Here is a 72,089-nt window from a genome sequence, read left to right as displayed (position 1 = left end):
TTGCCAAGCAAGAAAGAGACGAGGTAACATGACACCCCCCAAAAAAATAAAAGTCAGAAGAAAAATAGTGCCAAAAAAATTTAAAGACAAAATTTGGATTTTCTTTGATTTTTTAAAAAAATAAATTAAAAAGTTTTTATTTTGTGAAAAAAAAAATGTTCATGTTGTAGGAAATTTTATTCTGAAAATTTTGATATATAATATGTCTATATAAAATGTTCTCTCTTTTTCATTTATACGTTTTTCTTCTTTGTTTTCAAAAAATTGTTCGTCCGCAAAAAAAAACAATGCCCACCGCTGGCCGGAACAGCCCATGCGGCCGGCCGAATTTCTCTTAGCCCATGCGGCACACTTGATCTCCTTTTCTCCTCTTTACGTATATGTTTAGTTCCACATTGCCTAGCTATTGACCTTTAGACCTTCTTCCCACCTATATATATAGACCCATAGGAGCATCCAAAAATCATCTATTTCGGGTTAAATCAATCTTTTTGTTTGACTAGGTTTATTAAATAAAAATATTCTTTTCTCTTCGGCGGGATTTCTCGAAGTCGTCTCCTCATTGGAATTAATTCTTACTCTGCATTCTGAAGGTATTTCTCTTCGTATTTTTTTATACTCCCGTAGTTTATTATTTCTAGACTAGTATTCCTACAATAGTATACGGTAGAGTAATTAGATATATTAATTAGTCTTCGTATTTCCACATTAGTACTAGAATTCTTTTAGACGTAGCACTTTTATTCCGTAAAACAGCTTGGCCCTGATTTTTCAAATAGCCATAACTTTTTACTCGTTTATCCGAATTAAATGAAACCAACGCCTAGAGTTTCGTCTTCATCCCACCTATCGTGTGAACCTTTCATATCAGCTTTTTGAAATTTTCAAATTTCGAAATTTGTTCATATTCATATTCAAACTTCTTTTGATCATATCTTTTTATCGGTAGCTCCGTTTTAGATGAATTCAATTGCGTCAGATTTGTATCAAAGTAATCTTTCCGTTTGTATCACTAGTTTTAACTTTTCAACTTATAATTTTGATCAAATCATATTTATCTATTAGTGCCCAAAAGTGTTCACATCGTTCTAAGCCGATTCAATGTTATATTGAAGTATTTGTATCTTTTCATCCGCTAGTTCAAATCTAGTAATTCTTTTTTCTACACGCTCATATTGATCTCCTATATCCAGTAGCATAATTAGTTTCGACCTTTGAACCTTACAAATTTGAGCGATTCAAATTTGTATTCGAACATTCATTTGATCTTATCTTGCAAATCGTACCACCTTTTCAATTGATTCCTTTTACCCCTAAACACTCATGTCATATATTTTTGTACGTAACCATCGTACATCAGTTCAACTTCTCTTGACCTTTTGAATGAAAATTCAATTCATACTTCAATTCGCTATAACTTGCGTTGTAGTGCACCATTTCAAGAAATCTTTTCTACAAATAAATTTGTATGTCTTATACTATTTGTAAAATAACATTCATGTTGTTCTCCCAATATTTTTGATCATCTCCCATAGTGTATGCAAGTCGAGCTTATATAGCAATAGTTCATCGTCCATTACCTCTTTTGATCTCATTCATGCACCTTCACTTTACAACACACTTAGGACCTTTTTATTAAACCTTAGTACGTTGTTATTTTGCACCAAGCCATGCTTTGTTCTTATGTTCTCTTGGTTCTTCCTTTTTGGCATGAATGTTTATTGAATGCTATTCATTTACGATAGATTTCTCGGAGTGTGGCGAGTAGAATTATCAGGATTTTGAGAGCGACTATCTTCATCAAGTAATACCAGGCAAGTCATTTGATCATGTATCACCTATGTTTTATGCATCGTAGTTCTACCTTCCTATGCCCAATTGCATGCTAAGTAGGTACTTGGAAATTATGGTTACATAATGTAGTATCATGTGGTAGGCACCCAACAACCCCGTTACTAGGCCCGGGACGACAAATTTCATATTGCTATGCTTGAGTAGACGGGATTCTGGTTGAGAGTTTATCACGAGTGATGCGAGAATAATTTAATAACCAAGACCGGTTAAGTCAAGACTTTTCAAGACCTTGTGATGCAATGCAACTCTGGGTGAAGGACGGTTGATCGGCTCCCTGGAGAAACCAGTGGATGACCCGGGATGCTGGAGACGGCCATGACATATTGCGGAAAGCTTCACCCAGGTTCAAAGAGATGGACGGATATTTTCAAGACTCAAGGCTTACCTGCACAGCCACAAGTCATTATGGGCTCTGGCTTGGTTGGACAACGCGGTGACTCTGGACAGGCGGTGCTAGCAGATGTAGAAGAACGGTAGGATTGGATGGGCACCGACAGGGATTCAGAGGGACCCGTTGAAAGACCATGTTTTGATCATCCGGTCTTCAAACACCCTGAAGTGTGAGGACATACACGGAGGCGATCAAATCTTGTGGGGAACGTGTGCAAAACTCTGTAGAGTACTCAAACCTAATCGATTAGCCGTGTCCACGGTCATGGACAACTTGAGCCAAAGGAACTGAAGTTATCTGGAATTCTCAACACCATTACATATATTTGATGAGGGTAATATTGATAACTTGGGTATGAGAACTGGTTGGCGGAACCATCTCATTAACAACCAACATCGTAGAAATATTTTGCTTTTAGCCCCTCTTGTTGTAGGACAAAATTTGCTTTACGCTAAAACTTACAACACCACCTGCCATATATGCATATAGTATAGATGATATTTTACCCCCTCTCATATGTGACTTGCCAGCATATTCGTTATGCTGACCTACACGGCTGCAACGTATTATGTTGCAGATATTTTTCTTCGACAAGAGCATGATTCAGGGTTACGGTCTACACTCAGCTTGCCGTTGGTGTTTATTGGGACTCCACTCCCTTGAGTGCTTCCGCTGAGATATTTAAGGTATATATCAGTTTTACGCTATTTACATGTGATTGCACTTTGATATATACATTGATGTATTGTGTGTGCCAGCATACTAATCCAGGGATGGCACAGATACACGGAGGCTTGACTCGTTTTGAGACGGGTCGCTACACCCACTTAGTAACGTAATCCACACCAACTAAGATGTGAGTGTACCCATTGGAACTCGGGAAGGGTCCCATATAATCAAAGCCCCAGACATCAAATGGTTCAATGACAAGTGAATAGTTCATAGGCATCTCTTGACGCTTACTGATGTTCCCTATCCTTTGGCATTTGTCACAAGACAAGACAAACTTACGGGCATCCTTGAAGAGAGTGGGCCAATAGAAACCTGATTGCAATACCTTATGGGCAGTTCTATCTCCAGCATGGTGTCCTCCGTAGGCTTCGGAATGACACTTCTGCAGGATCTGTCCCTGTTCATGTTCAGGCACACAACGTCTAATAACACCATCTACTCCTTCCTTATAAAGGTGAGGATCATCCCAAAAGTAGTGTCTCAAATCAAAGAAGAATTTCTTCTATTCCTGATAGGTGAAACTGGGTGGTATGTATTTGGCTACGATATAGTTTGCATAATCGGCATACCACGGTGCACTATGTGAAGTGCGGATGACATTTAATTGCTCATCAGGAAAGCTATCATCAATAGGTAGTGGGTCATCAAGGACATTCTCTAGCCTAGACAAGTTATCTGCTACAGGGTTGTCAGCACCCTTTCGGTCAACGACGTGCAAATCAAATTCCTGTAGCAGGAGAACCCATCTGATCAGCCTAGGCTTAGCGTCCTTCTTATCCATGAGGTACTTAATAGCAGCATGATCAGAGTGAATAGTGACTTTGGAGTCAACTATGTAAGATCTGAACTTTTCACATGCAAACATGACTGCTAAAAATTCCTTCTCTGTAGTGGCATAGTTTCTTTGGGCACTGTCTAGAGTTTTACTAGCGTAGTGAATAACATTCAACTTCTTGTCAACTCTTTTTCCTAGAACAACACCAACAACATAATCACTAGCGTCACACATGATTTCAAAGGGCAAGTTCCAGTCAGGTGGTTCAACAATAGGTGCGATTATCAAAGCCTTCTTAAGTATTTCGAAAGCTTCCTCACAATCCTCATCAAAAACAAAAGGAACATCCTTCTGCAAGAGGTTGGTAAGAGGCCTAGATATCTTAGAGAAGTCTTTAATGAACCTTCTATAGAAACCAGCATGACCTAGGAAACTTTGTATACCTCTGATATCTGTGGGGCAAGGAATTTTCTCAATTGCATCAACCTTAGTCTTATCAACTTCAATGCCTCTCTCAGAAATTTTGTGTCCTAAGACGATACCTTCATTAACCATAAAGTGGCACTTCTCCCAATTCAAGACGAGGTTGGTTTCTTCGCATCTCTGTAAGACTCGATCAAGGTTGCTGAGGAAATCATCAAAGGAAGACCCGTAAATGGAGAAGCCATCCATGAAAACCTCGACAATCTTTTCACAAAAGTCACATAATATAGCCATCATACATCTTTGGAAGGTGGCAGGTGCATTACATAAGCCAAAAGGCATATGTCTATAGGCAAAGGTACCGAAAGGGTAGGTGAAAGTGGTTTTCTCTTGATCAGATTGTGCAACAGGTATTTGCGAGAAACCTGAATAACCGTCTAGAAAGCAGAAGTGTGTGTGATTTGATAGCCTTTCTAGCATTTGGTTGATAAACGGCAAAGGATAATGATCTTTCCTGGTTGCCTTGTTCAGTTTCCGGAAGTCTATCATCATTCTATAGCCGGTAATAATCCTTTGTGGGATTAGTTCGTCCTTATCATTAGGAACAACGGTGATACCTCCCTTCTTAGGTACGCAATGTATTGGACTTACCCAATCACTATGAGCAACAGGATAAATGATTCCTGCTTCCAGAAGCTTTAATATTTCTTTTCTAACGACCTCTTTCATCTTAGGATTTAATCTCCTTTTATGATCAGCAACTGGTTTAAAGTCAGGATCAGTTTTAATCTTGTGCTCACATAGAGTAGGACTAATACCCTTAAGATCATCAAGAGTATATCCAATAGCAGTGTGGTGCTTCCTCAGAGTTTTTAGTAACTTCTTCTCTTCGCACTCTGAGAGGAGAGCACTAATAATGACAGGATATATCTCCTTCTCATCAAGATAGGCATACTTAAGAGTATCACGCAACTTTGGTGGGGGAGGATCCCCAAGCAGTTCAACAGGCAGATTATTCTTGAGAATTGGATATTGTTCTAAGATAATTTTATCTATCTCATCTCTCTTCTCCATATGCATATCATTTTCATGCTCAAACAGATATTGCTCTAAAGGATCCATAGGAGGTACGGCAATAGAGGCAAGAGCAATGATTTCATCCCTACCAGACGACTCTCTTTCATGGGATTGTCTTCCAAACTCGGAGAAGTTAAATTCATGAGGCACACCCTCGAAACTTACTGTGACAGCCTGCTTAATGTAATCAATGTGAGCATTGACAGTGTTGAGGAAGGGTCTACCAAATATGATGGGACAAAAGCTATCTTGTGCAGTACCAAGGACGAGGAAATCAGTAGGATACTTCGTCTTACCACACAGGACTTCTACGTCTCTCACAATTCCTAGAGGGCAAATAGTGTCTCTATTAGCTAGTGTAATAGTGACATCAATGGGTTCTAACTCAGCAGGTGCAATCTCATCTTTGATTTCATCATATAGAGAACAAGGTATTGCACTAACACTAGCTCCCATATCACATAAACCATGGTAACATTGATCTCCTATCTTAACAGAAACAACGGGCAGGCAAACTACAGGCCCGTGTTTGTCTTTCGCGTGAGGTTTAGCAGTTCTAGCGGAGTCCTCACAGAATTTGATAACATGCCCGTCTATGTCTTCGGCTAAGAGATCTTTGATAATAGAAACACTAGGTTCAACTCTAATCTCCTCAGGGGGTGCAAGTGATCTAATGTAACCCCTACGTATCACAGTTGGAGCTTTAGAATAATCCTTTATCCTAGCAGGGTATGGTGGTTTCTCAGTGTAAGCACAAGGAACAACAGGATCACTAAAAGCAATGACTTTCTCCTCAACTAGATTGGTTTTGGGTATGTTGCTTTCTATAGGAGGATGATATTTAAACCACTTCTCTTTGGGAAGATCAACATGAGCAGCAAAAGATTCACATAGAGAATCTACTATCTCACAGTCAATTCCATACTTAGCGCTAAAATCTCTAGAAGTGTTTGTCTCAACAAAAGATTTAACGCAATCAAACTGGAAATTCATACCTGACTCCTCACCTTCCTCCAGCTCCCAATCTTCAGAGTTGCATTTGATTCTCTCCAATAAATTCCACTGGTGATCAATATCCTTCTTCATAAAAGAACCGGCACAAGAAGTGTCAAGCATGGTACGATCTTCATGAGAAAGCCGAGCATAAAAGTTTTGAGTGATGATTTCTCTCGAGAGCTCATGATTGGGGCATGAATATAGCATTGATTTAAGCCTCCCCCAAGCTTGAGCTATGCTTTCCCTGTCACGAGGCCAAAAGTTATAAATAAAGTTCCGATCACGATGTACTAAATGCATAGGATAGAACTTTTGATGAAATTCCAATTTCAACCGATTGTAGCCCCATGATCCAGTATCATCACATAGCGTATACCATGTCAACGCCTTATCCTTCAAAGATAAAGGAAATACTTTCTTCTTTACCTCATCCTCGGGTAAACCTGCAAGCTCAAATAAACCACAAACTTCATCTACATAGATCAGATGCAAGTCTGGATGTGAAGATCCATCTCCTGTGAAATGATTAGCCAGCAGTTTCTCAAGCATACCCAAAGGAATTTCATAAAAGATATTTTCAGTAGGTACCTCAGGTTGAGGAGAAACTCCTCGTGCTTCCGTTCATGGTGAAGATACCCCGAACAAACTCCTCAAACAAACATTTTCCATAGTGACAAGTGACAGTAAATTTCAGCACAGTATAAAAATGTTTCATTACCAATTTCCACTTACCAAAGGCGCTTCACTCCCCGGCAACGGCGCTAGAAAAGAATCTTGATGACCCACAAGTATAGGGGATCAATCGTAGTCCTTTCGATAAGTAAGAGTGTCAAACCCAATGAGGAGCAGAAGGCTCTGATAAGCGGATTTCAGCAAGGTAATAACTGCAAGCACTGAAAGTAGCGGTAACAAGTGATGGTGTAGCGAGGTGAAACATAGCGAGCAAAAAGTTACAAGTAACAAGTAGTAGCAACGGTGCAGCAAGTGCCCCAATCCCTTTTGTAGCAAGGGACAAGCCTGAACAAAGTCTTATAGGAGGAAAAACGCTCCCGAGGACACACGGGAATTTCTATCATGCTAGTTTCATCTTGTTCATATGATTCGCGTTCGTTACTTTGATAGTTTGATATGTGGGTGGACCGGCGCTTGGGTACTGCCCTTACTTGGACAAGCATCCCACTTATGATTAACCTCTCTTGCAAGCATCTGCAACTACAAAAGAAGAATTAAGACAAAGTCTGACCATAGCATTAAACTAGTGGATCCAAATCAGCCCCTCACGAAGCAACGCATAGACTGGGGTTTAAGCTTCTGTCACTCCAGCAACCCATCATCTACTTACTACTTCCCAATGCTTCCTCTAGGCCCAAATATGGTGAAGTGTTATGTAGTCGACGTTCACATAACACCACTAGAGGAAAAACAACATACATCATATCAAAATACCAAACGAATATAAAATTCACATGACTATTATTAACATGACTTATCCCATGTCCTCGGGAACAAAAGTAACTACTCATAAAACATAATCATAATCATGATCAGAGGTGTAATGAATAGCATCAAGGATCTGAACATAAACTCTTCCACCAAGTAATCCAACTAGCATCAACTACAAAGAGTAATCAACACTACTAGCAACCTTACAAGTACCCATCGGAGTTGCGAGACGAAGATTGGTTACAAGAGATGAACTAGGGATTGGAGAGGAGATGGTGTTGATGAAGATGTTGATGAAGATGCCTCCCCTCCGACGAGAGGAGTGTTGGTGATGATGATGGCGACGATTTCCCCCTCCGGAAGGGAAGTTTCCCCGGCAGTATCGTCCTCCCGGAGCTCTAGATTGGATCTGCTCAAGTTCCGCCTCGTGGCGGCGGCGAAACCACGAAAAAGCTCCCTATTGATTTTTTTTTTCCAGACCAAAACCCTTCATATAGCAAAAGAGGGGGGCTAGTGGGCCGTCAGGCAGCCCACAAGCTTGCCCTGCGCCACCAGGGGGGTGGTGGCGGTGGCAGGGCTTGTGGATCCCTCGTGGCCCCCCTCCGGTAGTTCTTTCGCCCAGTATTTTTATATATTCCAGAAAAAATTCACGTAACTTTTCAAGGCATTTGGAGATGTGTAGAATAGTGGACTAGGATTTGCTCCTTTTCCAGTCTAGAATTCCAGCTGCCTGAATTCTCCCTCTTCAAATAAACCTTGCAAAATAAGAGAGAAAAGGCATAAATATGGTACCACAAGTAATATAACAGCCCAGAAAGCAATAAATATCAACATGAAAGCATGATGCAAAATGGACGTATCAGCCCTCCATTCATCTAATGAGCTGATATCAAACAACCGCTTCTCACCGGCAAGTTCGAAATCGAAGTTGAGCTCTTTGATTGCCCAATAAGCTTTGTGTTCAAACTCAAGAGATAAATGACAGGCTTTACCATAAACCATTTTATACGGTGACATGCCCATGGGATTCTTATAAGAAGTCCTATAAGCCCATACTGCATCGTCAAGTTTGCTAGACCAATTCTTTCGAGGTCTATTGACGGTCTTTTGCAAGATCAATTTGATCTCCCTATTACTCAACTCCACTTGACCACTAGACCGAGGGTGATAAGGAGATGCAACTCTATGGTTGACATCATACTTAGCGAGCATCTTGTGGAAAACACCATGAATGAAGTGTGAACCGCCATCAGTCATCAGATATCTAGGGACTCCAAATCTTGGAAAGATGACTTCTTTAAGCATCTTAATAGAGGTGTGGTGATCAGCATTTTTAGTGGGGATAGCCTCTACCCACTTAGTGACATAATCCACAACAACTAAGATGTGAGTATACCCATTGGAACTCGGGAAGGGTCCCATATAATCAAAGCCAAAGACATCGAACGGTTCAATGACAAGTGAATAGTTCATAGGCATTTCCTGACGCTTACTGATGTTCCCTATTCTTTGGCATTCGTCACAAGACAAGACAAACTTACGGGCATCCTTGAAGAGAGTGGGCCAATAGAAACCTGATTGCAATACCTTATGAGCAGTTCTGTCTCTAGCATGGTGTCCTCCGTAGGCCTCGGAATGACACTTCTGTAGGATCTGTCCCTGTTCATGTTCAGGCACACAACGTCTAATAACACCATCTACTCCTTCCTTATAAAGATGAGGATCATCCCAAAAGTAGTGTCTCAAATCAAAGAAGAATTTCTTCTTTTGCTGGTAGGTGAAATTGGGTGGTATGTATTTGGCTACAATATAGTTTGCGTAATCAGCATACCACGGTGCACTATGTGAAGTGCGGATGACATTCAACTTCTCATCAGGAAAGTTTTCATCAATAGGTAGTGGGTCATCAAGGACATTCTCTAGCCTAGACAAGTTATCTGCTACAGGGTTATCAGCACCCTTTCGGTCAACAAAGTGCAAATCAAATTCCTGTAGCAGGAGAACCCATCTGATTAGCCTAGGCTTAGCGTCCTTCTTCTCCATGAGGTACTTAATAGCAGCATGATCAGAGTGAATAGTGACTTTGGAGTCAACTATATAAGATCTGAACTTTTCTCATGCAAACACGACTTCTAAAAACTCCTTCTCCGTAGTGGCATAGTTTCTTTGGGCAGTGTCTAGAGTTTTACAAGCGTAGTGAATGACATTCAACTTCTTGTCAACTCTTTGTCCTAGAACAGCACCAATAGCATAATCACTAGCATCGCACATGATTTCAAAGGGCAAGTTCCAATCAGGTGGTTGAACAATAGGTGCGGTTATCAAGGCCTTCTTAAGTATTTCAGAAGCTTCCTCACAATCCTCATCAAAAACAAAAGTAACATCCTTCTGCAAGAGGTTGGTAAGAGGGCTAGAAATCTTAGAGAAGACTTTAATGAACCTTCTATAGAAACCACCATGACCTAGGAAACTTCGTATACCTCTGATATCTGTGGGGCAAGGCATTTTCTCAATTGCATCAACATTAGCCTTATCAACTTCAATGCCTTTCTCAGAGATTTTGTGTCCTAGGACGATGCCTTCATTATCCATGAAGTGGCACTCCTCCCAGTTCAAGACAAGGTTGGTATCTTTGCATCTCTGTAAGACTCGATCAAGGTTGCTGAGGCAATCGTCAAAGGAAGAACCGTAGACGAAGAAATCATCAATGAAAACCTCAACAATCTTTTCACAAAAGTCATAGAATATAGCCATCATGCATCTTTGAAAGGTGGCAGGTGCATTGCACAAGCCAAAAGGCATACGTCTATAAGCAAAGGTACCGAAGGGGCATGTGAAGGTGGTTTTCTCTTGATCAGATTGTGCACCAGGTATTTGCGAGAAACCTGAATAACCGTCTAGAAAGCAGAAGTGTGTGTGTTTAGATAGCCTTTCTAGCATCTGGTCGATAAATGGCAAAGGATAATGGTCTTTCCTGGTTGCCTTGTTCAGTTTCCGGAAGTCTATCACCATCCTATAGCCCGTAATAATCCTCTGTGGGATTAGTTCATTCTTATCATTAGGAACGACGGTGATACCTCCCTTCTTAGGTACGCAATGTACTGGACTTACCCAATCACTATGACCAACAGGATAGATGACTCCTGCTTCCAGAAGCTTTAATATTTCTTTTCTCATAACCTCTTTCATCCTCGAATTTAGTCTCCATTCATGATTAGCAATTGTCTTAGAATCAGGATCGGTTTTAATCTTGTGCTGACATAGAGTGGGGCTAATACCCTTAAGATCATCAAGAGTATATCCAATAGCAGCACGGTGCTTCCTCAAAGTTTTTAATAACTTCTTCTCTTCGTGATTCGAGAGGTGAGCACTAATAATAACAGGATATATCTCCTTCTCATCAAGATAGGCATACTTAAGAATATCTGGTAACTGTTTCAGCTCGAACACAGGATCACCCTTTGGTGGGGGAGGATCCCCAAGCAGTTCAACAGGCAGATTATTCTTGAGAAGAGGATATTTTTCTAAGACAATTTTATCTATCTCATCTCTTTCATCCATATGCATATCATTTTCATGCTCTAGCAGATATTGCTCTAAAGGATCCATAGGAGGTACGGCAATAGAGGCAAGAGCAATGATTTCATCCCTACCAGACGACTCTTTTTCATGGGGTTGTCTTCCAAACTTGGAGAAGTTAAATTCATGAGACACACCCTCAAAACTAACAGTGACAGTCTGTTTAATGCAATCAATGTGAGCATTGACAGTATTGAGAAAGGGTCTACCAAAAATGATGGGACAAAAGCTATCTTGTGCAGTAGCAAGGACGATGAAATCAATAGGATACTTCGTCTTACCACACAGGACTTCTATGTCTCTCACAATTCCCAGGGGACAGATAGTGTCTCTATTAGCTAGCGTAATAGTGACATCAACGGATTCTAACTCAGCAGGTGCAATCTCATCTTTGATTTCATCATATAGGGACCGGGGTATTGCACTAACACTAGCACCCATATCACATAAACCATGATAACAGTGATCTCTTATCTTGACACAAACAACGGGCAGGCCAACTACAGGTCCGTATTTGTCTTCCGCGTGAGGTTTAGCTATTCTAGCGGAGTCCTAACAGAATTTGATAACATGCCCATCTATGTCTTCGGCTAAGAGATCTTTGATAATAGCAACACTAGGTTCAACTCTAATTTCCTCAGGGGGTGCAAGTGGTCTAATGTATCCCCTACGTATCACAGTTGGAGCTTTAGAATAATCCTTTTTCCTAGCAGGGTAAGGTGGTTTCTCAGCATAGGCGCAAGGAACAACAGGATCACTAAAGGTAATGGCTTTCTCTTCAACTAGATTGGGTTTAACTATGTTGATTTCTACAAGAGGATGATACTTAAACCACTTCTCTTTGGGAAGATCAACATGAGCAGCAAAAGATTCACATAGGGAAGCTACTATCTCAGAGTCAAGTCGATACTTAGCGCTAAAATCTCTAGAAGTGTTTGTTTCAACAAAAGATTTAACGCAATCAAACTGGAAATTCATACCTGACTCCTTACCTTCTTCAAGCTCCCAATCTTCAGAGTTACATTTGATTCTTTCCAATAAATTCCACTTGTGATCAATATCCTTCTTCATAAAAGAACCGGTACAAGACGTGTCAAGCATGGTACGATCTTCATGAGAAAGCCGAGCATAAAAGTTTTGAGTGATAATTTCTCTCGAGAGCTCAGGATTGGGGCATGAATATAGCATTGATTTAAGCCTCCCCCAAGATTGAGCTATGCTTTCCCTGGCACGAGGCCAAAAGTTATAAATATAATTCCGATCACGACGTACTAAATGTATAGGATAAAACTTTTGATGAAATTCCAATTTCAACCGATTGTAGTCCCATGATCCAATATCATCACATAGCCTATACCATGTCAAGCCTTATCCTTCAAAGATAAAGGAAATACTTTCTTCTTTACCTCATCCACGAGCAAACCTGCAATCTTAAATAAACCACAAACTTCATCTACATAGATCAGATGCAAGTCTGGATGTGAAGATCCATCTCCTGTAAAAGGATTAGCCAGCAGTTTCTCAAGCATACCCGAAGGAATTTCATAAAAGATATTTTCAGTAGGTACCTCAGGTTGAGGAACAACTCCTCGTGCTTCCGTTCGTTGTGAAGATACCCCGAACAAATTCCTCAAAGGAACAGTTTCCATAGTGACAAGTGACAATAAATTTCAGCACAGTATATAAATGTTTCCTTACCAAATTCCACTTACCAAAGGCGCTTCACTCCCCGGAAACGGCGCCAGAAAAGAGTCTTGATGACCCACAAGTATAGGGGATCAATCATAGTCCTTTTGATAAGTAAGAGTGTCGAACCCAACGAGGAGAAGAAGGCTCTGATAAACGGTTTTCAGCAAGGTAATAACTGCAAGCACTGAAAGTAGCGGTAACAAGTGATGGTGTAGTGAGGTGAAACGTAGTGACATCAGCTGTGCTTCCCTGGCAGTGGCTCCAGAAAAGTGCTGATCCTGCAATCTCTAGTGTTAGCTAGACGAATGCTTATAACAACTAACCTTCTCCTGCAACGGCACCAGAAGAATGATGATAGCACTCCCGAGTAATGAGACTAGAAGAATGTTGTTGATGGCCCACCAGCGCGTGGGTTCACAGCAGTTTTCGAGGGTAGAGTATTCGACCCAATTTGTAGATCGCCTAAGGAGGTGAGAGGATACTCTCGAGTATTAGCAACTGAATGTGTAAGATTCAACCACACCTGAAAGATTAGTATCTGCACTCACAATAGTAACATCAAAGTAATATGATAACAACGGTGTCAGAAACAATCTGTTGACGGCAGACTATTCCTAACGATTGTATCAATGGCGCCTTCGTTGCTGCGTCGACGAAAGTTGTCAATTCCCATCAACGGCCAGCGAACCAACAGTGTAACAGGTAGCAGCAATGTAACAGGCAATAGCAGTGGCAAGGAACAGCAGTAGTGACAGCAGTAGCAAGTAGCAACGGTAGCAAGCGACACTAGTAGCAGCAGTAGTAGCAGCAGCAGAGCAAGACAAGTAACAACAGTAGCAACAGTAGTAGCAGCAGAGCAAGACAAGGAACATCACTAGCAACAGTAGTAGCAGCAGCGCAAGACAAGTAACAGCAGTAGCAACAGTAGGACAAACTCGTAGGCAATGGGTCGGTGATTTGTTTGGTGCAACAGTAGGACAAACTCGTAGGCAATGGGTCAATGATTTGTTTGGATGATATTCATCATGCAACAACTATAACACGGAGAGATATGTGGCTAGCTCTCGTTCGTCAATGTGATGTAGGCATGCATTCCGTGTGTCGTCATACGTACTTAGGGAAAAGAACTTGCATGACATCTATTGTCCATCCCTCCCGTGGCAGCAGGGTCCAAAAGGAAACTACGGGATATTAAGGTTCTCCTTTTAATAAAGAACCGGACCAACGCATTAGCACTTGGTGAACACATGAACTCCTCAAACTATGGTCATCACCGGGAGTGGTTCCGGTTATTGTCACTCCGGGGTTGCCGGATCATAACACATAGTAGGTAACTACAACTTGCGAGATCGGATCTAAAACACACATATATTGGTGACAACATAATAATATCATCTCTGAAATCATGGCACTCGGGCCCTAGTGACAAGCATTAAGCATGGCAAAGTAGTAGGAACATCAATCTCAGAACATAGTGGATACTAGGTATCAATCCCGATCAAAACTAACTCGATTACATGATAGATCTCATCCTACTCATCACCGCCCAGCGAGCCTACGAATAGATTACTCACGAACGACGAAGAGCTTCATCGAATTGGAGAGGGAAGAAGGTTGATGATGACGATGGCGACGATTTCCCCTCTCCGGAGCCCAAGACGGACTCCAGATCTGCCCTCCAGATGAAGAACAGGTGGTGGCGGCGCCTCCTATCGAAAACGAGACGAAAACTTCTCTTTTTATTTTTTCAGGGACGAAAGACAACTTATAGAGCTGGAGTTGGTGGCGGCAGGTGCATGTGGGCCCCACAAGCCTGCCCACCGCCACCAGGGGGTGGTGGCGGAGCAGGGGCTTGTGGCCCACTGGCCCACCCCCTGAGGTGGATCCTGGCGCAGGTATTTTTGATATTTTCCAAAACTGCTCCCCGTAAATTTTCAGGACGTTTGGAGAACTTTGATTTCTGCACAAAAATAATACCAAGGCAATTCTGCTGAAAACAGCATTAGTCCAGGTTAGTTCCATTCAAATCATGCAAATTATAGTCCAAAACAAGGGCAAAAGAGTTTGGAAAAGTAGATACGTTGGAGACGTATCAACTCCCCCAAGCTTAAAACCTTGCTTGTCCTCAAGCATCTCAGTCGACAAACTGAGAGAGAAAGAAAAACTTTGACAATCTCTGTTTGATCTTGTTGTTGCAACTATGTCTAACTCACAACCAGAATTTCAGCAAGATCACAACTTAACCACATGAGCAAATGACACAAAGGTCTCACGGTAAACTAATATCAATGGCATAATCACCTAACGAGCAAATAATAACGAGTTTCAAATACCAACACTTCAATCAAAGCAAGCATGAAGCAATATGAATAGGTGGTATCTCGCTAGCTCTTTCTGAGACCGCAAAACATAAATACAGAGCACTTTCAAAGATCAAGGGCTGACTAAACATTGTAATTCATAGCAACGAAGATCCAGTCATAGTCATACTCAATATCAATCAAAAGCAAAGCATAAAAATGACAGAGCTGCTCTCTAATTGGTGCTTATATAAGAGGAGGATGAGTTGACAGGAAAAATAAATAGACAATCCCTTCGCAGAGGGAAGCATTGATTTGCAGAGGTGCCAGAGCTCAAGCTTTGAAAACAGAGATAATAATTTTGGGTGGCATGATTTCATTGTCAACGCAATGACCAAGAGTTCTCAATATCTTCCATGCTACTCATGCTATAGGCGGTTCCCAAACAGAAAAGTAAAGTTTTAACTCCCCCACCACCAATCAATCACACTCCACGGCTAGTTGAATCCTCGGGTACCGTCCATACTAACATCAATCCGGGGGGAGTCTTGTTTTACAGTTATGTTTTTGAATTAAGCATGGAACTAGGCATCCCAAATACCGGCCCCTTTCTCGTGAAGGACTGTGAATAAACACATGTCGAGGATAACACTCCTAGCATGGAAGATACCAATAGCCCTCTGTCACCACATGAGCGGTTTGGGCATGGAAAACAGATTATTTCTTGAAGGTTTAGAGAATGGCACATGCAAATTTACTTAGAACGGCAGGTAGATACCGCAAATAGGTAGGTATGGTGGACTCTCATGGAAAAACTTTTGGGTTTAAGGAAGTGGATGCACAAGCAGTATTCCCGCTTAGTACAAGTGAAGGCTAGCAAAAGACTGGGAAGCGACCAACTAGAGAGCGACAACAGTCATCAAGATGCAATGAGTTTGACTAACATTGAATGCAAGCATGAACAGGATACAAATCACCATGAATACGAACATCATAGAGGCTATGTTGATTTTGTTTCAACTACATGCATGAACATGCGCCAAGTCAAGCCACTTGAAACATTCAAAGGAGAATACCATCCTATCATACTACATCATAGTCATCCCAAAATCTATGTTGGCATCCAAGACAAACCATTATAAGCTCTCAGCTAAATAAGCATGGCATCAGGAACTATGATCTCTAAGTTGTCATTGCAAACATGGTTCTCTCACAACAAAGCTAAATCTGGGTCGACAAGCTAGTCATATTTACAAAAACAAAATAGATAGGGTTCATACCAGCTTTTCAGTCTCAGTCACTTCATCATATATCATCATTGTTGCATTTCATTTGCACGATCGAACGATGAAAACGATAATAAGCGCATTGGACTAAGCTGAATCTGTAGGCAAATACAAAGGAGAAGACAAACTAATATGGCTCTTTGAAAGCTAAACAGGTAAGCATGTAAGAACCACTAAGCATTGTAATCAATATCTTCTACCTTGACACAAAGAAAAAGAAAACTATTTACACGGGAAAGCTCCCAACAAGCAAAAGAAGAAAGAAAAATCTTTTTGGGTTTTCTCAAAAGGACACAAAACAAGAAAACAAGAAAACAAAAAGAAACTAGCATGGATAATACAGTGGCAAAGTGTAAACACCGGCTAACAAAGTGAAAGCATAAGCATGAATGTAAAGTCGGTGAGAACACGTACTCCCCCAAGCTTAGGCTTTTGGCCTAACTTGGTCTACTCCCATGGATGATCCTGGTGAAACCCAAAGTCATAATGGGTGTTATACGGGAGTGCTGCAGCCACTGCCTGAATAGCTGTCTCGCGAAGTCGAGCAGCCGTCGCCTCCCTCTCATACTCCTCTGCCTCTCCTATGGTTATGTAGTATCTTCGTTTAACCTGAAAGTCAAAGAAAGCAGGAGCAGGAAGGGTAATATGGAAAACACGCTGCGGATTAAATATCAAGCGGTATAGGAGGGATCAATGATCTCTCTCAAGGAACTGGTAGCGTGTTAGAGCGACAAGATCAAGGTAGGCTGTACGGAGAGGAGGGTCTTCTGGACGGATGGATACTCCCAGAAAATTTGCTAAGCGTGTAGCATAAACTCCGCCAAAGAAATCCCCCTCACTGGCATTTTTATTCAGCCTCCTTGCTATAATAGCTCCCATATTGAAGCTCCTGTCACCTGTTACTACGCTCTTAAGGATACTAAGGTTAGAAGCGCATAGGTGACAATGTGCACCCTTGCCGTTAATGCACCTACCTATGAAGAGGGCAAGGTAGTGCAAGGCAGGGAAATGGATGCTTCCTATGGTGGCTTGCGTGATATCTCTGGTTTCTCCAACAGTTATACTGGAGACAAAGTCTCCGACCGAAGACTTAGGAGGATCAATAACACTACCTCCATCGGGTATCTTGCAAATCCTATTGTAATCCTCCCGACCCACGGTATAGGATTTATCGTACAGATCAAATAGTATGGATGACTCATGGCCAGCTAAAAATTTAAATCTACGCACGAAAGAGGCAGTGAGCGTAGCATACTGTTCACATTTATCTAAGAGGAATTCTTCTAACCCGGCATTGCGGACAAGTGCATCGAACTCATCCTTGAAGCCTGCTTCGATCATGAACTCATCGGAAGGCCATTCACATGGTTGCACCGGTGCGTCCCTTAGTTGAAAAGGTTCGGGCTCCCGAAAAGAGAGACGGGGACCCTTATTACTTGAGGAACCACCATGAAACTTCCTCCTGGACATAATTTCCTTTTGCTGAAATTTTTTTGAAGTTCAAGAGAAAAGTGAATGAGGACCAGCCATACCTTGTAGCAACTACTCCTACTAGTGTCTAGAGACTGTATCACGCGCTAAAACTACTTGGGACCAGCTAAAATCAACTTTTATAGCTCAAGAACAGGGTCACCAATGTAGCAAAAATTCGCGAAGGATAAAGCACTAGAGCAAAAACTAATTGGACCAATGGAGGAGTCACTTACCAAGGAGTAATTTCCCCAAAACAATTCGGAGAATGGTACTTTGAGCAAGGAGATCGAAAATCACAGCCAAATGAGCAAGAACACGGGTTTGAGCTGCGAAACAATTTTTTCTGGAGGTGGAAGAAGAGGCTGGGAGCTGGAATAAGTGGAGGGGATGCCTGTGGGCCCCACAAGCTTGCACCCCGCCACCAAGGGGTAGGTGGCGGTGGGGGGGCTTGTGGCCCACTAGTCAGTCCCCTGACCAGCTCTCAGGCCCAGAAATTTTCAAAAATTCTAGAAAAAATCATACTAAATTTTCAGGACCATCGGAGAACTTTTATTTTCGAGGTATTTTTCAACGGGACGCTAAAACAGAAAACAGGAAAAACTAAACTAATTCTATCATTTTTCTTCTAAGCAAAAGAAAATGGAGACTCAAAACAAAGGGATGTGACTCCTTGATTCATCTGTTTCATGGTCATCGGAAGAAATTCGTCAATGGGGTTGATCAAGTCCTTATGACAAAACCTTCTCGAACCGCAAGAGAGAACGGAGAATTTTCGAGTAGCCACTAAGTCACCTCAATGGGGATATGAATCTCTCCAACAAGCAAATCATACTTCATCTTGACACGAGGAATAGGGCATTCAAAGCTCCCAATAAGAATAGATGAAGTCTTTTCAATAGCATTGATGCAATGTACTTGATACCGTTTCTTCGGAAAGTGCACTGTGTGATCATTACCGTTGACGTGGAAAGTGACATTGCCTTTGTTGCAATCTATAACAGCCCCTGCAGTGTTTAAAAAGGGTCTTCCGAGGATGATAGCCATGGCATCGTCCTCGGGAATATCCAAGATAACAAAGTCTGTTAAGATAGTGGTATTAGCAACCACAACATGCACATCCTCGCAAATGCCGATAGGGAAAGCAGTTGATTTGTCGGGCATTTGTAGAGAAATTTTAGTGGGTGTCAACTTATCCAACTCAAGTCTATGATAAAGAGAAAGCGGCATAACACTAACACCGGCTCCAAGGTCACATAAAGTAGTTCTTACGTAGTTTCCTTTAATGGAGCAAGGTATAGTGGGCACTCCGGGATCACCATGTTTCTTAGGAGTTCCACCTTTGAAAGTGTAATTGGCAAGCATGGTGGAGATCTCAAGATCTGGTATCTTCCGTTTATTAGTCACGATATCTTTCATGTACTTGGCATACGGAGACATCTTGAGCATATCAGTTAACCGCATCTGCAGACAGACGGGTCTTATCATCTCAACGAAGCGCTCAAAATCCTCATCATCCTTTTTCTTGGATGGCTTAGGAGGAAAGGGCATAGGTCTCTGAACCCATGGCTCTCTTTCTTTACCATGCTTCCTAGAAGTAAAGTCATTATTGTCGTATCTCTTAGGTTGTGGATTATCAGGATTAACAGTAGGTTCAATCTCCACATCCTCATCATGACTAGGTTGAGCATTATTATGAACATCACTATCCACATTGTCACCAGGTTCATGTTCATCACCTGATTGTGTTTCTGCATCAGACGCAGAAATATCATTAGGTTCTTCAGTTGTGATAGTATTTGGTGAACTGACGTGTAGGTTTCTATCATCCTTCTTCTATTCCTTAGGATGACTAGGTGTATCAGCATTGATTCCTTGAGAATCTTGATCAATTCTCTTAGGATGACCTTCAGGATACAAAGGTTCCTGAGTCATTTTGCCTCCTCTAGTAATGACTCCGACAGAGTTGTCATTTAATTCATTGAGTAGGTCATTCTGAGCTTTAAGTACTTGTTCTACCTGAGTAGTAATCATAGAGGCATGTTTACTCAGAAGCTTCAGAGCATTGACATTTCTGTCTACACAAGCACTTAGATGGCTAAGCATACAAGTACTTTGTTCCAAATTTCTGCTAACATAATCATTGAAACTCTGTTGTTTGGCAACAAAGTTGTCAAATTCATCAAAGCATAGGCTAGCAGGTTTATCAAAAGGAATATCACTCTCATCAAACCTACGCAGAGAATTCACTTCTACTACCTGTACCGGGTTATCGAGACCGTGGATCTCTTCGATAGGTGGTAGATTTTTGACATCTTGAGATCTAATGCCTTTCTCTTGCATAGATTTCTTGGCTTCTTGCATATCTTCGGGACTGAGGAATAGAATACCTCTTTTCTTAGGAGTTGGCTTAGGAGGTGGTTCAGGAATAGTCCAAGCATTATCGTTGATCAAGAGGTTATTCAGTAGGGTCTCAGCTTGTTCTACAGTTCGTTCCCTAAAAACACAACCGACACAACTATCTAGGTGGTCTCTAGAGGCATCGGTAAGTCCGTTATAGAGGATATCAAGTATCTCGTTCTTCTTAAGAGGGTGATCAGGCAAAGCATTCTGTAGCTGGACGAGCCTCCCCCAAGCTTGTGGAAGACTCTCTTCTTGGAGTTGAGCAAAGTTGTATATTTCCTGCAAGGCAGCTTGCTTCTTATGGGCAGGGAAATATTTCTCACAGAAGTAATAGACCATCTCCTCGGGACTACGCACACATCCAGGAGCAAGAGAGGTGAACCAGACTTTAGCTCATCCTTTAGAGAGAAAGGGAACAGCTTAAGGATATAGTAGTGGCGGATCTTCTCCTCATTAGTGAAAAGGTTGGCTATTTCGGATAGTTTGGCAAGATGGGCTATGACCCTCTCAGACTCATAACCGTGAAAAGGATCAGATTCGACTAGAGAGATTATCTCAGGGTCGAGAGAGAATTCATAATCCTTATCGGTGACAAAGATAGGGGAAGTGGCAAACTTCGGATCATTTCTCATCCTAACTTCCCGAGATTTTTCCTTCCACTTGAGAACTAATTTCTCAGCGTCATAGGCATCCTTACACGCAAGAAAATCCTCAGCTATCTCTCCCTCCATAACGTAACCCTCAGGTATATCAGGCAATTCATATCTAGGAGAGCTAGATCTAGCAGGAGCAAAAGCAGGTTCTATCTCAATAGCATCGGCAGTATCAGAAGCATCACGAGCATTGGCAGTAACTCTAGCAATATGAGCATCAAGGAATGCTCCGAGTGGAACATCAGGCAAAGGAGTATCTCTAGCAGTATCAAGCATATCATCATCACACATAGTAGCATCATCAGGCAAAGAAGTATCAAGCATAGCATCTCTAGCAGTATCAAGCATAGCATCTCTAGCAGTATCAAGCATAGTATCTCTAGCAGTATCAAGCATAGTATCAGGCATAGTATCAAGCATAGCATCTCTAGCAGGAGGTGATGTCGCAAACTTACTCATAACTGAAGGTGAATCAAGTGCAGAGCTAGATGGCAATTCCTTACCTCCCCTCGTAGTTGAGGGCAAGACTTTGGTCTTCGGATCCTTCAGATTCTTCATAGTGATCAGCAGTTATAAATCCCAAGTGACTCAGAGAATATAGCAATACCTCCTCGGCAATGGCGCCAGAAAAATGCTAACGTCAGCTGTGCATCCCTGGTAGTGGCTCAAGAAAAGTGCTGATCCTGCAATCTCTAGTGTTAGCTAGACGAATACTTATAACAACTAACCTTCTCCTGCAACGGCACGATAAGAATGCTGATAGCACTCCCCAGTAATTAGACTAGAAGAATGCTATTGATGGCCCACTAGCGCGTGGGTTCGCAACAGTTTTCAAGGGTTGAGTATTCGACCCAATTTGTAGATCGCCTAAGGAGGTGAGAGGATACTCTCGAGTATTAGCAGCTGAATGTGTGTCAGATTCAACCACACCTGAAAGATTAGTATCTGCAAGCACAATAGCAACAGCAAAGTAATATGATAACAACAGTGTCAGAAAAGATCTGTTGACGGCAGACTATTCCTAATGATTGTATCAATGGCGCCTTCGTTGCCGCGTCGACGGAAGTTGTCAATTCCCGTCAACGGCCAGCGAACCAACAGTGTAACAAGTAGCAGCAGTGTAACGAGCAATAGCAGTGGCAAGGAACAGCAGTAGCAAGTAGCAACGGTAGCAAGCGACAGTAGTAGCAGCAGCAGAGCAAGACAAGTAACAGCAGTAGCAACAGTAGTAGCAGCAGAGCAAGACAAGTAACATCAGTAGCAATAGTAATAGCAGGAGCGGAAGACAAGTAACAGCAGTAGCAACAGTAGGACAAACTCGTAGGCAATGGGTCGGTGATTTGTTTGGTGCAACAGTAGGACAAACTCGTAGGCAATGGGTCAATGATTTGTTTGGACGATATTCATCATGCAACAGCTATAACACGGAGAGATATGTGGCTAGCTCCCGTTCGTCAATGTGATGTAGGCATGCATTCCGTGTGTCGTCATACGTGCTTAGGGAAAAGAACTTGCACGACATCTATTGTCCATCCCTCCCGTGGCAGCAGGGTCCAAAAGGAAACTACGGGATATTAAGGTTCTCCTTTAATAAAGAACCGGACCAACGCATTAGCACTTGGTGAACACATGAACTCCTCAAATTATGGTCATCACCGGGAGTGGTTCCGGTTATTGTCACTCCGGGGTTGCCGGATCATAACACATAGTAGGTAACTACAACTTGCGAGATCGGATCTAAAACACACATATATTGGTGACAACATAATAATTTCATATCTGAAATCATGGCACTCGGGCCCTAGTGACAAGCATTAAGCATGGCAAAGTAGTAGCAACATCAATCTCAGAACATAGTGGATACTAGGGATCAATCCCCATCAAAACTAACTCGATTACATGATAGATCTCATCCTACTCATCACCGCCCAGCGAGCCTACGAATAGATTACTCACGAACGGCGAAGAGCTTCATGGAATTGGAGAGGGAAGAAGGTTGATGATGACGATGGCGATGATTTCCCATCTCCGGAGCCCAAGACGGACTCCAGATCTGCCCTTCGAGATGAAGAACAGGTGGTGGCGGCGCCTCCGTATCGAAAACGCGACGAAAACTTCTCTTTTTATTTTTTCTGGGACGAAAGACAACTTATAGAACTGGAGTTGGGGGCGGTAGGTGCCTGTGGGCCCCACAAGCCAGCCCACAGCCACCAGGGGGGTGGTGGCGGAGCAGGGGCTTGTGGCCCACTGGCCCACCCCCTGAGGTGGATCCTGGCGCAGGTATTTTTGATATTTTCCAAAACTGCTCCGCGTAAATTTTCCGGACGTTTGGAGAACTTTGATTTCTGCACAAAAATAACACCAAGGCAATTCTGCTGAAAACAGCGTCAGTCCAGGTTAGTTCCATTCAAATCATGCAAATTATAGTCCAAAACAAGGGCAAAAGAGTTTGGAAAAGTAGATACGTTGGAGACGTATCACGTAGCAAGCGAAAAGTAACAAGTAACAAGTAGTAGCAACGGTGCAACAAGTGGCCGAATCCCTTTTGTAGCAAGGGACAAGCCTGAACAAAGTCTTATAAGAGGAAAAACGCTCCCGAGGACACACGGGAATTTCTGCCATGCTAGCTTCATCATGTTCATATGATTCGCGTTCGTTACTTTGATAGTTTGATATGTGGGTGGACCGGCTCTTGGGTACTGCCCTTACTTGCACAAGCATCCCACTTATGATTAACCCCTCTCGCAAGCATCCACAACTACAAAAGAAGAATTAAGACAACGTCTAACCATAGCATTAAACTAGTGGATCCAAATCAGCCCCTTACGAAGCAACGCATAGACTGGGGTTTAGGCTTCTGTCACTCTAGCAACCCATCATCTACTTACTACTCCCCAATGCCATCCTCTAGGCCCAAATATGGTGAAGTGTTATGTAGTCGACGTTCACATAACACCACTAGAGGAAAAACAACATACAGCATATCAAAATACCGAACGAATACCAAATTCACATGACTATTATCACCATGACTTATCACATGTCCTCAGGAACAAAAGTAACTACTCACAAAGCATAATCATAATCATGATCAGAGGTGTAATGAATAGCATCAAGGATCTGAACATAAACTCTTCCACCAAGTAATCCAACTAGCATCAACTACAAAGAGTAATCAACACTACTAACAACCTTACAAGTACCAATCGGAGTCGCGAGACGGAGATTGGTTACAAGAGATGAACTAGGGTTTGAAGAGGAGATGGTGCTGATGAAGATGTTGATGGAGATGACTCCCCTCCGACGAGAGGAGTGTTGGTGATGACGATGGCGACGATTTCCCCCTCCGGGAGGGAAGTTTCCCCGACAGGATCGTCCTGCCAGAGCTCTAGATTGGATCTGCTCAAGTTCCGCCTCATGGCGGCGGAGAATCCACCAAAAATCTCCACCCTGATTTTTTTCCGGACGAAACCCTTCATATAGCAAAAGAGGGGGGCCAGTGGGCCACCAGGGTGCCCACAAGCCCTCTTGCCGCGGCCAGGGGGTAGGCCGCGGCAACCAGGCTTGTGGGCCCCTGGTTGCTCCCCTCTGACACTTCTTTCGCCCAGTATTTTTTATATATTCCCAAAAAAAAATCATCGTTGATTTTTAGGGCATTTGGAGTTGCGCAGAATAGAGGACTCAGACTTGCTCCTTTTCCAGTCCAGAATTCCAGCTACCGGTATTCTCCCTCTACAAATAAACCTTGCAAAATAAGAGAGAAAAGGCATAAGTATGGTTCCACAAAGTATAATAACAGTCCATAAAGCGATAAATATCAACATGAAAGCATGATGCAAAATGGACGTATCAGTGCCTCATCCCCGAACTCCTCATCTGAGTCCGGAATGTCATGAAATCAGGCCGTAGGGGCCCTACGTAGCTTCTTCGAGGCAAGGAGAGCTTGATCTCCCTCGGCATCTTTGGACACCGCTCTTTTCTTAGTATGAGAGGAGCCACTCACCTCCTCGTCATCTTCTTATTCCTCTCCCTCCAGATGGGAAGGAGCCAATGTCTCTTCGAACTTAATGTCTAGGGGACCCTTCGACCGAAGACCCTCCCGGATCTTCTTCTACACCTCCTTATGTTCCTCCTTCTCCGTCCGAGTCATGTACATCTTCTTGACTATCATGCTTGCCAGCAGAGGGGTCACAGCGTCCTCGGGCAAAGGTGTCAGACAGTTAATCCGTCTGGACTTCTTTAGCCAAATCTGCAGGCATTGGGGGACGGAAGGAATGAGTACCTTGTTAAAAAGGGAAGGGATGGAATCTAAAAAATATGGTAGAAACCCTACCGGTCCTGCAGGATTGAGGAGGGAAAGGCCTTCGTCTTCCTCCTCATTAGGCCAAGTCTTTTGAGACTTGAGAAGTGCCTTCCACAGCTTCTCGCGAGTAGTGCAGAAAAAGCTCCGCATAGGGCGAGCCGCACTGTCCAGATTCTCCGGGCCATACTCCCACATTAGGATAGGTCGGTGCTCAAAGGGGAGAAGGCCGCAATGCAGCATCACCTGGACCACGTTGGTGAGGTCGATTTTATCCATTAGATCGGAGATCCTCTTCGTGAGCTCTTTCACCTCCATGGCCTCCCCCCAATTTAGGGCCTTTTCTGTCGAGGACACGAGACGAGTGGGAGGGACAGATCTAAATACGGGAGGAGCTGCCTGGATTGTGTTGTGCGGCTCGGTGATATAGAACCACTCCTTTTGCCATGACTTGATGGTGTTGGTGAATGTGCCTTTCGTCCATGTGGCCCTGTTGATCTTGCTGATCATTGCCCCTCTGTAGTCGGTCTGCTCGCCATTAACGACCGTGGGCTTTACATTAAGAACCTTCAGCCACAGGCCAAGCTGGGGTTGGACCCGCAAGAAGGCCTCACAAATAGTGATGAAAGCGAAAAGATGGGTGATGGAGTTTGGGGGAAGATCGTGGAAGTCAAGCCCATAGTAGAACATGACCCCCCCGAACAAATGGGTGAACGGTAAGACTTAAGCTTCTAATGAAATGAGGAATGAAACTACTCTTTCCGCATATCTAGGAGTGGGGATGACATGGTCCTTTTTCCGATGCGGTGTGGGCTATGTTCCCCGGAAGATAGCCGCAACTCTTCAGCTCCAAAATGTCCTTCTTAGTGACAGAAGAGACCTCTGACATGCCCTTGGAACTGGTGCTAGCCATTGCCGCACTACTAAAGGGATTCGAAAGGCTGGGAGGAAGAGGGGAGCTAGGGCGTTGGAGCTTTGGGGAACAAGGAATGGCGATGGTGTGCAAAGATCTGAGGTGCGTGAGGAGGTTGAGGTGACGGTTTTTTGCCTTTTTTGGCTCGTCGGAATACCGAAGGCCCTGCCACTGCACCATAAAATCTACCACTTCCCGATAAAACCGTGTGATTATGGTCGCGTGGGATAAACCCAAATCATAAACCATATTCCTCGAAAATAGGGGCATGATCTCTATGATGGAACGTGTCAGTAAAACGGCCTCGAACCGTTCTTTCATAAAAAATATGTGTCCTAGAGAACCGCGACCTCTCGAATAAGGAGAGATGTTATTCATTATCAAATGGTTAGCCTAGAAATTAAAATATATACACATCTTTGTTTGTGCATTTAAAGAGAGGAAGTCATCGGTTGCCGAGCTATCATCGGTTAAAGGAAGGGAAGAACTCGCCTCGCAAGCCAGAGCTCCTATGACGTTATCAAAGGAAGAAGATTTCGGTGTTGGAGGTCAGTTCTGGGGCTACTGAGGGAGTCCACGATTAAGGGGTCCTTGGGCCTCCTACCTATTCTTGTGGGTCGGACTGCCGGGCTTTTTCGACAATCAGCACAAGTATCAGACTCAGGATGGACTCTTCAGAAGACTTGGCGTACAATCCAAGGTGATATGGTTATTAGCATATTCCTTCTCTATTGTAACCAACCTTGTGTAACCCTGGTACCAATGGCATCTATATAAGCCAGGGGCCATAGTTCGTAGGATACATTAAGCTCATTACGATTAGGGTTTAGACCACAACATCCTATCTCGCGGTAGATCAACTATGTACTTTGTACTATTCAATCAATAACAACAAGAGCAGGGCGTAGGGTTTTACCTCCAACAAGAGGGCCCGAACCTAAGTATTACACCGCCTTCATCGTCTCTTGTTACCGATCGACCCTAGATCCATAGTTCGGACCAACTACTCGAGATCAGTCGGTTTTGACACCGATAGAAGATGGATGTCGAAAGCGGCTCGGACAATCCTCATCGACTCTTCCCTGTCTAGCCTACTTCTGTTCATTATGAGCTTCTACAACCTCCACGAAACGCTCCACCATGAGATCAGTACTGTCCACGCTAGATTCTTCTGGGCTGGTGATGGCGATAGACAGAAGTATCATATGGTCCACTCGCTCGATATTTGCCAGCCGAGTGACCAGGGTGGACTCGGGATCATGTCCTCGAAGCGCATGAACTAGCCCTCTTGTCCCAGTGGCTATGGCAGATCGCTAATGGGGAAGGTGGTCTCTGGTTCCGTATCATCCGGAGGAGATACCTACGCGGCCAGCCCTAGCCTTCTGTCAGAGATCGAGAGGCTCAAATTTTTGGTAGTCAGTCATCCAGCTGCTCCCGGTCCTCCGCATCACGACCTCCATTGAGGTGGGCTCCGGGAACTCCACCCTGTTTTGGTTCGACTAGAGGGCGAGAGGGACCCCCTTTGCTGCCCGCTTCCCTAACCTGTTTGCCAACACGGTGAACCCGCAGATCTTTGTCGAGGCGTCCCTTATTGACTTGGGGCGCCTGGCTTTCCGGCGGCCATTTGGGCCCCCGGGCACCGTCGCATGTCACGATCTCCTTGTGACCGTCGCCCTCTACGAACCGGACATAGACCAGATTGTCGATCGCACCTCGTGGCATCTAGAGCCATCAGGCAAGTTCTTCACGAAGTCTTTTTACCGGGCCATCGCTTGCACTCCCACTCCGGAGCCCTTTGAGCTGATCTAGAAGATCAGGCTCCTCATGAAGATTAGGATCTTCATGTGGTACTGGATCCACGGCCGGGTCCCATCCGGAGTGGGGTGCTCAAGCAAAATGGCCCGGGAGATGGGCAGTGCCCCTATGTGGGACTATGGAAGACTCGAACTACATCTTCTTCTAGTCTATTTCCACCCAGTTCCTGTGGACCTGCCTCCATGAGACCATTGGGGGACATTGGTGTAACACCAACTTCCCCGGCCTTTACGCCAAGATCCAGGCCTCCCCTCCTTCGGGACGACACATTAGATGGCTGGTTATTGGTGTCCTCGCGTGGACGCTTTGAACGGTCAGAAATAAGCTTGTAATTCAATGTGTGCCTCTTCGACGTGCGACTGACGCAGTGTTCAAAATGTGTGATTATATGCACCTCTGGCGGCTGCTTAGCCGCCAACAGGACGAGGACGCCATCAACTCCATCATTGAAGACCTCCGGACGATGGCCTCTCGCTTGGTGCCGCCGCTCCCTCCTCCACCACCCGAGCCGGATTAGCTCCTTCTATCATGGTCTTTTCCGCATTGTTTTTTTGTAGGACTTGTTGAGTTGTGTCCTCAGCAGAACCCCCGTATTTGGTGTCATGCTATCTTGGATGGGTGGGTGTGTTTGGATTTGCTTGTACTAGTGGCTTGGTGGTTTGATACAGTAGGAGTTTTGTTTTTATCAAGGAATAATAGGAAGCAAGAATAGAAAAGCATCACATAATTACGCTGCGCCAATCTCTGTTTCGTGAGTTGATCATCGATGGTCGCACAGTGATAATTCTCCCGATTTGGGCGCCATGTAGTAATAGTAATAGGATAGGTGATGCAACGCATGAGTGGCTGAGTTTTGTGTTGTAATTATATTATGATCAAGTTAATATGGTCGGATGCATCATATGTTATCAAGCTCCACAATGGATCAAGTAGAGCTTAAGATGTAGCATATGTTTACAATAACACTTCTGCTTGAATACAACCCCCCCTAAACACACGAACGTTTAAATTAATCGATACCTCTTCATAATAAAGGACATGATGATCATATTCACGTATACGCTGTATTTTTTTTCATACGCACACACACTGAGGCATGTTCCTGTTTTCTTTATTTTTTAAACCGCCAACAAAGAATGTGAGTACCAAGATTCGAACCATGCTATTACCAAAGGTGCACTAACCAACTAGTCAACAAGACAACATGTGCTACATATGTTTTTTAATCTAATAAACAACACCAGAAACGCAGTATTCTTTGTTTTGTTTCTTTTTCCTATTTATTTTTTCCTTTTCCTTTCTAAATGCGTTAGCTTTTTAAATCTGGCAGCATTTGTTTTCAAAAATGATGATTTTTCATAGATTGATGAAGTTTTTTTCTCTAAATTCGTGAACTATTCCTCAAATAGGCGAACTTTTTTTGAAAGTTAATGAACTTTTTTATAAAGTTGATGATCTGTTATTATAAAAATTGATGAACTATTACTTAAACCGTAATTTTGGTATTCGAAACCCTAAACCCTAAATTGTTGAGAAGTTGTTAACAACTTTGGAAATGTATTGAAATTTTTAAAATTTTCATACATAATTTGATATTCTAAAATTGTGCATAAATTAAAATTAGGTCCGTATCATGAATCGGAGTAACATCATCGCATCATAACACCCCTTCCGCCTTACCGACACCCGTGCGTTCCACATGATGTACGTTGCGTCATGTTCGGCAACTGTTTTTCTGTGTTTTCACATGGAAAATCATATAAAATGCACAGAATGTTAGAAATTAAACAAAATGGCATGCCTCCTTGTGATGATCATTGGGACGTGTGAAATTTTTTGTGTCCATTTCATGAGTCGAAGAAACATCATCGCATTATAACACCCCTTCCGCCTTTACCGACGCTCGTTGGTTCTACATGATGTACATGCATACGTTTATCAAACATATCCAACATTTGCCAGAAAGCGAGGATGATCATACAAATGACCCATGCAAAGTTTGAACAATATCGGACACCAAACGCACGTTGTGTCACGTCCGGCAACTGTTTTTTCGTGTTTTCGCATGGAAAATCATAAAATATGCACGTGAAAAAAATTGGGTCCAGTTCATGAGTCGAAGAAGCATCATCGCATTATAACACCACTTCCGTGCTTACCGAAACCCGTGGGTTTCACGTCATGTTTATGCATACGTCATCAAATCTACCCAACTTTTGCCAGCAAATAAGAATGAACATTCAAATGACGGACGTAAAATTTAAACGAAATCGGACACCAAGCACACGTTGTGACATGTCAGACAAATGTTTTTCCATCTTTTCGCATGGAAAATCATAGAAAATGGACAAAATGTCAGAAATTTAAAACATTTGGCATGCCTACTTGTGATGATTGTTACGGCGTGTGAAAAAAAAATTGGTCGGTTTCATGAGTTGAAGAAACATCATCGCATTATTTTAAAAATTGATGAACTATTACTTAAACCGTAATTTTGGTATTCTAAACCCTAAACCCTAAATTGTTGGGAGTTGTTAACAACTTTGGAAAATGTGCAGAACTTTTAAAAAATTTCAGACGTACTTTGAAATTCCAAAATTGTGCATAAACTAAAATTGGATCCGTTTTCATGACTCTGAGTAACATCATCGCATTATAACACCATGTTCGCCTTTATCAAAATCCGTGTGTTTCACATGATGCACATGCATATGTTTATCAAATCGATCCAACTTTTGTCAGCAAGTGAGAACGAACGTACAAATGACCGACGCAAAATTTGAATGAAATCGGATACCAAACGCACATTGTGTCACGTCCGGCAACTGTTTTTTCATGTTTTCGCATCGAAAACTGTAGAAAATGCGCGGAATGTCAGAAATGAAAACAATTTTGTGTGCCTCCTTGTGATCATTAGGGCGTGTGAAAAAAAATTGAATCCATTTCATAAGTCGGAGTAACATCATCACATTATAACATCTTTTTCGTGCTTACCGCAATCCGTGGGTTCACATGATATACATGCATACGTTTATTAAACACACCTTGCGTCACGTCCGACAACTGTTTTTCTATGTTTTTGCATGTGAAATCATAAAAAATGCATAGAATGTCAAAAATTCAAAAAAAAAATGACGTGCCGCCTTGCGATGACCAGTAGGGCGTGTGAATAAAATTGAATCCGTTTCATGAGTCGGAGTAACATCATCGCATCATTGTATTAAGTGAACAAAGATATTGAAGAAGATAGTAAACAAAATTGAGTCCATTTCATTGTTTATTTATACCAAGAGTTTACGCGTGTATTAATAAAATGTTTATCATACATTCTAAAAAATCTCTGCATATTAAGAAAATGTATAATGTATTTTTAAGTGTTCATGCATAGTTAAAAATGTTCAGCGTTGCGTTTACCACAAAACTGTTCAGTGTGTATTTAAATATTGTTCAGTGTATATGAAAAAGAGGTTTAATGTGTATTTAAATATTGCTCTGCATATATTATAGAAATGTTCCATGTGTATTTAAATACTGTTTAATGTATATTCCTGAAATTTTATTGTATATTAAGAAATATTCATCGTATATGAGAAAATAAGATTTTTTAAGAATTTCAAAACTGTGTACACTTTTTGATTTTTTTACTTTACAAAAAATGTTCATGTTCTAAAAGGTCTTTTCAATTTCATACTTTGTTCACGATTTTCAAAGTTTATTCGCATTCTTTCTTGAAATGTGTTCATATTTTTTTCAGCAAATGTCAAAGCTTTTGGGAAAAACGTATCTTCCTATGTACTTAGTATTTTGATTATATAGATTCGACTTGTCCACCAATTGATGGAATGTCTAGAGTTCGACTCCCATTAAAGACACTTTATTTTTCATGACTCCTTGAATGGACCGGCCCGTTCAAAGACAACGTATGCATGACCCATCATGTATATACTAAATTGAATACATCTAGTGAAAGGTCTATATTGCCCTTTATACTATTTGTGAGGGGGTGTACCGAAGCGGTGCTCGAATAATAATTTAGTTTGATACAATTAAAAAAAAGTTCGATAGGTAAAAAATAACTCTGCTCATAGTTAGCTTTGTGCTGACTGGTGACACGATAAAGCAAACAGCTAAGAAACAAAACAGGCCAAACATCTTGGCTTTATTGCTGTGAAATCGCAGGCAGCCAAGCCGTAATCGCTGACCGTCACTGTTATCTTCATCTCAAGATATTAGGTACGTGCAACTCATTGTTTTCATAGTTTTTGTTTATCTTGAACAAGAGGAAAACAACAAAATATATAAGAACTGTTAGAGAAGAGCAGAAGGTTCTTGGTGGTTGCTGTTGTGAAGGCATGAATGGTGTTGTCACCTTTTCCGTTCTCTTCTACAATAGTTCACGAATCATAAGGCAGAGCATGTAGTACTATAATACTTTTCATATGGTATTCTTGACAATGAGAAAAAGCATGATACTATGACAAACCAAACTGGGGAACAAACTTAAATAAATAGCTTAAAGATCTCTGAACTTATCTAGTGGAGCTAGCGAGCACAATCCTGAACTTTTCATGTAGTTTTCTATTTTTCACGTCATTTGGTTGATCGAAATCAAAAGGTAGAGATTAAAAAAGCGTTAAGCATCTTGCTAGCCAACGGAAATATAACGAGGCATAGGAGAAGAAAGAGAAACAGGAGATGCATTTTGTTTCAGGCAAATAAGTTCTGTGATACATCCAACCCACTAAAACTACAAGGGCACAAAACACATACAGCAAAGACATCTCTGACAGCTTAACAAAAAGGGAGTCTGGAACCAACCACCAGCAGTTGCTAAAAGAAACACCAACAAATCTTCATTTTACAATGCAAGGTAGGTTAATTAGCTTGTGCAGTACAGTAGTAGATATGTACAATCATCAGGTGATTGGGCATCCTTGTGTTTCAGGTGCATTTGAGCCTGTCCAGCTGGTGTTTAACCTGTAGGTTAACCCTGAACGGCATCAGAAAACACATATCTTTCATGCAATGCAATGACTGATTCATTAAGAAGATGTACATGTGGATGGTAGGAAACACTGACCAAAATGGCATTGATCTCCTCTAGCAGAGGCTGTACAATGGAGACCAAGATCATGGCATCTCCTCCAAAATCCTCAGGATCCTGGCAGCTCCCCATCAGCAACTGAATAAAGATCTCTCTTTCTGGAATGAGACCCAATGCTACCTGACAATTTGCAACTATGCTCAACAGATTAGGTCAGTGGAAACAACTCAAATCAACTGATGACTGCAACCCAGCAAGTTAATCTGCGCGCACGATCGATGAGCTAGATTTGCCGCGCGAACAATCTTCAAATTATTCCTAGTAGCTTGTATAGTCATGTAAAATAATACCGTACGTAATTCTGTAGAAGTAATGAGCATGAAAGCAGTATCTCAACTGATCATACCCTGTAAGCAGCTGATGAGATCCATCCATGGAATGGCTTCAGGGTGCTCTTGTATGCTTCTTCCACCATCTCTTTCAGGCTTGTCTCTGGGTTCTTCATTAATCTCTCCAGCAAATGTACTGAGAAATTTATTGACCTATCCAGAACGCGTTTAGCAACACTTAAGAACGAAGGTTTTGAAACTGAATCGACATATATGGTACACAAGATCATATGTTAGAAGAGCAGAAAGTCCATGTACAGTTAATTTACCTAGCCAGCCAGATAATAGCCCTGGTGCAACTGTTGGTCTTCTTTGAGATCCCTTCCTCCACTTCCTCTATCACAATCGCCGTCAAAGTCGCATATTTCGAAGAGTCTCTTGCATGGAGATCTTGTAGTCTCTGTAAAAGATAGATAATTGTAATAATCGCAATTAACACAAGGATTTGGCATGCCCAGCTGCTTAGTGATGTGAACAAATGCAATGCAGAATGCAGGGCAACATGGTCATAAGATGATTTCGTACAAAGAGCAATTACCTGAACATTTTGCTGAATGTCTTGCCTGAGGACTAGTAACGTTGGCCCAATCTCATCTTTGAAAAAACAAAGCGTTTATTATTTCAACATAAACTTTACAGATATGGTAAGCGAATGATTGAAACAGAGTAGCCCTGAAGAATGAAAGTTCATTTCCACAATTTTCAGTTTCAGTTTCATATCAGTCTAAATGGTGGGTATTTTCATTCCCATGCTTCATGACAGAAAATATTCCACGATCCGTCACAATGCAGAAGAAAAAAAATCAACAAGTACTTAAAAAGGGTGTTTTTTTCTTCTAGAGCAACAGAACAGTTCAATCTTCATGAACTTCCATTCTTACTGAGCAAAAGAGTGAAATAAACAGCATGATATATTTTGCATCTGAAATAGTATTGAGTAAGTAACCAACCAAGGACATGCAGGAGCTGCTTGGAGACGCAGAGGAGATCCATGGTGGATGACCTAAGTTGCTGCTCCTGCTCCTGTTCTTCACCATCTCCTGGGCTGAGCAAGCAGAGCTCCTCCATGGCCACCCTCAGCTCAGACTTGCCCCTCTCCATTTTCTCCCTTTCTATCTCTTTCTCCATCTCTCCTAGATACTACCTTAGCTTGGCATCTGGCTCAACCCCCTAGTTATATACACAAAAATTCAACATCATTTGCTGCCATTTCTTGGGACAAATGATGGGGTCAACTTCTTGATGCCATTTTTAAATCTAACAATTGTTATGTCTTGGAGCTGTTCTCCACACCCCTCTATGTGAAGTCGGAGCAGGAAATGGTGTATTATTAGGAATAAAATAGGAGGTGTGGGCTCTGTCTCCTAGCTTAGCATAGTTTAATTTACTGGATGCAGTTGTCATGGGCTTATTTAACAGTTAACCACTTCCCCCTGTACTTCTTGCGCTGTACTTAAACCATTGGCCATTAAGCTACACGCCACTCCAGCTTGTAAAAATACACATATTTTCTTTTTCTTTTAACAGAAATTCGTATACTAGTAATTTGTGCTTATGTAAATAGCAACTTGTATTCTTTTAATTGGAGACATTGCAAGGTATTCATAAGAAAAAAGTTTGAAAAGGATGGAAAACGGACTATTCTGGCCCTGCTCCCGGAGAAATCACCTGACTAGAAAGAAACCATTTCGAGGTGAAAACTATGTGCATAAGAAATTATACAAGGAGATGAAAACCTTGGGTGCCTGCATCTTCTTATACATAGGCCACTGAGTAAACATTTTTGCAGCAATAGGAGTTGATACGAGAATTAATAGTGGTTGTTTATTATTGATAAAAAATATAGATCGTTTCCAAAAAAAAGATGAAAACCTTCATTTCTCCTGCTCAATCATACCTCCGGAGTGACATGATATCCTCGAAAAGATAAAAGAATAAGAATCAGAATGGCATATTATCAGAGAGATTACTTGTGCTCTGCGTAATATGTGATCATCATGCATGTCAGTTTGAAAAGAAAATCATCATGTCACATCATCGACGAACCCAACTGTTAATTTGTTATTGTCATTGGTAATACTAACCCGTGCATCTTCCAAGGCCGTTGGCTGGTATACGAATCAAACCACCTATAGCTGGGCTTAATTAACATGGTTCCTGGCAAGAAATCCAGAAATGGGCGTATGGTCATTAGCCATTTCAATCAGTGGGCTAGCTAATATATTGATGCTGATGAACCCTAGCTAGTCCATCACCATCGACCTCACCTCTGCTCTAATCATGTTTCATGCTTTCACGCATGAACTGCTTAGTAAATAGGCAATTTTTCGACTAATTTAATCCATAAATAGATGACTAGCATGGCATTGACAGAATTAAGCACATACTGATATTGGTCTAAACAGGCACGTACTACGCAAACAATAGACAAATCTACACATGATGCTAGTACTGCTAAGACGGAAGTAATCAGGAGAGGGATACGCGCGTTATACCCTCCAGTAGGCCATGCAGAAGACCCCGCGGCGGTGGCGGCAGCAGCGGCGTCCTCGGCGGCCTTCTTGTCGGCCTCGGCCTTCTCGGCGGCAGCACGGTCGGCGTCGGTGGACATGGTGATGACGCCGACGTAGAGGAAGTAGACGGACGGAGGCGAGCAGTCGCGTGATCGCTCCCCAAAAAACTAATCGCCCCGCTTCCCCGTACAGGAACCGGAGAGGCGGGGTTTCGGAGGCCTGCTCTCCCGTCGACCGTGTCCGCAGCGGACGGGATGGAGTCGTCGGCGGTAGCAACAGCAAGGGAACGAGCGCGTGAGGCAGATCTGATCTGATTCTCGTGACGGCTAGGGTAGGCGTTAGCCTGCTTATATAGGCGTCTAGGCGAAGAGACGTGGGCCGAACCCACGTCCGAGTCGGTAACAGCCCAGGAACGATCCGATGCCTCGGATCGTGCCGTGTCGTTACGTATTCTCCGTTCCTGACCGACAAAAATAAGCGCGTAGGTATGAGCTCGGCTCGGCTCATTCCCGCAACCCGCGGCGCGTCGTGACGAGGCGTGGCGAGGCGGACGACGGAGGAGGAGTGCGCGAGGGCTCCTTCTCTTCTCACTCTCCAATAGCATGTAGAAGAGAGACCCTTATAAAAGGGTCCAACTTCTTCTCCACTAGCGAGGTGGGACTAAACTTCCCACCACCACCTTGTCATGCCACCACCAACATGGGCCCTTGGAGATTTTCTGAAATTCTCTTATGGGCCTAAGGCCCACTACTAATTTCAACAATCCCCCACCAGATCTTAAGGGCACATCGTGTTCCCTCGTTCCAATCACTGATTTAATATACCAGCATTTCAGTGAAGACCTGTTAAGGTTGAGCTTCACCTAGACCAAGTAGCTGTTGGAATTATGCCCTAGAGGCAATAATAAATATAGTTATTATTATAATTCCTGTATCAAGATAATCGTTTATTATCCATGCTATAATTGTATTGAATGAAGACTCATTTACATGTGTGGATACATAGACAAAACACTGTCCCTAGCAAGCCTCTAGTTGGCTAGCCAGTTGATCAAAGATAGTCAGTGTCTTCTGATTATGAACAAGGTGTTGTTGCTTGATAACTGGATCACGTCATTAGGAGAATCACGTGATGGACTAGACCCAAACTAATAGACGTAGCATGTTGATCGTGTCATTTTGTTGCTACTGTTTTCTGCGTGTCAAGTATTTGTTCCTATGTCCATCAGATCATATAACTCACTAACACCGGAGGAATACTTTATGTGTATCAAACGTCGCAACGTAACTAGGTGACTATAAAGATGCTCTACAGGTATCTCCGAAGGTGTTCGTTGAGTTAGTATGGATCAAGACTGGGATTTGTCACTCCGTGTGACGGAGAGGTATCTCGGGGCCCACTCGGTAATACAACATCACACACAAGCCTTGCAAGCAATGTGACTTAGTGTAAGTTGCGGGATCTTGTATTACGGAACGATTAAAGAGACTTGCCGGTAAACGAGATTGAAATAGGTATGCGGATACTGACGATCGAATCTCGGGCAAGTAACATACCGAAGGACAAAGGGAATGACATACGGGATTATATGAATCCTTGGCACTGAGGTTCAAAGGATAAGATCTTCGTAGAATATGTAGGATCCAATATGGGCATCCAGGTCCCGCTATTGGATATTGACCGAGGAGTCTCTCGGGTCATGTCTACATAGTTCTCGAACCCGCAGGGTCTGCACACTTAAGGTTCGACGTTGTTTTATGCGTATTTGAGTTATATGGTTGGTTACCGAATGTTGTTCGGAGTCCCGGATGAGATCACGGACGTCACGAGGGTTTCCGGAATGGTCCGGAAAAGAAGATTGATATATAGGATGACCTCATTTGATTACCGGAAGGTTTTCGGAGTTACCGGGAATGTAACGGGAATGACGAATGGGTTCTGGGAGTTCACCGGGGGGGGGGGGCAACCCACCCCGGGGAAGCCCATAGGCCTTGAGGGTGGCGCACCAGCCCTTAGTGGGCTGGTGGGACAGCCCAAAAGGACCCTATGCGCATTGGAAGAAAAATCAAAGAGAAAAAAAAGGAGGAGGTGGGAAAGGAAAGAAGGACTCCACCCACCAAACCAAGTAGGACTCGGTTTGGGGGGGAGACCTTCCCCCCTTGGCTCGGCCGACCCCCTTGGGGCTCCTTGAGCCCCAAGGCAAGGCCCCCCCTCTCCCACCTATATATACGGAGGTTTTAGGGATGATTTGAGACGACTTTTCCACGGCAGCCCGACCACATACCTCCACGGTTTTTCCTCTAGACCGCGTTTCTGCGGAGCTCGGGCGGAGCCCTGCTGAGACAAGATCATCACCAACCTCCGGAGCGCCGTCACGCTGCCGGAGAACTCTTTTACCTCTCCGTCTCTCTTGCTGGATCAAGAAGGCCGAGATCATCGTCGAGCTGTACATGTGCTGAATGCGGAGGTGCCGTCCGTTCGGCACTAGATCGTGGGACTGATCGCGGGATAGTTCGCGGGGCGGATCGAGGGAGGTGAGGACGTTCCACTACATCAACCGCGTTCACTAGCGCTTCTGTTGTACGGTCTACAAGGATACGTAGATCACTCATCCACTCTCGTAGATGGACATCACCATGATAGGTCTTCGTGTGCGTAGGAAATTTTTTGTTTCCCATGCAACATTCCCCAACAGTGGCATCATGAGCTAGGTTCATGCGTAGATGTCTTCTCGAGTAGAACACAAAAGTTTTTGTGGGCGGTGATGTGCGTTTTGCTGCCCTCCTTAGTCTTTTCTTGATTCCGCGGTATTGTTGGATTGAAGCGGCTTGGACCGACATTACTCGTACGCTTACGAGAGACTGGTTTCATCGCTACGAGTAACCCCGTTGCTCAAAGATGACTGGCAAGTGTCAGTTTCTCCAACTTTAGTTGAATCGGATTTGACCGAGGAGGTCCTTGGATGAGGTTAAATAGCAACTCATATATCTCCGTTGTGGTGTTTGCGTAAGTAAGATGCGATCCTACTAGATACCCCTGGTCACCACGTAAAACATGCAACAACAAATTAGAGGACGTCTAACTTGTTTTTGCAGGGTATGCTTGTGATGTGATATGGCCAACGATGTGATGTGATATATTGGATGTATGAGATGATCATGTTGTAAGAGATAATATCGACTTGCACGTCGATGGTACGGCAACCGGCAGGAGCCATAGGGTTGTCTTTATACTAACGTTTGTGCTTGCAGATGCGTTTACTATTTTGCTAGGATGTAGATTTAGTAGTAATAGCATGAGTAGCACGACAACCCCGATGGCGACACGGTGATGGAGATCATGGTGTGGCGCCGGTGACAAAGAAGATCGTGCCGGTGCTTTGATGATGGAGATCAAGGAGCACGTGATGATGGCCATATCATGTCACTTATGAATTGCATGTGATGTTAATCCTTTTCTGCACCTTATTTTGCTTAGAACGACGGTAGCATTATGAGGTGATCTCTCACTAAAATTTCAAGACGAAATTGTGTTCTCCCCGACTGTGCACCATTGCTACAGTTCGTCGTTTCGAGACACCACGTGATGATCGGGTGTGATAGACTCAACGTTCACATACAACGGGTGCAAAACAGTTGTACACGCGGAACACTCGGGTTAAGCTTGACGAGCCTAGCATGTGCAGACATGGCCTCGGAACACATGAGACCGAAAGGTCGATCATGAATCATATAGATGATATGATTAGCATAGGGATGCTTACCACTGAAACTATACTCAACTCACGTGATGATCGGACTTGAGCTAGTGTAAGTGGATCATGAACCACTCAAATGACTAGAGAGATGTACCTTTTGAGTGGGAGTTTAGCGAATAATTTGATTAAGTTAAACTCTAATTATCTTGAACATAGTCTAAGTCCACTTTGAATATATTTGTGTTGTAGATCATGGCTCACGCAACAGTCACCCTGAATTTTAATACATTCCTAGAGAAAGCTAAGTTGAAAGATGATGGAAGCAACTTTGTAGACTGGGCTCGTAATCTTAAGCTAATCTTACAAGCTGGGAAGAAGGATTATGTCCTTAATGCTGCGCTAGGAGATGAACCACCCGCTACGGCTGATCAGGATGTTAAGAACGCTTGGTTAGCACGTAAGGAGGACTACTCAGTAGTTCAATGTGCAGTCTTGTATGGCTTAGAACCGGGACTTCAACGTCGCTTTGAGCGCCATGGAGCATTTGAGATGTTCCAGGAGTTGAAGTTTATCTTTCAGAAGAACGCCCGGATCGAGAGGTATGAGACCTCCGATAAATTCTATGCTTGCAAGATGGAGGAGAACTCGTTTGTCAGTGAACATGTGCTCAAAATGTCTGGGTACTCAAACCGTCTAGCTGAGCTGGGGATTGAACTCCCGCAAGAGGCTATCACTGACAGAATCCTTCAATCACTACCGCCAAGCTATAAAGGCTTTGTGTTGAACTACAACATGCAAGGGATGAACAAGTCACCCGGCGAGTTGTTTGCGATGCTGAAAGTCGTAGAGTCTGAACTCCGTAAAGAGCATCAAGTGTTGATGGTGAATAAGACCACTAGTTTCAAGAGAAACGGCAAAGGCAAGAAGGGTAATTCAAAGAAGAGCGGCAAGCCTGTTGCCAATCCGACGAAGAAACCCAAAGCTGGACCTAAGCCTGAAACAGAGTGTTACTATTACAAGGGTATGGGTCACTGGAAGCGCAATTGCCCCAAGTATCTGGAAGATAAGAAGGCGGCCAAAGAAAAATCAGGTATATTTGATATACATGTTATTGATGTGTACTTAACCGGCTCTCGTAGTAGTGCCTGGGTATTCGATACCGGTTCTGTTGCTCATATTTGCAACTCGAAACAGGAACTGCGGAATAGACGAAGGCTGGCGAAAGATGAAGTGACGATGCGCGTAGGAAATGGTTCCAAGGTTGATGCAATCGCCGTCGGCACAGTTTCACTTCAGTTACCATCAGGATTAGTTATGAACTTGAATCATTGTTATTTAGTGCCTGCGTTGAGCATGAACATTATATCTGGATCTTGTTTATTGCGAGACGGTTACTCTTTTAAGTCAGAGAATAATGGTTGTTCTATTTCTATGAGTAACATCTTTTATGGTCATGCACCCAATGTGAGAGGATTGTTCATATTGAATCTTGATAGCAATACACACATACATAACATTGAGACCAAAAGAGTTAGAGTTAATAATGATAGCGCCATATTTTTGTGGCACTGCCGCTTAGGTCATATTGGTGTAAAGCGCATGAAGAAACTCCATGCCGATGGACTTTTGGAGTCACTTGACTTTGATTCACTTGACACGTGCGAACCATGCCTCATGGGCAAGATGACTAAAACTCCGTTCTCCGGAACAATGGAGCGTGCAAGTGACTTGTTGGAAATCATACATACCGATGTGTGTGGTCCGATGAGCGTAGAGGCACGCGGCGGATATCGTTATTTTCTCACCTTCACTGACGATTTGAGTAGATATGGTTATGTCTACTTAATGAAGCACAAGTCTGAAACATTTGAAAAGTTCAAACAATTTGAGAGTGAAGTTGAAAATCATCGTAACAAGAAGATCAAGTTCCTACGGTCTGATCGTGGGGGTGAATATCTGAGTTTCGAGTTTGGTGCTCACTTAAGACAATGTGGAATATTTTCATAGTTGACACCGCCTGGAACACCACAGCGTAATGGTGTGTCCGAACGTCGTAATCGTACTTTATTAGAGATGGTGCGATCTATGATGTCTCTTACTGATTTGCCGTTATCGTTTTGGGGTTATGCATTAGAAACAGCTGCATTCACTTTAAATAGGGCACCATCAAAATCCGTTGAGACGACACCATACGAACTGTGGTATGGCAAAAGGCCAAAGTTGTCGTTTCTTAAAGTTTGGGGATGTGATGCTTATGTCAAAAAGCTTCAGCCTAAAAAGCTGGAACCCAAAGCGGAAAGGTGCATCTTCATAGGTTACCCAAAAGAGACAGTTGGGTACACCTTCTATCTCAAATCCGAGGGCAAAGTGTTTGTTGCTAAAAACGGAGCTTTTCTCGAGAAGGAGTTTCTCTCGAGAGAATTGAGTGGGAGGAAGATAGAACTTGACGAGGTTGTCGAACCTCTCATCCCTCTGGATGGTGGCGCAGGGCAAGGGGAAACCTCTGTCATTGCGACGCCGGTTGAGGAGGAAGTTAATGATAATGATCATGAAACTCCGGTTCAAGTTTCTGTCGAACCACGCAGGTCGACGAGACCACGTGCTGCTCCAGAGTGGTACGGTAATCCCGTCTTATCAATCATGTTGTTGGACAACAATGAACCTGCAAATTATGAAGAAGCAATGGTGGGCCCAGATTCCAACAAATGGCTAGAAGCCATGAAGTCCGAGATAGGATCCATGTATGAGAACAAAGTGTGGACTTTGGAGGTACTGCCTGAGGGCCGCAAGGCTATTCAGAACAAATGGATCTTTAAGAGGAAGACGGACGCTGACGGCAATGTGACCGTTTATAAAGCTCGACTTGTGGCAAAGGGTTTTTCACAAGTTCAAGGAGTTGACTACGATGAGACATTCTCACCCGTAGCGATGCTTAAGTCCGTTAGAATCATGTTAGCAATAGCTGCATTTTTCGATTATGAAATCTGGCAGATGGATGTCAAAATGGTGTTCCTTAACGGTTTCCTTAAGGAAGAATTGTGTATGATGCAACCTGAAGGTTTTGTCGATCCTAAGAATGCTAACAAGGTGTGCAAGCTCCAGCGATCCATTTATGGACTGGTGCAAGCATCTCGGAGTTGGAAAAAACGCTTTGATGAGGTGATCAAAGCTTTTGGGTTTATACAAGTGGTTGGAGAATCTTGTATTTACAAGAAAGTGAGTGGGAGCTCTGTGGCGTTTCTAATATTATATGTGGATGACATATTGCTGATTGGAAATAACGTAGAGTTTTTGGAGAGCATAAAGGATTACTTGAATAAAAGTTTCTCTATGAAGGACCTAGGAGAAGCTGCTTACATTCTAGGCATTAAGATCTATAGGGATAGATCGAAACGCCTGATAGGACTTTCACAAAGCACATACCTTGATAAAGTTTTGAAGAGGTTCAAAATGGAACAGTCCAAGAAAGGGTTCTTGCCAGTTTTACAAGGTACGAGATTGAGTAAGACTCAGTGCCCAGCAACTGATGAGGATAGAGAGCATATGCGCTCCATCCCCTATGCTTCAGCCATAGGTTCTATCATGTATGCAATGCTGTGCACTAGACCAGACGTTAGCCTGGCCATAAGTATGGCAGGTAGGTTCCAGAGTAATCTAGGAGTGGATCACTGGACGGCGGTCAAGAATATCCTGAAGTACCTGAAAAGGACTAAGGAGATGTTTCTCGTGTATGGAGGTGACGAAGAGCTCGCCGTAAAAGGTTACGTCGATGCAAGCTTTGACACAGATCCGGACGACTCTAAGTCGCAAACCGGATACGTATTTATTCTTAATGGGGGTGCGGTAAGCTGGTGCAGTTCCAAGCAAAGCGTCGTAGCAGATTCTACATGTGAAGCGGAGTACATGGCTGCCTCGGAGGCGGCTAAGGAGGGTGTCTGGATGAAGCAATTCATGACGAATCTTGGAGTGGTGCCAAGCGCACTGAATCCAATAACCTTGTTTTGTGACAACACGGGTGCCATTGCCTTAGCAAAGGAACCACGGTTTCACAAGAAGTCTAGACACATCAAACGACGCTTCAACCTCATCCGCGACTATGTCGAAGGGGAGGATGTAAATATATGCAAAGTGCACATGGATCTGAATGTAGCAGACCCGCTGACTAAACCTCTTCCACGGGCAAAGCATGATCAACACCAGAACTGTATGGGTGTTAGATTTATTACAATGTAAATTCGCATGATGATGTGAGGGCTAGATTATTGACTCTAGTGCAAGTGGGAGACTGTTGGAATTATGCCCTAGAGGCAATAATAAATATAGTTATTATTATAATTCCTGTATCAAGATAATTGTTTATTATCCATGCTATAATTGTATTGAATGAAGACTCATTTACATGTGTAGATACATAGACAAAACACTGTCCCTAGCAAGTCTCTAGTTGGCTAGCCAGTTGATCAAAGATAGTCAGTGTCTTCTGATTATGAACAAGGTGTTGTTGCTTGATAACTGGATCACGTCATTAGGAGAATCACGTGATGGACTAGACCCAAACTAATAGACGTAGCATGTTGATCGTGTCATTTTGTTGCTACTGTTTTCTGCGTGTCAAGTATTTGTTCCTATGACCATGAGATCATATAACTCACTAACACCGGAGGAATACTTTGTGTGTATCGAACGTCGCAACGTAACTGGGTGACTATAAAGATGCTCTATAGGTATCTCCGAAGGTGTTCGTTGAGTTAGTATGGATCAAGACTGGGATTTGTCACTCCGTGTGACGGAGAGGTATCTCGGGGCCCACTCGGTAATACAACATCACACACAAGCCTTGCAAGCAATGTGACTTAGTCTAAGTTGCGGGATCTTGTATTACGGAACGAGTAAAGAGACTTGCCGGTAAACGAGATTGAAATAGGTATGCGGATACTGACGATCGAATCTCGGGCAAGTAACATACCGAAGGACAAAGGGAATGACATACGGGATTATATGAATCCTTGGCACTGAGGTTCAAAGGATAAGATCTTCGTAGAATATGTAGGATCCAATATGGGCATCCAGGTCCCGCTATTGGATATTGACCGAGGAGTCTCTCGGGTCATGTCTACATAGTTCTCGAACCCGCAGGGTCTGCACACTTAAGGTTCGACGTTGTTTTATGCGTATTTGAGTTATATGGTTGGTTACCGAATGTTGTTCGGAGTCCCGGATGAGATCACGGACGTCACGAGGGTTTCCGGAATGGTCCGGAAAAGAAGATTGATATATAGGATGACCTCATTTGATTACCGGAAGGTTTTCGGAGTTACCGGGAATGACGAATGGGTTCCGGGAGTTCACCGGGGGGGGCAACCCACCCCGGGGAAGCCCATAGGCCTTGAGGGTGGCGCACCAGCCCTTAGTGGTCTGGTGGGACAGCCCAAAAGGACCCTATGCGCATTGGAAGAAAAATCAAAGAGAAAAGAAAAAAAGGAGGTGGGAAAGGAAAGAAGGACTCCACCCACCAAACCAAGTAGGACTCGGTTTAGGGGGGGAGACCTTCCCCCCTTGGCTCGGCCGACCCCCTTGGGGTTCCTTGAGCCCCAAGGCAAGGCCCCCCCTCTTCCACCTATATATACGGAGGTTTTAGGGCTGATTTGAGACGACTTTTCCACGGCAGCCCGACCACATACCTCCACGGTTTTTCCTCTAGATCGCGTTTCTGCGGAGCTCGGGCGGAGCCCTGCTGAGACAAGATCATCACCAACCTCCGGAGCGTCGTCACGCTGCCGGAGAACTCTTTTACCTCTCCGTCTCTCTTGCTGGATCAAGAAGGCCGAGTTCATCGTCGAGCTGTACGTGTGCTGAACGCGGAGGTGCCGTCCGTTCGGCACTAGATCGTGGGACTGATCGCGGGATAGTTCGCGGGGCGGATCGAGGGACGTGAGGACGTTCCACTACATCAACCGCGTTCACTAGCGCTTCTGCTGTATGGTCTACAAGGGTACGTAGATCACTCATCCACTCTCGTAGATGGACATCACCATGATAGGTCTTCGTGCGCGTAGGAAATTTTTTGTTTCCCATGCGACGTTCCCCAACAGTAGCTACACCCCTTTACAACTGAACAATGGACTATGCCTTGAATTGTCAGTTTGGCGTAAAGAGGCTTCACCACAAGTCTTACTAGTACTAGGCTACCAAAGGCTAACCCATCGGGTGGAGCATATAAGTCACACTCCTGGCCTATTCATGAGTTTACTAGAGATCACCCCAATCTCATAGACTGTGACCAGCAGTCAGACTCATATAGGTGTGTTCCTCCAAAGATCGTTCTGTAGGACAGCATATTGCTTACACATAAGCTTTAGAACACATTAAGACAGTAGTCATCCCACCATACAGTATCTGAGAGTATTGCATCTCCAACGGAGTGGGTTAGTAAAGTTACTCTCCTCAGTTCACCACTGGCTTGTTTTTCCAGGTCCTACTTCACGGGATCTCCGATCATATAGGTTGGGTTACTGCCATGGCAACTCATGTGGGTCTCATACCCATCTCCCTCGATGCACTATCTATCACAACACATGATAACCCTTTAGTAAAGGGATCTGCCAGATTCTTAGCCGTTCGGATGTAAACCAACGCTATCACTCCGGAGTTTCTTAAACGTCTGACACACTTCAGTCTCATTCTTATATGTTTGTTGGACTTCATATTATCCTTTGAACTCTTCACTTTAACAATAACTGTTTGATTATCGCAGTTCATAAGGATAGCCGGAACCGGCTTCTCAACCACAGGTAAGTCCATCAAGAGATCTCGAAGAAATTCTGCTTCGACACCAGATGTGTCTAATGCTGTTAATTCTGCTTCCATTGTCGATCTCGTTAAGATCGTTTGCTTGCAAGACTTCCAGGAAACAGCACCACCCCCAAGAGTAAACATATACCCAGTAGTGGCCTTCATCTCATCAGCACCAGAGATCCAATTCGCATCACTATACCCTTCAAGTACCGATGGGTATCCCGTATAGTGAAGTCCGTGGTTGACAGTACCTTTCAAGTAGCGCATAATTCTTTCAACAACACGCCAATGAACATCACCCGGGTTTGCAACAAACCGGCTAAGTTTGCTCACAGCAAACGCGATGTCAGGCCTCGTTGCGCTAGCTAGGTACATAAACGAACCGATAATTTGAGAGAATCTCAATTGATCTATAGCTGTGCCTTTAAACTTTCGAATAAGCACACTAGGATCATATGGTGTTTGAGAACTTTTGCAGTCTGAATATCCAAAGCGACTCAAAATCTTCTCAACATAGTGGGATTGCAGAAGTGTAATCCCACCCTCATAATCTCTCAAAAGCTTGATGTTCAAGATAACATCAGCCACCCCAAGGTCCTTCATCTCAAAGTTTTGAGACAGAAAAGACTTAACCTCCTCAATTACTTTGAGGTTGGTTCCAAATATCAGTATGTCATCAACATACAAGCACAATATAACTCCTTCGCCCCCACCATGGCGATAGTATACACATTTGTCAGCTTCATTAACAATGAAGCCAACAGATGTCAGAGTTGTATTAAACTTCTCATGCCATTGCTTAGGTGCTTGTCTCAGACCATATAAAGATTTCAGCAACTTACACACCTTTCCTTCCTGACCTTCTATCACAAAGCCATCTGGCTGTTGCATATAGATTTCCTCATTTAGCTCTCCATTCAGGAAAGCTGTCTTAACGTCCATTTGATGAACGAGAAGACCATGAGAGGCCGCCAATGAGAGTAGTACTCGAATGGTGGTCAGTCTAGCCACAGGTGAATAAGTATCGAAGAAGTCTTCTTCTTCCTTCTGGGCATAACCCTTGGCCACAAGCCTAGCCTTGTACTTTCCAATCGTACCATCGGGCCTAAGCTTCTTTTTGAACACCCACTTGCATCCCAATGGTTTACAACCATATGGATGATCAGTAATTTCCCATGTCCCATTAGCCATGATGGAATCCATCTCGCTACGGACCGCAACTTTCCAGTAATCAGCATCTGGGGAAGCATACGCTTCTGAAATAGAAGTGGGATTATCATCCACGAGGTATACGAAGAAATCATCACCAAAGGTCTTTGCAGTCCTTTGTCTCTTGCCCCTACCAAGGGTTTCCTCGTCATCCTCCTTTGGATTATCATCATGTGTTTGTTCATAATATTCCATAGGAATGGCAGGCTCGGGAGTTATCTCAGATTCCTGTCTAGAAGTGCTTTGCATATCTCTCATGGGAAATATATCCTCAAAGAATGTAGCATCCCTCGACTCCATTATTGTACCGACCTTCACGTTAGGTACCTCAGATTTCACTACTAGAAATCTATAGCCTACGCTATTCTTAGCGTATCCCAAATTAACGCAGTCCACAGTCTTTGGTCCAAGCTTACGCTTCTTAGGAATCGGTACATTGACTTTCGCCAAGCAGCCCCAAGTACGTAAGTACGAGAGCGTCGTCCTTCTCTTCGACCATTCCTCATAAGGAGTGACCTCATTATCTTTTGTAGGAACCTTATTCAGGACATGACATGCGGTCAATATAGCCTCCCCCCACCATGCCTTGGATAAACCCGATGTATCTAACATGGCCTTAACCAAATCAGTTAGAGTACGGTTTTTCCGTTCGGCAACCCCGTTTGACTGGGGTGAATAGGGAGGCATCCTCTCATGAATAATGCCATGTTCCGCACAAAAGGAATCAAACTCGTTTGAGAAGTACTCTCCACCACGATTAGACCGGACTCGTTTAATTTTCTTTTCAAGTTGATTCTCAACTTCTGCCTTATAGATTTTAAAGTAGTGTAGAGCCTCATCTTTAGTATTTAACAGATACACATAGCAATATCTAGTGGAATCATCTATCAATGTCATGAAATATTTATTTCCACCTTTAGTCAACACACCATTCATCTCACAAAGATCAGAATGTATGAGTTCTAATGGCGTCAAGTGTCTCTCCTCTGCAGCCTTGTGAGGCTTGCCAGGTTGCTTTGCTTGCACACACAAATGGCACTTAGAACCTTTGTCTAAAGTGAAAGTTGGGATCAAATTAGGTTTTGCTAGCCGTGACATAACACCGAAACTTATGTGACAAAGACGTCAATGCCAAACTTCAGATTCATTAACACTCGAATGAATATTGTTCACGACTTTATTACATAAATCTGCGAGGGGAAGGCGGAACAGACCTCCGCACTCATAATCTTTTCCAACAAAAAGTCCATATTTCGTAACAACTACTTTATTAGACTCAAAGACCAACTTAAACCCTTCTCTACACAGAAGGGAGCCACTAACGAGATTCTTCTTGATGGCGGGGACATGCTGCACGTTCTTCAGCTGCACGATCCTGCCAACACCAAGAACAGAAGCAGTCGGTCCATTCCCCATCAATACGGACCCTCGACCTGTGACCTGGTAAGAAGAGAACAATGAGATGTCAGCACACACATGAATGTTTTCACCTGTGTCCACCCACCAATCGGTAGATTGACAAACCGAAAATACAGTAAGCAAATTACTGTACCCAGATGCACCACTTTCATTGTTGCTCACAATCATATTGGCACACTTGGAGTCCTGCCCTGACTTCTTGTACTTGTTTGGGCACTTGTTGGCCCAATGTTCCTCAAAACCACAATTGAAGCAGCCATCTCCCTTCTTGTTCTTCTTGAAGGGCTTCTTACCCTTCTTCTTAAAGTCGGTATTCTGTTGGACAGAATTCTTCCCCTTAGGCTTGTGGGAATTGAAATTCCTCTGATGTATCATATTGGCAATAGAAGAACCTTCCACCGTTTTTCCATGCGAGTCCTTTGCTCTCGAGTTCTGTTCAACACTCAGATGGCCAATGATGTCCTCTACTGAGAATTCACGTCTCTCATGTTTCAGAGTAGTAGCAATGTTCCTCCAGGAATTAGGGAGCTTAGCGATTATACACCCTGCGACAAACTTGCCCAGTAAATCGCACTACAGAACCTCAAGTTCTTTAGCAATGTATATTATCTCATGAGGTTGTTCCAATACATAACGGTTCTCAACCATTTTGTAATCATGGAACTGCTCCATAACATACATCTCGCTCCCAGCATCGGTGGCCCCGAACTTAGATTCGAGCGCCTCCCACAAGTCCTTGGCGACACGCACATGTAAATATGCGTCGACCAGTTTATCACCGATCACGCTAAGCACTGCTCCGAGAAACACAACGGTGGCCTCTCTGAACGCCTTCTCCTCTTCAGGAGCAATCGTTCCCGTGGAGACACCGCTGACCCAGAACACGTTCATAGTCGTGAACCATAAAGTGGTCTTTGTCTGCCAACGCTTAAAGTACGTACCGGTAAACTTATCCGGTTTGAGTGCGGCAGCAAAGCCACTTGCCGAAAAATTCCTACACATCTTAGGTTTTTGGATTGATGAGTAAATAGGCAATTTTTCGACTAATTTAATCCATAAATAGATGACTAGCATGGCATTGACAGAATTAAGCACATACTGATATTGGTCTAAACTCTAAACAGGCACGTACTACGCAAACAGTAGACAAATCTACACATGATGCTAGTACTGCTAAGACGGAAGTAATCAGGAGAGGGATAAGCGCGTTATACCCTCCAGTAGGCCATGCAGAAGCCCCCGCGGCGGTGGCGACAGCAGCGGCGTCCTCGCCGGCCTTCTTATCGGCCTCGTCCTTCTCGGCGGCAACACGGTCGGCGTCGGTGGACATGGTGATGACGCGACGTAGAGGAAGTAGACGGACGGAGGCGAGCAGTCGCGTGATCGCTCCCCAAAAACCTAATCGCCCCTCTTCCCCGTACAGGAACCGGAGAGGCGGGGTTTCGGAGGCCTTCTCTCCCGTCGACCGTGTACGCAACGGACGGGATGGAGTCGCCGGCGGTAGCCGTGTCCGTTACGTATTCTCCGTTCCTGACCGACAAAAATAAGCGCGTAGGCATGAGCACGGCTCATTCCCACAACCCGCGTTGGGCAAGGTGGAGGAGGAGGAGTGCGCGAGGGCTCCTTCTCTTCTCATCCTCTAATAGCATGTAGAAGAGAGACCCTTATAAAGGGGTCCAACTTCTTCTCCACTAGCGAGGTGGGACTAAACTTCCCACCACCACCTTGTCATGCCACCACCTACGTGGGTCCTCGATGATTTTCTGAAATTCTCTTATGGGCCTAAAGTCCACTATTAATTTCAACATGAACATGCACGAATTGGATGCGCTCTGCTCGCTCAACCATATTCAACTGTTCCTCTAGTAAACAGTGAGATCTGGGCAGCAAACTGATTACCTGAAGGTAATTAAACTAGCTATCTAGCTGAACCTAGATCCTAGCTACAGAATCTGTCTCGGGTTTGGTCTGGGTTTGAAAATTGGGATCAGAAGAAAGAAACGCAGTTAAGATAACGGGACCGATTACAAGTAACTATCTATGCGGTGATGAAGAATTGTATAACCTTGACGTCATATATCTAAGCAGAGCAGGACCACTGCGTTGCAGGATCCAGCTGAACCCAAAGATTAACTATTATGCTAATTAATTCTAATCTTTTATATACGTATGGACGGTGTGGTAAGGAGCCGGCCGGCGTATGAGCGAGCTTAGCTTGTCGAGATGGATAGACTTGGATTCATATGTATATTACATAATTGATCAATGATGATAAGATCGATCGTCACTAGTTAATCAAGAAAGTTTTGTGACTGCACGACCGATTGGTCGACCTGTAGTTATGCAGAGCAGGACCATTGCACTGCAGGATCCAGCTGAACCCAAACACTTTTTAACGTATATATTTGGCCAATGAGAGGTACGTACCTACGTACACTGCCTTGCATGGTTTTATATAAGGCGGAATCTTAAGCCGATCGACCAACCATGTTAGTAGTCCATGCAAAGAAAAAACGTTAGTACGAGTACTACATACTCAGGGAGGGGGAGGGAGTTTTTATTTCAATGTAATGTTGTTTGTAGTCGTAGTTGTTGTCATCTCGTAAGACCATCTCCAGTAAATGATATAGATGAAAAATAACTAACTTTTGTATTTTTGAAGCTAAAACCCGGACTGCCAACAGATAATGTAGATGTAAGAAAATACATCTTCTGAGATGTAAAATACAACACGTGAGATGCAAATTTGCATCTTCACCTCGAGTAGATGTAAAACCGGCAGCGGTGCGTCAACCGCTCTTTTTTTCATTTTCTTCCATCCACTTCTTCTTCAACCCACCTTCCACCGCATTGTCGTCGTCGCCCGCGCGCCCACCACACCACGTCATCGTCGCCCCGCACTAGATCTAACTGTCAACCACCCCCGCCGCTACTCCTGCGCTCATCCGTCGCCGCTCCACCTCGAATCGCCGCCTTGATTCCCCACTACCGCCGCCCCGATTCACACAACCATCACCCTGATTCACCATCCCACCGCCCCTACGCTTTTCGGCCACTGTCCCCACGCTCAACCGCCGCCGCCGCACGGACACTCCCCCGATGCCATTGTCTTGAATCGCGCCGCGCCGCCACCGCCCCGATTCGCCACAGTACAGAAGCCACTGCCTCATCATCACCATGTCATCGTAGAAGACCCCGAAGAGAAGGATGGGGTTCTTCGGCATGCGAGTCAAGTCGTCTGGCAACTTCGACATCGAGTTCACCTACGTCGATCGCCGCTTCTGGCTTGTCACGTACCCTACCGCCGACAAGGCCGCGTGTGCCAACGACGTGGCAATGTGGCGTGTCGAGAGGCCGAGGTCGGACCTCAACTTCTCGGAGATTGAGACCCGAACAAATGCAGATTTCCTCGTGCCAGAGAGTATCCAGATGGAGAAGATGATGAAGAAGAAGACAAAAAAGAGACCGGTCATTATCGTTCCTCCTGGCGATAGCAATGAGGCGGCAATGGCGAGGTTCACGTGGGAGCATCCGGAGTATGTTCAAGTAGAGTGCGAGTTCTTCTGGAAGAGTGAGGCCGAGAAGGAGCAGAAGGAGGAGGTGAAGGAGGAGGACGAGTCCGGCCCCGCGATGGTGATTCCCGTCAAGTCCTCAGAGGAGGAGGATGAGGAGTTCTGGGGGTCCTCGAAGGAGGACGACGAGGAGTACTGGAGGCCCTCGGACGACGACGAGTGATGGGGTTATAGTCCCAGGGTAGGGTCATAGGCCTGCCCTATAGGTCCTACCCAAGGACTACCCTTCATAAAGGACAAGGCCCTTAGTCAGTTCCGACTGAACTAAGGACTCCCCCATCATCCAGTCGGTGATGAGCATTCGGAGCGTATTTAACGTACCGACTGAATTCCACTGTGTACATCGTAACCTCCCAGGAGGGCAACGGTCATACGTTTTCATACACCATTATTACCATTTAAGGCATACGTTACCTGTAACATAGGCATTTATTCGCCACTATTCCACCCCTGTCCACCAGGCCGTTGTGAAGGGCAGCGCACTCTATATAAGCCGCCCTTCCCCACTGGTGCAGGGGTTAGCATTTATTGTAATGCTATATTCCACTCGACACTAAGCTCCCAAGAGCACTGAGACGTAGGGCTTTTACCTCCACCGTAGAGGGGCCTGAACTCATACAACCTCGTCGTAGCTGAGGCTCTGCCCATCCTTTCGTACCCTACACATCTACTGTCAGACTTATACCCACGACAGTTGGCGCCCACCGTGGGGCAGGCGTCTAAGAGACTTCCGGCGAGTTTGCAACTTCATCTTTTTATCATGTCGTCCGGCGGAGATTTGAGCATGGGTCATGAGATCCTCTTCGGCGCGCTCTCCTTCATCGTCGACAATTCGGCATGGCTTCGGGATGCGCCTCTCGACGTCGAGGCGTTCCCCAGTCGCGGGGCTACGCACTTCCGTGCCGGTGCCCGCAGCGTCCTTCTTCTCCAGCAATCGGCCCCGGTGTCGATCTTCACCCCCGTCACGCGCCGCAACAAGCGGTCCCGCCATGCGCGGCTCCAGCGTTGGGTGCGACACGCCCAGGCGCGACAGAACGCGTCCTCTCAAGTGGCGGTCCTCGAGTCGGTTGTGGTCGCGCCGCCGTCCCAGTGCTTGGACTCAGTTCCGGCTGAGTTACCTTCGGAGTAGTTGGGTCGCGGGCCTGCAGCCGAAGTTCTCTTGGCCGATTCCCATGAAAGTCCCCGCCGAACTGGTCGGAACGAGCATGAGGTCAGCGAATCATCCGGCGCTCGTCGTCAACACCACCGTTTTGCCAGTCGACGCACTCGTCAGAGCAACGTTGAGGTGTTCCGCACACCCGTCCTCAACCTGGCTGCCGCTGCCAAGATAGCCGATTCCCTCCAACTGACTGACTCAGAGGCTGGTAGAGGGATCGAGCAGATCCGCGCCCTGTTGCATACGGCGCAGCAGCAGAATTCGGCAGTCTCCCAGTCGCACAACAGGATCCATAACAGTTTTGTTCACGCGAACACGCATCGGTCGATTTTCAGCCCCGACTCTCATCAGCGACGCAGAGAGGGCAGCCGTTCCATGAATCCTGAAGATCGTCGCCGTTCACGCACTCCTCCGCGGGGTGGGCCTTATGGTCCCCGACATCACGATGATCGGCGTTCAGTCGATGACGCGTATGATCCAAGGCCCAACGCAAGAGGGTACATCGCCTAGAGGAAGGTCGACAGGAATCGAGCCCACCGTGATGGTCACAATAGAGACCGTCCGAGTGGAAGCACGACCAACGTCTCTGGCCCCGAGTGCTTCAGTCGGGCCATCTGTTCAGCTGACATCCCTCCCAACTTCCAATTGGCGACGGGGATCAGCAAGTTCACAGGAGAATCCAAGCCAGAAACGTGGCCGGACGACTACCAAGTGGAAGTCCAGATCGGTGGCGGAGATGACCAGGTCGCCATGAAACATCTCCCCCTGATGCTCGATGGCTCGGCACGAGCGTGGCTGAACCAGTTGGCTCCATCAAGCATCTACAGCTGGGCAGATATGTCCCGAGTCTTCATCAGGACCTTCGTGGGCACGTGCAAACGTCCTACTGGTCTCGTGGAGCTCCAGCACTGTGTCCAGAAGCAGAATGAGCCCCTGCGCGATTTCATTAGAGTACTCAGCTAGGATAGATTTTTTTTCTAGGTCAAAACACGCCATATAGGAGAAGAGGGGCACTAGTGGGCCTACAGGGGGGCCACAATCCATCAAAGCACACCCAGGGGAGTGGGCGCGCCCTGGTTGGCTTGTGGCCATCAAGTACCCCCCTACGGTGTATTTTTGGCCCAATAATTTTTAAATGTTCCAGAAAATTCTCCGTGAAGTTTCATGTCATTTGGAGTCTCTTGATTTTTCTTCCTTTTTATCGGTTTCCCGGTCCAGAATTCTAGTTTCCAGATATTTCCCTCCCTGTGATGTACCTTGCATATTCAGAGAGAAAAGGCATAAGAGTTGTATGATAATATGGAATAATGGACAAGAATAACACAAATATCAATAAGGAATCATGATGCAAAATGGACGTATCAACTCCCCCAAGCTTAGACATTGCGTGTCCTCAAGCGAAAGCCGAGCTAAAAAATAATGGCCACATGTTTTCAGAGGGAGAAGTTGATAAAAAATAAAATATGGACAAGAGAGCATCATGAATAATAGCATATAAGCAAGTCTTTTTATCATATATATCTACATAAACAAGTAACAATCCATTCACAATTACTGGAGTATGAAGCGTAAACTTTATTGACAATCAACAAACTATGTTCTCAGTCATTGGGACAATCATAATTCATCATATTTTAGAGGAGGGCTATGTAAGATCTTTTTATTGGCAAGTTCACATACTCAACTATCATTTCATCTTCTATGATTGCTCAGGCTCAAGACATATTTTTGGATCTCATGTTTCCATAGGACACATAGGAAGATAGGGGCTTAAATGATTTGCCACCCAACTCATTTACGTCAAGGATAATGTCAACAATAATAAATCATGATCATCCACATCCACTTGGATATATAAGTCTGAATCTTTCCTCAACACATGATGCTTGCCACTATAGAGTTAGTAGGTATGAAGAGGAATAAACTTTATTGACTCACACACACGAATGAACTCCTCAAGATAAAAGATAGGACCTTCGCAGAGGGAAGCAGTGGTTGACATGCACTTTTAAGTTTTTGGATGTGCGAACTATTAATGCAAAGGAACGTCACTTTATATTGCCCCTTATGATAGCAAACTTTATTGTGTACTCTATCGCTTTTATTTCTTTGCCATCACAAGATCGTACAAAGCTTATTTTCCCTTGCAGTAAAATACCATACATATTTAAGAGCGATTTTTATTGCTTGATGCATCGATGACAACTGATACGTCCATTTTGCATCATGTTTTCATGTTGATATTTATCGCTTCTTTGGCTGTTATTTCACTTCACGGTACAATTCTTATGCCTTTTCTCTCTTATTTTGCATGGTTTACATGAAGAGGGAGAATACCGGCAACTGGAACTCTGGCCTGAAAGTGGAGCAAAGTTGAGATACCTATTCTGCGCAACTCCAAACGCCGTAAAAATCAACGAGGAATTTTTTCCCGATTTATCAAAAATACTGGGCCGAAGAAGTGCGAGAGGGGCACCAGGGGGTGCCCACAAGCCTGCACGGCGCAGCCACCCCCCCAGGCCGCGCCATGGGGGCTTGTGGGCAGCCCACTGGCCCAAGCCCCCCCTCTTTTGCTATATGGAGGGTTTCGTCCAGGAAAAAATCAGGGAGGAGCTTTTTCGTGGATTCGCCGCCGCCACGAGGCGGAACATGAGCAGAACCAATCTAGAGCTCCGACAGGACGATCCTGCCGGGGAAACTTCCCTCCCGGAGGGGGAAATCGTCGCCATCGTCATCACCAACACTCCTCTCATCGGAGGGGACTCGTCACCATCAACATCTTCATCAGCACCATCTCATCTCCAAACCCTAGTTCATTACTTGTAACCAATCTCCGTCTCGCGACTCCGATTGGTACTTGTAAGGTTGCTAGTAGTGTTGATTACTCTTTGTAGTTGATGCTAGTTGGATTACTTGGTGGAAGAGTTTATGTTCAGATCCTTGATGCTACTCATTACCTCTCTGGTCATGAATATGATTATGCTTTGTGAGTAGTTGCTTTTGTTCATGAGGACATGGGATAAGTCATGCTAATAGTAGTCATGTGAATTTGGTATTCGTTCGGTAATTTGATATGTTGTATGTTGTTTTTCCTCTAGTGGTGTTATGTGAACGTCAACTACATAACACTTCACCATTATTTGGGCCTAGAGGAAGGCATTGGGAAGTAGTAAGTAGATGATGGGTTGCTAGAGTGAGAGAAGCTTAAACCCTAGTTTATGCGTTGCTTCGTAAGGGGCTAATTTGGAAACCCTAGTTTAATGTTATGGTTAGACTTTGTCTTAATTCTTCTTTCGTAGTTGCGGATGCTTGCGAGAGGGGTTACTCATAAGTGGTATGATTGTCCAAGTAAGGGCAGTACCCAAGCGCCGGTCCACCCACATATCAAACTATCAAAGTAACGAACGCGAATCATATGAACATGATGAAACTAGCATGACAGAAATTCCCGTGTGTCCTCGGGAGCGTTTTTCTTCCTGTAAGACTTTGTCCAGGCTTGTCCCTTGCTACAAAAGGGATTGGGCCACTTTGCTGCACCGTTGCTACTTTTGTTACTTGTTGCTTGCTACGAATCATCTCACTACACAATCACTTGTTACCGATAATTTTAGTGCTTGCAGATATTTCCTTGCTGAAAACCACTTGTCAGATCCTTCTGCTCCTCGTTGGGTTCGACACTCTTACTTATCGAAAGGACTACGATTGAACGCCTATACTTGTGGGTCATCAAGACTCTTTTCTGGCGCCGTTGCAGGGGAGTGAAGCGCCTTTGGTAAGTGGAACTTGGTAAGGAAACATTCATATAGTGTGCTGAAATTTGTTGTCACTTGTCACTATGGATACTAATCCTTTGAGGGGCTTGTTCGGGGTATCTTCACCTCTAACGGAAGCACAAAGAGTTGCTCCTCAACCTGCTGCACCTACTGAAAATATTTGCTTTGAATTTCCTTCGGGTATGCTTGAGAAACTGCTGGCTAATCCTTTTACAGGAGATGGAACATCCCATCCAGACTTGCATCTAATCTATGTAAATGAAGTTTGTTGTTTATTTAAGCTTGTAGGTGTGCCCGAGGATGACGTCAAGAAGAAGTTCTTTCCTTTATCTTTGAAGGATAAGGCGTTGACATGGTATAGGCTATGTGATGATACTGGATCATGGGACTACAATCGGTTGAAATTGGAATTTCATCAAAAGTTTTATCCTATGCATTTAGTACATCGTGATCGGAATTATATTTATAAATTTTGGCCTCGTGACAGAGAAAGCATCGCTCAAGCTTGGGGGTGGCTTAAATCAATGCTATATTCATGCCCCAATCATTAGCTCGCGAAATAAATTATCATTCAGAACTTCTATGCTCGGCTTTCTCATGATGATCGCACCATGCTTGACACTTCTTGTACCGGTTCTTTTATGAAGAGAGATATTGACTTCAAGTGTAATTTATTGGAGAGAATTAAACGCCACTCTGAAGATTGGGAGCTTGAAGAAGGTAAGGAGTCAGGTATCAATTTCACTTTTGATTGCGTTAAATCCTTTGTTGAGGCAAATACCTTTAGTGACTTTAGCGCTAAGTATGGACTTGACTCTGAAATAGTAGCTTCATTGTGTGAATCCTTTGCTGCTCATATTGATCTCCCCAAAGAGAAGTGGTTTAAATATCATCCTGCTTTAGAAGTCAATATAGTTAAACCCACTCCAGTTGAAGAGCAATTCATTGCCTATAATGATCATGTTGTTCCCAGTGCTTACATTGAGAAACCACCTTTCCCTGTTAGGATAAAGGATCATTCTAAAGCTTCAGCTGTGATACGTAGATGCTATATTAGAACACCTACACCCCCTGAGCAAATTAGAGTTGAACCTAGCACTGCTATTATCAAAGATCTTTTGTCTGAAGAAGTTGAGGGACATAATATTCATTTCTGTGAAGATGCTGCTAGAATTGCTAAACCTCACGCTAGAGACAAACATAGGCATGTTGTTGGCATGCCTGTGGTTTCTGTTAAGATAGGAGATCATTGTTATCATGGCTTATGGGATGTGGGTGCTAGTGTTAGTGCAATACCTCAATCCTTATACGATGAAATCAAAGACGAGATTGCACATGTTGAGATAGAGCCTATTGATGTCACTATTCAGCTTGCCAATAGAGATACTATCTGCCCTGTGGGAATTGTTAGGGATGTTAAAGTCTTGTGTGGTAAAACGAAGTATCCTGCTGATTTCCTCGTTCTTGCTACTGCACAAGACAGCTTTTGTCCCATCATATTTGGTAGACCTTTTCTCAATACTGTCAAGGCTCATATTGATTGTGAGAAGCAATCTGTAACTGTTGGCTTTGAAGGTGTGTCACATGAGTTCAATTTCTCTAAGTTTGGTAGACAACCTCATGAAAAGGAGTTTCCTAGTAGGGATGAAACTATTGCCTTAGCCTCTATTGACGTGCCCCCTACTGATCCCTTAGATCAATACTTGTTTGAGCATGAAAATGATATGCATATGGATGAAAGGGATGAGATAGATAGAGTTGTCTTAGAACAATACCCTATTCTTAAGAATAACTTGCCCGTTGAACTGCTTGGGGATCCACCCCCACCTAAGGGTGATCTTGTGTTCGAGCTTAAACAGTTGCCTGATACTCTTAAGTATGCCTATCTTGATGAAAAGGAGATATATCCTGTTATTATTAGTGCTAGCCTCTCAGAGCATGAAGAAAGGAAGTTACTAAAAACTCTGAGGAAGCACCGTGCTGCTATTGGGTATACTCTTGATGATCTGAAGGGCATTAGTCCTACCCTATGCCAGCACAAGATTAAAACTGATCCTGACTTCAAACCAGTTGCTGATCATCAAAGGAGATTGAATCCTAAGATGAAAGAAGTAGTAAAAAAAGAAATACTAGAGCTCCTAGAAGCGGGTATTATCTATCATATTGCTCACAGCGATTGGGTGAGTTCGGTGCATTGCGTCCCTAAGAAGGGAGGCATTACCGTTGTCCCTAATGATAAGGATGAGCTAATCCCATAGAGGATTATTACTGGCTATAGGATGGTGATCGATTTTAGGAAATTGAATAAAGCCACTAGGAAAGATCATTACCCTTTGCCTTTTATCGACCATTAGAAAGGTTGTCCAAACACACACACTTTTGCTTTCTAGACGGTTATTCTGGTTTCTCCCAAATACCAGTTGCACAATCTGATCAGGAGAAGACCACTTTGACCTGCCCTTTCGGTACCTTTGCTTATAGACATATGCCTTTTGGCTTATGTAATGCACCTGCCACATTTCAAAGATGTATGATGGCTATATTCTCTGACTTTTGTGAAAAGATTGTTGAGATTTTCATGGATGACTTCTCTGTTTACGGGTCTTGCTTTGATGATTGCCTCAACAACCTTGATCGAGTCTTGCAGAGATGTAAAGACACCAATCTTGTCTTGAATTGGGAGAAGTGCCACTCTATGGTTAATGAAGGCATCGTCTTAGGACATAAAATTTCTGAAAGAGGTATTGAAGTCGATAAGGCTAAGGTTGATGCAATCGAGAAAATGCCATACCCCACAGATATCAAAGGTATAAGAAGTTTCCTTGGCCATGCTGGTTTCTATAGAAGGTTCATCAAAGACTTCTCTAAGATTTCTAGGCCTCTTACCAATCTCTTACAAAAGGATATTCCTTTTGTTTTTGACGATGATTGTGAGGAAGCCTTCGAAATACTTAAGAGGGATTTGATATCTGCACCTATTGTTCAACCACCTGATTGGAACTTACCTTTTGAGATCATGTGTGACGCTAGCAATTATGCTGTTGGTGCTATTCTAGGGCAAAGAGTCGATAAGAAGTTGAATGTTATTCACTATGCTAGTAAAACACTAGACAATGCCCAGAGAAACTATGCTACTACGGAGAAGGAGTTTCTAGCAGTCGTATTTGCATGTGAAAAGTTTAGGTCTTACATAGTTGATTCCAAAGTCACTATTCACACTGATCATGCTGCTATTAAGTACCTCATGGAGAAGAAGGACGCTAAACCTAGACTTATCAGATGGGCTCTCTTGCTACAAGCATTTGATTTGCACGTTGTTGACAGAAAGGGTGCTGATAACCCAGTAGCAGATAACTTGTCTAGGTTGGAGAGCGTTCTTGATGACCCACAACCTATTGATGATAGCTTTCCCGATGAGAAATTGAATGTCATCAATGCTTCACGTAGTACACTGTGGTATGCTGATTATGCAAACTATATCGTTGCCTAATACATACCACCTAGTTTCACGTACCAGCAAAAGAAGAAATTCTTCTTTGACTTGAGACATTACTTTTGGGATGATCCTCACCTTTATAAGGAAGGAGTAGATGGTGTTATTAGAGATTGTGTACCTGAACATGAACAGGGACAGATCCTACAGAAGTGTCACTCCGAGTCCTACAAAGGACACCATGCGGGAGATAGAACTGCACACAAGGTATTGCAATCAGGTTTCTATTGGCCCACTCTCTTCAAGGATGCCCGTAAGTTTGTCTTGTCTTGTGACGAATGTCAAAGAACAGGTAATATTAGCAAACGTGAGGAAATGCCTATGAACTATTGACTTGTCATTGAACCATTTGATGTTTGGGGCTTTGATTATATGGGACCTTTTCCAAAATCCAATGGGTATACTCACATCTTAGTTGTTGTTGATTACGTCACTAAGTAGGTAAAAGCTATCCCCACTAGTAGTGCTGATCACAACACCTCTATCAAGATGCTGAAAGAAGTTATCTTCCCTAGATTTGGAGTCCCTAGATATCTAATGACCGACGGTGGTTCACACTTCATTCATGGTGCTTTCCGTAAAACGCTTGCTAAGTACGATGTCAACCATAGAATTGCGTCTCCCTATCACCCTCAGTCCAGTGGTCAAGTAGAGCTAAGCAACAGAGAGATTAAACTGATTCTGCGAAAGACTGTCAACAGGTCTAGAAAGAATTGGTCTAAGAAGCTCGATGATACACTGTGGGCTTATAGAACTGCCTATAAGAATCCCATGGGCATGTCTCCGTACAAAATAGTGTATGGGAAAGCATGTCACTTACCTCTTGAGCTAGAGCATAAAAGCTTATTGGGCAATCAAAGAGCTCAACTTTGATTTCAAACTTGCCGGTGAGAAGAGGTTATTTGATATTAGCTCGCTTGATGAATGGAGAACTCAGGCATATGAGAATGCCAAGCTGTTCAAAGAGAAGGTTAAGAGGTGGCATGATAAGAGGATACGAAAGCGTGAGTTCAATGTAGGTGATTATGTCTTGCTATATAACTCTCGTTTAAGATTCTTTGCAGGCAAGCTTCTCTCTAAATGGGAAGGTCCCTATGTTGTTGAGGAAGTATATTGTTCCGGTGCTATCAAGATCAACAACATGGAAGGTAATTGTCCGAGAGTGGTAAATGGGCAGAGAATCAAGCATTATATCGCAGGTACTTCCATATATGTTGAAAGCAATATCATCAATACCCTAACCCCAGAGGAATACCTAAGGGATGTTTATCAGCCTGTTTCAAACTCCGAAAACGAAGAGGTATGTGATTCCTAAGAAAACAGAGTCCAAAAATTTTCCAGTAGGAATTTTTCTCCGTTTTGGAATATTTGAAAAAATACAAAAATTGGAAGTAGTCCGGAAATTGCGCGAGGAGGCGACAAGCCTGCACGGCGCGGGCCCACCCCCTGGCAGCGCCGTGAGGGCTTGTGGCCACCTCGTGCGCCTCCCGGACTCCATTTTTGTGCAGGGTACTCCTTCTGGTCTGGAAAAAATCATTATATATACCCCGTTTGGTCTGACCCCTGCATCACGCAGATTTCCTCTGTTTTTCGTTTCGAGCCTATTTCTGTTGCAGATCCAGATCGCCATGACTTCCCCCAAAGCTCCAAAGGACAAGATCTTCGAGAAGGTCATCAATCTCTACCTCACGGAAGTGTTGCAACACCCTCAATCTATCGAGATGCGTGAGGGGATGTTGCACATCCATGATGTTGAGGGGCCTAAGAAGACCGGAAGCATGGATACGAGGCTCGAAGCAATGGAGCAACAAGTCTTCAAGTGCCAAGGGATGGTGGAGCGTGGACTCAACGCCAACCACATGATGATCACGGAGTTCACCAACAAGCACATGATTGATGCCAATGACATTGGAAAGCATCTCTCTAGGCTCTATGACAGGATTGATCAACTCCAGGGCCACATCTATGACCTGCAAAACCAAAACTGTGAGTATGAGTATAGATTTAAATCAATACGGTTGGCTGCAGATTTGAGGATTTCGGAGACTCGTTCATCTTTCCATGATGGAGCACCTATGCCTTGGAAGACGGAGGATCAAACTCATGTTGCAACAACTCCACCATCACCACCAAAGGAAGACAACTGAGCATTATTATGGGCAATCCCCTTGGCTTGTGCCAAGCTTGGGGGAGTTGCCCCGGTATCGTATTACCATCACATCTTTTGCCTTTACCTTTGTTTTAGTTTTCCTTTTCAGTTTTCTTTTTCTCTAGTAGTTTAAAAATCTTAGTGTTTTAGTTTTGAGTTTTGCTTTGTGTCACCCCCGATCTATTCTTGCTCGTGAGCCATATAATAAAGAGTGCCTTAGTTGAAGGGCTTTGCCTCTTGCCATGATCAAAAGAGTGAGAATAGAACAAAAGCATGAAAGTTCATGTAATGATATTATGGGAAGTGATGGCTTCACATATAAAAATAATGAGGATTGAAACTTGTTGAGGGTAGGCAAACGTAGACCTTGGTCATTGTTGCAACTAATAGGAAGTGATAAAGAAGGAGAGGTTCACACATAAATATATCATCTCTGACACTATCTATGATTGTGAACACTCACTAAACTATTGCATGCCTAGAAGTAGATGTTGGACAAGGAAGACAACGTAATGAATTGTGTTTGCTTGGCTCTGAACAATGTTATATGATTAGAGATCCCTTAGCATGTGACGATTGCTTCCACCTCATATTAGCCAAAACTCCCGCACCAAGTAGAGATACTACTTGTGCATCCATAAATCTTCAAACCAGTTTTGCCATGAGTGTCCACCATACCTACCTATGGATTGAATAAGATCCCTCAAGTAAGTTGTCATCGGTGCAAGCAATAAAAATTACCCTCTAATATGTATGATCTATTAGTGTGTGGAAAATAAGCTTTATACAAACCTATGATGAGGAAGACATAAAAGCGACAGACTGCATAATAAAGTTCTTTATCACAGGAGGCAATATAAAGTGACGTTCCTCCGCACTAAGAGGACACACATCCAAACCTCAAAAGTGCATGACAACCTCTGCTTCCCTCTGCGAAGGGCCTATCTTGTACCTTTACTTTTTGTCCCTAAAAGAGTCATGGTGAACTTCACCAACTCCCTATTTCACCATTATCTTGGCTACCGTCATATGCTAGGGAAAGATCTATATTCATATGTCAACTTGGAGGTAGGCATTCATGAATTATTATTGTTGACATTACCCTTGGTAAGCAGTTGGGAGGCAAAACTGTAAGCCCCTATCTTTCTCTGTGTCCAGCTGAAACTTCGATCTCATGAGTACCACGTGAGTTGTACCAATTGTAGAGAACGAAAGAATGATTGGGTATGTGGATTTGCTTTACAAGCTCTTATTTGACTCTTTCTGATGTTGTGATAAATATCAATTGCTTCAATGACTAAAGGCTATCGGTTGTTACTTCTCGGTAAGGTTCTTGATCCATGCTTTACTTTGTGAAGGAATTATCACTTTAGCATGAGAGATTATATGTTGGTATTGCTGCTCTGATCTTGATCATGATGCATGCATGTTCGTATCTTGTTTTGTCGACACCTCTCTCCCTAAACATGTGGACATATTTAGTGAGCTAGGCTTTCGCTTGAGGACAAGCGAGGTCTAAGCTTGGGGGAGTTGATACGTCCATTTTGCATCATGTTTTCATGTTGATATTTATCACTTCTTTGGCTGTTATTTCACTTCACGGTACAATTCTTATGCCTTTTCTCTCAAATTTTGCAAGGTTTACATGAAGAGGGAGAATACCGGCAACTGGAATTCTAGCGTGAAAGTGGAGCAAAGTTGAGATATCTATTCTGCGCAACACCAAACGCCGTAAAAATCAACGGGGAATTTTTTCCCGATTTATCAAAAATACTGGGCCGAATAAATGCCAGAGGGGCAACCAGGGGGTGCCCACCAGCCTGCACGGCGCGGCCACCCCCCCCCCCAAGTCACGCCATGGGGGTTTGTGGGCAGCCCACTAGCCCACTGCCCCCCCCCCCCTCTTTTGCTATATGGAGGGTTTCGTCCAGGAAAAAATCAGGGAGGAGCTTTTTCGTGGATTCGCCGCCGCCACGAGGCGGAACTTGAGCAGAACCAATCTAGAGCTCCAGCAGGACGACCCTACTGGGGAAACTACCCTCCCGGAGGCGGAAATCGTCGCCATCATCATCACCAACACTCCTCTCATCGGAGGGGACTCGTCACCATCAACATCTTCATCAGCACCATCTCATCTCCAAACCCTAGTTCATCACTTGTAACCAATCTCCATCTCGCGACTCCGATTGGTACTTGTAAGGTTGCTAGTAGTGTTGATTACTCGTTGTAGTTGATGCTAGTTGGATTACTTGGTGCAAGAGTTTATGTTCAGATCCTTGATGCTAATCATTACCTCTCTGGTCATGAATATAATTATGCTTTGTGAGTAGTTACTTTTGTTCCTGAGGACATGGGATAAGTCATGCTAATAGTAGTCATGTGAATTTGGTATTCGTTCGGTAATTTGATATGTTGTATGTTGTTTTTCCTCTAGTGGTGTTATGTGAACGTCGACTACATAACACTTCACCATTATTTGGGCCTAGAGGAAGGCATTGGGAAGTAGTAAGTAGATGATGGGTTGCTAGAGTGACAGAAGCTTAAACCCTAGTTTATACGTTGCTTCGTAAAGGGTTGATTTGGATCCACTAGTTTAATGCTATGGTTAGACTTTGTCTTAATTCTTCTTTCGTAGTTGCGGATGCTTGCGAGTGGGATGCCTGTCCAAGTAAGGGCAGTACCCAAGCGCCGGTCCACCCACATATCAAACTATCAAAGTAACGAACGCGAATCATATGAACATGATGAAACTAGCATGACAGAAATTCCCGTGTGTCCTCGGGAGCGTTTTTCCTCCTATAAGACTTTGTCCAGGCTTGTCCCTTGCTACAAAAGGGATTGGGCCACTTTGCTGCACCGTTGCTACTTTTGTTACTTGTTGGTTGCTACGAATCATCCCACTACACAATCACTTGTTACCGATAATTTCAGTGCTTGCAGATATTTCCTTGCTGAAAACCACTTGTCAGATCCTTCTGCTCCTCGTTGGGTTCGACACTCTTACTTATCGAAAGGACTACGATTGATCCCCTATACTTGTGGGTCATCAACAACTTACTTGAAGGATCTTACTCAGTCCATAGGTAGGTACGGTGGACTCTCATGACAAGAAACTGGGTTTCAGGGTTATGGATGAACAACTAGTATCTCTACTTAGTGCGAGTTTTTGGGCTAGAAAAAGGATCTAAAGGAAGAACCACATGTTAAAGGATTCATGACCATATAACTTCTATGTAAATATAAACAACCATGATCATTATGTTGTCTTCCATGTCCTACATGAACACTTGATCACTATATAATATTTAATGAGATCTCACAATGATAACAGTTGTCCAAGATAGTGTATTTATATGAGAATCTCCGCTCCTCTATCATAATATTGCTTAGATTATAACAATGACTAATACTAAGTTTGTTTATCCTCAACAACTTATATCACTTATACCCTTTTCTATGTGAAGTCATTACTCCTCATGATATAAGCATATGATCTTTCTATTTCCTCTATTGACATGTTATGATGATGGGTGCACACAAGTAAAGCACACAAACCCAAATAATCTTTATTATACAATTCTCATACTCAATTAGAAGGATAGGTAGAACTCAAAAAATTATAAGAAAAGAAAATCTGAAATTTTATTTATCTAATTCACGAAACAGCTAAGGATCAAACTAAGATAGATGGTAATGGTGGAAATGATGGTGATACGATAACGGGGCACCTCCCCTAGCTTGGAACAAGCTAAAGTCGGTTCCCATACCCATGTACTCAGGCGTCCTTGTTGGGTGATGGTGGTGATGATGCGGTAGCATTCTTCTTCTCCAGCTTACGTATGAGGATAAAGTTTTCCTCCCTCAATTCATCATTTTCTTCCTCAAGCTTCAATATCTTTTTGCATAATGCCTCCTTGCTTTCCAACAGAAAATAGGATGGGATAAATTGGATCTTAGCTTTGTTTACTCCATTTGGGAGGCTTGACTTCTTGAATTCGACGTGCATATCCCTACGTTGAGATAGTGGAACTTAATCTTCATCTGAACTAACATCCTTTGACTCCTCCAAATCAGGGTCTCCTTCCTCATCTGTGTACCAAAGGTATGGATAAATAGCCCCAAAGATCCTTGGATCCGCAGCATAGTAGGAAACATAGCTCCCTCCATCTAAATCCTGTGACGACATATTTTCATATCTGCCACAAAAATAGCACGAAACAAGAATAGAGGGGAAACTCACGATGAGGTGGTCAAAATGGTTGGGAGTATATATGATGATTTTTTTCTAGGTAAGAATACGTTCTGGGGAGAAAACGGAGTCCGGGAGGCACATGAGGTCCCCACAAGCCTTCAGGGCGCGCCGAGTGGGGTGGACGCGCCATGTTGGCTTGTGGCTCCCTTGTGGGTCCCCATGACTCCTTCTAATTTTTGGAATTTTTCTAAAATACCAAAACCAACAGAAAATATATTTTTTGAATTTTTGGAGTTAGTTTTCTTATCGTTTCACGTACCTACTCCTTTTAAAGGTTTCTGGAGCATTACGGAAGGTCTCTCTTATGTGCTCCTCCAGTGTTATTACTTGAATAATATTACTTTCAACATTAATGGGCGTACCTGATATGTAATGCTTAATTCTTTGCCCATTTACCACTCTCGGATTTTTGCCATCGAAGTTATTGATCTTTATCGCACCGGAGCGATAAACCTCCTCGACAACATTTGGGCCTTCCCATTTGGAGAGGAGTTTACCTGCAAAGAATCTAAAATGAGAATTGTACAAAAATGTTAAATCTCTGACGTTGAATTCTTATTTTTGAATTCTATTATCATGCCATCTCTTAACTTTTTCTTTAAATAACTTGGCATTTTCATAGGTTTGTGTCCTCCATTCATCTAATGAGCAAATATGAAATAACCTCTTTTCACTAGCAAGTTTAAAGTCATAATTAAGTTCTTTAATTTCCCAATAGGCTTTATTGAAAGGATCGATATGGTTCAATAGAGGGGTGAATAGGCAACTAACAAATTTTAATCTTTTCTTTTACAAAATAGGTTTAGCACCAAATAGGTTGTCTAGATATGAAACTAAGTGAGCAACAATAATAAGCAAGACGTATATACAAGTAAAGGTAAGAAATAACCACCAGTGGAACCGATGAAGATGAGGATATGTTTCTGAAGTTCCTTCCCTTTGAGGGGAAGTACGTCTCCATTGGAGAGGTGTGGAGGCACAATTCTCCCCGAGATGACACTAAGGACACCGTATTCTTCTCACACCCTCACACAATGCGAGGTGTCGTGATTCCACTAAGTGGTGCCCTTGAATGCGGTGATCGAACCTTTACAAACAAGGTTGGGGAAATCTCCACAACTTAATTGGAGGCTCCCAACAAGACCACGAAGCTTCACCACAATGGAATATGGATTCGAGGTGACCTCTTCCGTCTAGGGTTCTCAAACACCCAAGAGTAAGAAGATCCGTGAGGGATTAATGCGGGGGGAACAACTTTTATCTTGGTGGAAGTGTGGGGGAAGGCCTTCTCCTCCAAACCCCAGAGAATCAACAAGAGTTGATGGCTAGGGAAGGAGATCGGGCAAGTTTGAGCTTTTAGAGCAACAATGGAGATGGAGAGGAAAAATGTGACATCTCCTCGAGGAAGAAGACCCCTATTTATAGTGGGGGAAATCTGGTCATTACTAGCCCCTACTGGCCCAGCTATGCAGTAGTACCATGCACTAGGACGGTACTACCGCTTGGGTGGTACTACCGTCCTGTAGGAGCGATACTTCCGCTCAGCCTAGTCGAGTAGAGGTAAGACACCACATGAATTTTCTAAGTGGAAGTGGGTGTGGCACAAGGGGGCAGCAGTATCGCTGGAGCGGCACTAGCACTCATCCTGGGCGGTTCTTCCCCTCAAATAGAGAAAAACGTCCCCCAAACACAAGAGAAATAAAACAAGCGGTAGAGAGCCCGACACTGGTGGGTGGCAGTATCGCTGGAGCGGTACTACCGCTTGTGCAATTTTCTAGGCACTATTTCAGGGGAGCTCCTTTGCTCCTGGAAAAGGATGGGGCGCAAGAATGGGAGATGTTGTTCCACCCAACCTTTCCAAAAGCGGATCCCCTCTTGATAGTTCGGGATTATCTATGACTCGAGTCCACCAACCCTAAATAAATAGCTAAGCACCATCTTCACTTTCACTTAGTGAGGGGAATATAACCGTCTCCTGCCACATGATAATTCTGTGAAAGCATATCGCACATGATTAGTCCACAAAGGGTATCGTCATCAACCACCAAAATTTCTTAGGAGAAACTATGCTCTCACAATCTTCCCCTTCTTGGTGGGTTGATGACAATACAGGATTTGCCAAAAAGTATAAACTAATAAGTCTTAGGCATTTCCAAAACCTACGAAATATAGAAGGGTTCTCCCTAGATGTGTGCTCTATTTCGATATGCTTTTGGAATGCAAAGAGCACATACTAGGATCAATACCCCCCCCTATATTTTATAGACAAGGCTATATACTTGCGTGAACAGAATATAGTAAAATAGTTAAGCAAGCATACCATAAAGGTTAAGACATAACACGATAAATGGGGTAGCATATGTCTTACACCATAATTAAGTTCACACAAGTCTTGGACAAACACAAACCAAAGCAAGCAATAAATGAGTTCAGGGGACAGAGAAAACAAATGCAAATAAACACACTCGTGACTCAGCAAGGCAATCCATCTTAAACTAAGATACTTTCTCCCCCTTTGGCATTGAGACACCAAGAACAGGAGATAGGAGAAGCTCAGTAGTCCTCGGTATCATCTCCCTCAGACTCATCTGAAGCAGCAGACATCTCCTCAGCAGACACCTCCTCCTCAGACTCTGTCCACTAGCAGTTGGCCTTTATCCAGTCCTCCTCATCGGTTATCCTGCCCTCTGAATCGCTTTGGACATTAAGGCCAATCTTCCGCATGACCATCTTGTCACGGTTGCGCGCCTTCTTGGCATCAACATGTGCCTTGTACTGACCCTTCGGATAGAAGCAGAAAAGAGCCTTCATATTCTTCCTGAGCTTGGAGGCCAAGAAAGTTCAGTCTCGGATCTGGGAACGAACTCATAATCGGGCTCAAGCTCGTCATCGGAGTCAGTAACAACAATCTCTGGAATAGCAGGTGGAATGCCCCAATTGTACTTCACACGGAGCTTGAGAACACCATGAGTGACCATGTGATCGGTCACCAACAGCTCAGTAGGAAATGTAGCATTCCAAGTGTCCTCAATCAGCTTGAATAGATACGGAGCATAAATGGGCACCTTCTTCTTGTCAAACACAGCAAACCTCAACTCCATCCACATAATGTGGAAAATATCCAAGGTTGACTGGCAGTCTCGCTCCTTCATGCAAAAAATAAGGAGGCTGACAAGATAGGAGTGCATTTGGTCCTTGTTTCCAACACGAGGAAACAGAGTGTTGCGAAAGATCCTCGGCATGATGTTCAAAAAAGGAAAGAGCTCAGTACGGTCACCCCTGGCAGTCTTCACAATCCTCGAGTGACGAATGAGCTTGGACTTGTGAATAGCAGGAATACCCTCAGTGTGAGGCCTCAGGACAATAGGCACATCCAAACCCTTGTCAGCGATGCCTAGAGAGTCCATAAACGTCTTCCGATCAGAGTGTAGCACACACCCACACTAGTCATCCAGGTCATGCGCCTTTCATCAACAAGATGGAAGTGAACAGTGGCATATAGTTGAGCCACGATCTCGCTGTCAAAGTCCTTATTGAAGCCGATGATAGGACCAGGACCCCACTTCTTGCCGAGGGCATAAGCTTCAGCAAAATAATCAGTGTGGGGATAAGAGGTCATGTGCCACATATCAATGCTCTTGACGTCCACAAAGAGATTAGTTCTTGTCTTGATGACCTTGGAACAGATAAGCGCTTCAGACTTGTTCTAGAATGGACCCCCTACAAGAGCTTCATCCTGAGGCAGACAATAGGGATCTTTCTTGCGAAGCAAAACAAATTCTTCTTGAGGAAAATCTTGGGGATCTTTGGGGCCCTTCTTGTTGTTGATTGTCCTCCTCACATGCTGCTTTTGTGGCTCATCACTAGAACTAGTAGCTGCCTCCTCAGATGCACATGGGTGCTTGGAGCCATGCTTGGGCTTCATGCGACGAATCATAGGACGAGATCCATCACCTAGAACTCACAAGAAGAATGGCAATAAAACATATGTGAACAGACTGCAATAGTCAAATAGGGAACCAAAATAGAGATGGGCAGATGCAGAAAACAAAGTGGGTGCAGGTGCCAGGGTGGTAGTACCGATGTGCAATAGCGGTACTACCGCATCAGCGGTAGTACCATTGTGCAGGATCAGTACTTCCGATGAAGCGATAGTACCGATCATGCATGAGCGGTAGTACCATCCAAGAGCACACAACTTCTGTCAATGGAGGCGGCAGTGCCAGATCTCTCTATCCCACAAATCTCCAATTATTGCAACAAGAAATCATTCACACATCCTACACATGCCATGGAAAAACAAACTAAACTGGGAATCCTCACACATTGCCCTAGATCAAGATTAAAAAAATACCATGAGAGAGACGAGGATCGAGGGTAGTACCGGGTTCCATGGCACGAGGGATATGGGGGGAGAGATCCCACCGGACGAAAAAGTGGAGGGCGGCATGGATAGAGGGATCCGGAGCCGGCCTTAGGTGATGTTCTTGGTCACCATAGAGAGGGAGAGGAGTCGGGATAGGGAGGGA

General features: G+C 43.7%; 1 protein-coding gene across 1 annotated transcript; it reads right to left on the bottom strand.

Moving 5' to 3' along the window:
• Nucleotides 1–32,779: 32,779 nt before the first annotated feature.
• Nucleotides 32,780–34,793, bottom strand: LOC123409955 (glycolipid transfer protein 3-like). Its single transcript, XM_045102825.1, has 6 exons — nucleotides 34,483–34,793; nucleotides 34,071–34,126; nucleotides 33,802–33,932; nucleotides 33,550–33,685; nucleotides 33,180–33,323; nucleotides 32,780–33,076 (listed from the first exon to the last, which is right to left on the bottom strand). The coding sequence occupies exons 1-6, from the start codon at nucleotides 34,658–34,660 to the stop codon at nucleotides 33,041–33,043; spliced, it is 681 nt and encodes a 226-aa protein (XP_044958760.1). The 5' UTR covers nucleotides 34,661–34,793; the 3' UTR covers nucleotides 32,780–33,040.
• Nucleotides 34,794–72,089: the final 37,296 nt, after the last annotated feature.

Source organism: Hordeum vulgare, chromosome 7H, assembly GCF_904849725.1.
Source record: "Hordeum vulgare subsp. vulgare chromosome 7H, MorexV3_pseudomolecules_assembly, whole genome shotgun sequence".
NCBI lineage: Eukaryota > Viridiplantae > Streptophyta > Magnoliopsida > Poales > Poaceae > Hordeum > Hordeum vulgare.
Note: the sequence above shows the minus strand (reverse complement) of the source record. Positions and strands in the feature narration are given on the sequence as shown.

Coding starts and splice junctions, on each gene's coding strand:
- LOC123409955 (XM_045102825.1), bottom strand. CDS start 34,660: ATGGAGAAAGAGATAGAAAGGGAGAAAATGGAGAGGGGCAAGTCTGAG. Junction 33,686..33,801: donor GCTATTATCTGGCTGGCTAG/GTAAATTAACTG, acceptor CGTTCTGGATAG/GTCAATAAATTTCTCAGTAC. Junction 33,324..33,549: donor TCTCATCAGCTGCTTACAGG/GTATGATCAGTT, acceptor GCAAATTGTCAG/GTAGCATTGGGTCTCATTCC.